The 72089-nt window shown below is 27.9% G+C and overlaps 2 protein-coding genes across 2 annotated transcripts in view; both read right to left on the reverse strand.

Annotated features, from left to right (window-relative positions):
• Positions 1 to 7265: 7265 nt before the first annotated feature.
• LOC107439812 (ceramide transfer protein) lies at positions 7266 to 35008 on the reverse strand. The gene is made up of 13 exons (XM_043042258.2): positions 34414 to 35008; positions 30724 to 30840; positions 28120 to 28369; positions 23962 to 24048; positions 21868 to 22043; positions 19114 to 19212; positions 17828 to 17917; positions 15491 to 15583; positions 12899 to 13060; positions 12698 to 12761; positions 11585 to 11787; positions 8837 to 8963; positions 7266 to 7412 (listed from the first exon to the last, which is right to left on the reverse strand). The coding sequence occupies exons 1-13, from the start codon at positions 34648 to 34650 to the stop codon at positions 7285 to 7287; spliced, it is 1833 nt and encodes a 610-aa protein (XP_042898192.1). The 5' UTR covers positions 34651 to 35008; the 3' UTR covers positions 7266 to 7284.
• An 8400-nt stretch (positions 35009 to 43408) lies between these two features.
• The window catches only part of LOC107439813 (uncharacterized), a 31763-nt gene continuing 3082 nt past the window's right edge, over positions 43409 to 72089 (reverse strand). The window contains exons 2-3 of the mRNA XM_016052525.4: positions 48828 to 48913; positions 43409 to 45655 (exon numbers count right to left, since the gene is read on the reverse strand). Coding sequence (XP_015908011.1) covers positions 45429 to 45655; positions 48828 to 48913 — 313 coding nt within the window. The 3' untranslated portion in view covers positions 43409 to 45428. The remainder of the gene's footprint in view (positions 45656 to 48827; positions 48914 to 72089) is intronic.

Consider the following 72089-nt stretch of genomic DNA (forward strand, 5'->3'; position numbering starts at 1 on the left):
AAATAGCAAAACCGTTATCGAAATCTGCCGATTAATTAGTGAGGAAGGTGGCAGAAAATTAAACTCCTCGAAATCCAGTATTACATGCGGGATAGAAGTTGAATTTGTTTCGAATTAACGCGTTTCAATTCCTTCTTCCAGCAATCAAATAGGATTTGATTATCCTCGTCCCGCCTTCCTCGGCAGTGAAACGTTAGATTCCACCCCCCCCTTGAATATTAATTTAGGACCCCAAATGAATGTGATTATGGAACACACTGAATAATGTACAGAACAAAAAATAAATAAAATGGCACACTTTGAATAATTTCTGATCTAATGGCATAAATTATTAGGACTTAATTAATGATCCAAGAATCTCGCCTTTAATATATTAATCTTGGAGCAGACGATAATTTAAGTTACGAAATCAGACAAAAAGACATACTTTCCCTAAAAAAAACATACCTTTTTTTGACCCCCAAAATGTAGGGGGTAACTGCAATCTGTGAAATATGGTCCCTATAGTTTGATGACCACTAAATGTTAATTTTATTTTTTGCGTATTCCGTTATAAGTTGGGAATTTTTTAAGTGAATTGAAAATTTCTGCACACAATATGATTTGTTTATCCAAATACAGTTCCACATAAAAATATTTAAAATCCGAATTTGTATAAAATTTTTAAAAACGCTTGCGTCGACTAAGAAATAGCCTATTCTGTTTTCCGTCGACTTCAAACTGCATGGCGTCTGTCAGCTACTAGTTACAGGATTTCTGCTAAGTATAGTAGTTTAATGAGACATTAGAATCACGGTTATACCCAATTTTGAACGTCACAACTTATAACTTATCAATCACCAGCTATACGGTATAATTTAAAGGGGACTCGTATTTTTCTCTTTTTAAAAAACTGCAAATAAGTTTTCACACGTTGTCAATAGCGTGATATCTAAGTTTCTGAAAAACCATTTTATTAATTGTTTTGCTAAACGCTTACACAATACTAAATTGCTGAATGTTACACAGGAGAAAGAATTTGTTAAAATTTGAAATTTTAGAGTATAATGGAAATTTTTTATTTAGGTAACAAAAACGTTATTTCCCATTTTTGTTGTTTCTATTGCCATTGCCAGCAAGCCTGTTTGGGAAACAAAGGGACTCTAAGGCAGGAGCGATTTAAGGCCAAGAATACGATCGCACGGTTGTCACAGCCAGTTTTTCAGGGTGGACCCATTCATACACCCACAGATCGTAATTTTGACTTTAATCAGAGATCGATCAATTTCCAATTCAGTACCCCCAGAGGTGTCGATTTGTTATAGGTGGGCTTGGAGGACTTAGTGACCCCAACAGATTCAAACTCCCGTTTTCACGAACACGAATCTGACGTCCAACCAACTAGGGCTATCCCGATCTGTAACCCTTGAATGGTCAAATTGGTGGTTGCTGCCTTTCACTGAAAAAGGATCTATTGATTTCTATCAAATCATTTTTCTTATTTATTACTTTTATAATTATTTACGAAGTAGAAAAAAAATATCACAGATTAATTGCAAGCTACAAAATTTTGCAACTTTTGGTAGTTTAAGTAAAAAAGATACATAGATATTTTAAATAGATTATTATGGAAATTCTCAAAAACCGCAATTTTCATTACTCAACCGAAAGACTTATTTTGACTATGAAAAAAGCGTAATAATTCCGGGTAAATGGATATAGTATATTACTACCTAATTAATTAACAAATTAAGAATTTCACATGAGTTTTAATCTCCTTGTACTTACCACATTTTGCCAAAAGGCTTCGATAAATAAAGGATAACACAAATACAAACAGTAACAGTATTCAACTATTTATTCTGTGGCAACAAAGTCATAGCCTTCTCTCAAACACATAGTATTTTGCAGTAAAGCATTTCTGTGAAAACAGATATCAAAAACAGTTTATTGTTTCCACATTGCAAAATTATTGTTATTATTTTTTTCTTCTCAAAATTATATAATTTCTACAAAAAGAAATGACAAGGTTTTATGATTATGATGAATAAAACATAACGTATACTTAACAAACCATTTTTTAAAAATTTTGACTAATTCTCAGCTTAGTGGCAATTATAGGATGCTTTGTTATCACCACCTTGAATTTATATTTGCATAATAAGGGTTGCAAATTAATATTTAATTGAAAAAAAATTTGAACATTTCAGTATTGAGGTCAATCAAAATGAAGGAAAGATGAACATAATGAAGAACAAACAAAACCATTTTGCTTGTCCTTCAGATCTTATCTTCACTTTAGGTGTTTCAAGATTACATGATTTCCCCACTATCTCCTTTCTGTTTCCATGGTTTTGGCAAATCTTGAGCTTTTTCTATTGAAGTACATTCCAACTTCTTACTAAATTGTATTGCCATGGAAAAAACAAAACAAGATTTGCAGAAACCATGAAAATGGAGAGGGGAAAAGTGTAGAGAATAGGGAAATTGCGTAACCTTGAGATGTCTATTCTATTTCCAAGAGTATAATCAGAATCAGAACAAGCAAAACTATCAGATGAAAAATTAATGTAAGGAGAACAGGTAAATGACTATTTTCTTAATTTTTCGCTTCTGACAGATTTGATTAGGGTATTTTTTCATCAAAGTTTTTTTGCTCTCCTTAAGCACTAATTCAAGACTCCAAATGTGCATATTTATTTTTAGACAAGGGTTATAAAAATATATATTAAGAGTGATTATAAAACCTCCTCTAGACAACATCTTTCTCAAAACAGAAATTACATAAAGTAACTGAAAACTTTTTGAAATATATTACATTACAGATTCTTTCTTTATTTGGTAGACTACCATCAATATTTCATAAAAGTAATAAATATATCAGATTTCAATAAAAATAAAGTAAAAAAATAAGAGTTTTACTTTGATATACAAATATAAAACAAATATACATAACTTATAAACAAGGAAAAAAAATTAAAATGAGTATTGGTATTACTGCAAAACACAACTGTACAGATTTACAAAATTTTACAAATTTTAAAAAGAAAGCTCAAAGTTACTACCATAACATTAAAAAGTCCATTTATTTTAAGTCCCCAAAACATTTCCCCAGTCCCAAATTCACCAGAAAGCAATTTCTTTATAAAGGATACTGAATTCTGGAGCAATGACCAGCAGTATAAAATTTTAAAATAGCATATTAGTAGCAGCTAATAATTGAAAAAAAAAATGAACAGTAAAGAAATTGAAAAATAAATAAAACTTACAAAAAGAATGCAAAATGTTTCAGTCAAAAACTTTCAGAATACTTTGATTTTGAATATTTTTCAAAACTTTCAACAGCTTACAAATAAAATATAAACACAAGCATATTAAACCAAAATTTAAAAAAATGATAACACAATCCTGAAAATGTAAAAATACTTTTATGATAGTTTCAACTTCTTACAAATAGTAGCTTAAATTGAACTTTAAATAAGGAAAAATTCAGAACACACATTTCCATTCCGAAACATTTTGTTCTAGTTAATACTTTCAATAAAATAAATTACAAATCTGAAATCATTAACATACTGCATTTTATAAATATTGACTGCAAATAGTCACCATAGATAACTGCATATCTATGGTAATAGCCTATACCAGACTCACAATTGATTTATTTTAAGCAAATTGCATAACTTTAGTTTAAAATGCTGGTCTACGGTTGTTGATATACAATAGTAAACTCCAGCTATGAAAACATGAGAAGTATTCATCTCTCCGTGTTTAGTTAATCAATGATGTTTTTAAATGTGTAAGTTTTTACTTATTACAATAAAAGTTATCAGATATTTAATAGTTAACCATAACAACTCATTTTAAGTATAGTATAATTGCTAATTAAGAAAGATTGCTGACTCTCAAGTTTATGAGGATTCGCTGCTTTATGACTGTAACTAGCATATAAAAATACATATAAAAACATGGAGTTTTATGAATAAAATTTTTCTATTATTAAAACATTAAAATAGTACTTTGCTTTTAAGGGCGGCTTCACCAATACTACCCTTTAACTGTCCTGGTTTTTTTGAAAACTTATACAAAACGCATTGTTTCCTCTTTGAAAACCAGTTAACTGCACCAGTAAAACCAGTTAACTGCACGAGGTAGCAATTCCCAACACAGTTCATGACAGACAGTTAAAGAGTTAAACAGTACTTACAAGTATAACACAGTAAGTACAGATACATACTTTCACAAATACGATCAAGTGAAAAAGAAAGAGAATAAAAAGAAAAGGAAAAAGATTTTCGTAATGTGTACAAGTACGAAATTTAACAATAACTGTGTGTTAAAATACTTAAAAATTATTATCTTTTTATTTAAAATACTATATTGTTGAAACTTCTTTGCTAAGATAAGAATTAAAGGTTTATTTGAAGAGGAATTAAAAAGAATATTGAAATAAGCAAATGCATACAAAACAATTAGGTTACAACATTGCATATTTACAATTTATACATAGTTTTTATTTATAAATATATACTGTCAAAATCGTCGCAGTTACAACATCTTATTTTCCCCCCAGCTCTACACAAACACAACTCAAATATTAGTTTTTCTTTATTCAAAAAGTTATTACTCTATAAGTGCACTATACAGTATACTCTCAATTACCTGAGTGTAAAGTAATCATGCTTTAATTAAAAAATATACTATGATTAAACAAATATAAGAAAATAATGAGTTCTTTTACTACAGTACTAATGATTTTTTAATTTTTTTTATTAATTAGCATGAAAAAAAATCAACAAATATTTTCACAACATAGCACAAACTGTCTGCATTTAATAACAGTTTGAAACCATTTTCACTATAAAAAAATGAAAATGAACACAATGTTATGGATACTATAATTTTAAAATATTCTTAACCATTTCCTTTACATACAAACTGTATAACTGTAAAATAAAGGCTGAACGATATCAGTAACCTGACTATATTGTATAATTTATCACAAAAGTAAGGCTACTTCCATAAAGTGAAAAAGGTCCTCCTTGCAAACAGTAGTTGAAGCTATTTGAGGCACTCAGTCAATAGTTGTGCAGTGTCAAAGTCAACTTATGTAATGAGAAATATACATATTTTGTTGTTCAGACAAAATAAAAAAAACGGAGTTTTCAATAAGAAAACATTGAAACAATTAGCAATAAAGTAAAACGCAGAAATTTAAATACCCCTGCAAGAAAAGATTCATCTTTTTTTTTTGTTGTAACACTCAACTTCATAAGATTTGTTGAAATCCAACCTGTTAATTAGTGTAAATGAGTCAGTCATTTTCTAAATAAAGAGCCCTCTGGATTGAAAATGATTCAGCAGGTAAACTTTAAATAATGGAACAGCCTGTACATCAACCATTACAATCAAATTATCTTTACCAGCCATTAGAAAATTGAGAGTACACTGCAAATCTCACTAGTGAACTATATACAGCATTAAATCTGTTTTACAGACATCTAAAATCAATACAGTATATTTGTAACAATTATTATTTGGATTGAATCTGGTGCTATAAGATTAAAATTTTTCTTCTTCTTGCTGTTGAAACAAATAGATATGGTTAGGATCAAAAAGAAAAACACAGAAACGATTGATATAATCAATTGTTTATAGGCATGCGTTATTGCTATATTGCACACCGTAACAGTCAACTGCAAGAAAAAATGTTTTAATTTAATCTTTCACAAATTACATATGGTTCATAAATGATGCCACACTTTTTCCGACATCACATCCTTAATTTTATTACTAAACTAAATTCTAAATTAGGATCTAATATAAACCTTAATTAGCATTGATACTTTTCAATACAAATGAAAATAAGAAGACCCAGTGAAATCAATGTTCCTTAACTTTAAAAAATAAACGTAAGATGAAAAAATTAAAAATGTGCATTGTCACACTATTAACAAACTTTCCCTTCTCACAGTTTCATGAAAATCCTCTCACTCAAGCTGTGACATCATTTGTGAATACCTGCTTTTGAAAATATGTATAGTTTTATTTGCAAAAGGATTTTAATAATACAGTAGTTTTAATACACATAATTGATTGCACAAAAATTAATGATGCAATAGGTGAGTAATATGTATAAAAAAAGTCTTTATTGGCAAAACTTGGAGTGCTAAAAACTTATTGCAATTTTTAAGTTTTAAATAGATGGTCCTTTACAAGATACTACTGATCTTGGAAAATATATATTTGATAAAGATAGCACCAGATAACCAAAATATATAGTTTTCTATTAAAACCAGCCTAAATAGGACAGAATATAAACAAAGCTAAACAAAATCTTAGTTAAAGCAAAGAAGTGTGAAAATAATAAATTAATTGAGTAATTTTCTCAATTCTTTTCTTTAACCATGACTTTGTTCAGTATTTTCATTTGCATAGTATAACTAATTTGCATAGTTTAACTCATTTGTATAATGCAACTCATTTGCATAGTTGAACTCATTGGTATAGTATAAGTCATTTGCATAGCATAACTTATTTGCATAGAACAACTATTTTGTATAGTACAACTCATTTGCACAGTATAACTCATTTGCATAGTATAACTCATTTGCATATTATAACTCGTTGTATTTTACCATCAAAAGTCACAAAGTTTTTTTCCTAATAAAATACAAAACTTTAATAACGATCAAATACCATTACAAGGAATCTAAAGCAATATGTGATTTTTATCCTTCAGAGGCGAATAAATATTAATGAATCAGTGCAGCAAAAAGTCAGACAAACATACAAGAATATAAGTTCTTCAACTGAGATATATTTGTATTTTTTAATAATAGAAGACGTGCAAATAAACTGAAAAGATTTCACAAAAGCAATATATGAACCCAAATTATGTACTTTTGTTAGAAAAATCTTTTTAGTATAATGCTAAAAAGGCAATTTATTTTGTTGTTAATTCTAGATAATAAATTCTCCATTGTATATATTTCTTGCATAGGCTGAGTAGCAAAACAAGTTTCCCCAATTAATTCTCCTGTACACATTAAAAAATTGCAAACAGATGAAATAGCTCTCTTTTTTCTTCTTATTACCCGTGCAAACTATTTACAAGAGATCACAATAAAATAGTTCCGCAACCAATAGATAATAGTTTAAGTAAGGTTAAAGTATTAAGGTATGGATGAAACTTCCAGTAGTAAGTTTCTTAGAAGAGGAAAAAAAAAAGGAAAAAAAAAAAAAGGAATTAATGCTTTTAAATATTTTATGTTCAGGCACACAGAAAAATTTGAATAAGTTTTATTAGAACATAATAGGTTTCTTTTCAGTTTGGTCTTTCACATATTGGGTGAAACGCTTTAGGAACTTGGGATACTCCCTCTTGTAGACAGCTCTCAAAACAGAAGCTGGAGCCCAACCTCCAGGGTTAACTACAGAACATGGGGAAAAAAAAAACATTTGGTATAATAAAACCATTAAGAGTTTTTTAACATTCATCTCAAAGTCAATATTTAAGAAATAAGGGTATTTAAAAGAACAAACAAATTAAGCAATGACCCTAATAATTAAGTTTCTTAAAACTAATTAAGACAAATTAATTCATAAATTAAAAGGCAAAATCATAAATCTGAAAAAGTAGTTACTTACTTTACAACAAAAAGGAATTAGTTTTTAAATTTTTTTTCCGATGCAAACTTTATAATTGCATTTTTTATTTACATGTTTAAAAAAAAATATTAGTTTCAAATAAATTTCAAAAGTTTGATAGCACATGGAGGCTTTTAATTTTTAGTAGACAATGTTAAATGTGTGAAAAAATAATTAAAAATAATAATTACTAAATAAGGTTATGAAACATTTTGTGAGGTTTAACACAAAGCTATTAATTATTATATAAAACAAGATAAAAAAATAATAATACAATACTACAAAATTCTAATCAAATATTGCATCAATTAATTTTTCAGGCATCAAGGGCATTTACAAATGCTATGAACATAAACCATTTTAAAACTAGTTAGATGGCTTGCAGTAATAAAAGTAAATATAGATATCTTTTTTTTAATGTAACTGTAACCAAAATTTTGATAGTTTGGGCATGTAGTTTTTGGCACAGTCTGAAGGTGTTTTTTTGGAACTGCTAATTATTTCAGCTGTGCCCCTTGAACTGAAGTAGAATTTCCACCATAAAAATAAATCTACAAATATGTTAAATTAAAGCAATACAAATTATTGGTTCGTCATTGTAAATAAAAAGTTGAGCAGTTAGCGATGAGATGATAGGCAACTGCTAATGGTGTACCGGATAAGCAAATTTATCATCAATATTGGTAACTAAACACAAAATCATCACTGAATATATAATAATACTGATAAATTTCAATAGTAGTTTCACTGTTAGGGAAGATTACAGCATTTAAACCTATTACAAAACCATCTAATGGTTTAACAAAACAGAAGCACGGCTGTTCTAAGATGCATTATAAATAAAAATGACTGGAAACTCTATGTAAACCTTTTTCTCACATTTAAATTGAAGTTTTAACTAGAAGTATTTGATGAATTTATCACAATATCACTCATGCAGGATTTTAATGTGTTTATTGCAGTATTTACAATTGTTAATATCTGATTTTATCAAATTAAATAATTCTAATTTTTAAGGGTAAAAATTAATAATGAATTATGCATACATTATTTTTATAAAATTAAAGATAACTTGAAAAGAGTCAAAAGTCTTTGACATAGTTTATAATTTTTAATATTATATGAATTTTAAATATTTTCATATTAAATACTGGTACATGCCTACCAACTAAATCTTATACTGATTAAATTCAAACAAAGTACTTACTGCTAGAACAGTATGTGATTCGGCAGGTCAAATTCTCCCTAGAGATTTCTTTGTTTGCAGCAGGTGGATCAACAAATGTTTGACAGACGAGGCACACAGTCATAACCAAACGTACACATTTCCCAACCTAAAATTTTTTAATCTTATTAACAGACAATAAAATAGTGACAAAAAGTATTTATAAGTATAAAATTTATTTATTTGTAATTATTTAGATGTATTTACATTATTTACATCAAATGAATTTGATGTATTTTTATGCATTTAAGAATTATTCTGTTCAAAATTAATTTTTTTTGCAGTACAAATGCACTAGAGTTAAGCACTTTCTTCATATCTTTTTTAAACAATGACTTTAATTTTCTGCAAACAATTAAGATCACAGATTTAAGAATCAGTAAAAGAAAAAATATAAAATATATGAATTTAGACATTTCAGAACATTTATTTATGAAATATTCATGAGATTTATCTCAAATTCTGGATTTCAGACACTTAAAAATAAAAAGTTTTTTCTTTTATACTTTACAATACATATTTTTCAATCAATATAAATAAAATAAACTAGGAGGTTTCATCCTCTGTTTATTAATGCTTCGCAGTTCCCTTCAGATTATTTCACAATCTAAGCTTGCTTCGCTTGCTCATTGGATACTTCACTTCCGTCTAGCTTTACATCCCCCCCCCCGGAATACAGAAGTTTAGAATAAATACTTCATTCCCTTGACCAAACTCAACTGTCTGAGGGGTGTATTCGGGTAAGGAAAATTTTAAATCTGCTTTTAAATCTCAAATAAACTGATGGCGAATATTTAATTTATTCGGCAGTATATTTTGATATATGTAAAATACAACACCACCACCTAATCAAAATATGAGGTATAAAGTGTGTGTTAATTTAGATTCTCTTTTACTTTTTTCTTACAAAATTATACCAATACAGTTCAATCAGTAGTTTTCTAAAGGTAGTTAAATAGTACACATTTGTCTGCTTTTAAATTTTTGATATACATCTTTGTTTTCAAGCAATTTATGTTAAAGGAATCATCCGAATTGGTTTTAATCAGTTTAAATAGTAAAAACTAAATTTTAAAAATACAAAAGTGTAGTTTAAAATTACTGATTAAAAACCGCAAATTTTTAAGGAAAATTTCATTGAAGTTCTAAAAATTATCAAGCCCTATTTCTCCTAATTTGAGCAAAGCCTTAATTTTTGAATTTTTTTTGAAAGATATAGTGCTGCCGAATAATACTATATTGTCAAAAACAAAAAAAACCTGAAAAAAAAAGAAACAAAAATAAAAAAAGTTAACCTAAAATCCAAAAGGGTACGGAGTTAAGTAGCATATACCAATGACTATCAAAATTAGAAAATGAAAGTTTTAAAATTTTTTATGCAAATAAGTTTAAAAAAAAAAATGGTTTTAAGGGAGTAGTTTGAAACTTTATTAAGAATTAAGTAAATTATAAAAACCAATAAGATAATGATGTTTAAGAATTAGCATCACTATCATAAATCATTGCATACTTAGTAATTAAGGTTGAAAAAAAACAACAACAAGAAAATTAGAAAGCTTTATTAAGGCAACTGATGCCAAAACTATAACTTGATTTAAAATGTAATTACCTCATGACCAAATTTTTTACACTAGTCTTTTAAAATTATTATCAGCAATGTTAACTATTTTTTGAAAATATTTAATTAAAACTTCGAATTAAAAGTAAAATAATTTTATATCATACATAAAAATAACCACTGTGGTAGAATCGCAGTGACACGGCGACATTGTCGCAGAACGTTACATAGTTCTTGCAGAAAGAATGTTTGTTTAGAAAGTAAAAAAAATTTGTTTTCTTTTCTGCAGAAATTTTTGAAATTCCCCCCCTAAAATTATACTTAAACGATACCTTTTTTTCGCACATCGGAAAGAAAAGAAATGTTCGTAATTTTTCTATCCTTATTTGAGAAGAATGAAAAATAAACAATAATGAAGTAAAAATTTCTTATCTGTAGAAATGTTTGAAAGATTTTTTTTCTCTTCATAATTATATTCAAAAGATGCCTTTTTCGGAAAAGGAAGGGAAAGAAATGCTCATGATTTTTCTATTCTTATTTATTATAAATTATTTTTTATCTTTTTTTGTTGATGTGATGATGATTTACAAAATGGCGAAAAAGGAATACTTAGTGAGTTTTCCTCGTACAAAATGTAAGAATATTGCCCATGATATTAGAATAAAAAAAATATTACACATCAATTTTAAAAAATATATAATTTTTTTTATCCAAATAGGCTTTTTTTTTGTAAACACAACTTTTCTGTTACTTTAAATTTAAGTAACTTGTATTTTTTTATTATTAAAAGTGTCTTGCAGAAAGATATTAGTACGAGAGAGGTTTGTCGCAGAAAGCCCAAAAACATTTTGCCTCAGGGAAAATAACTAATAAAAATTAACAGTAAACAAGAAAGGTTATAAATAGTAATTCAAGCTAGAGAAAAATGAGATAATCAGAAAACTTTTTAAAATATTGATACGAATATACATTGATATTGATACAAAATATATACTGAAACGAAAAATATATTTTTTGTTTAAAAAGTAAAGGTTTAGTGACATTATATTTTAACTTAAAAGTTAGAATAGTAGTACAATCACAAGTAAAAATATTTTGAAATAACTTTGATGAAATCGGATAAAAACAAACAAACTAGGAATAAGGTTAAGATAATTATTTAAGTTACTTACCGGACAGCTTTCATGTTCACAGGAATTATTGCAAACTATCCATATGTCATGGGCATCTTTGTCTTCATCATTGGGCACTTGACGCATATGGGACCAGAAAAGAGCATCTCGCTGTGTGGCTGGCCATACTCTTTTGTGAATTTGATGGAAAATTAGAGTGTTCGGATCAATTTCTTCTGCAACTTTCATATTTTCTACAGTTGCTATAAAATAAAAATTAGAGATTTTTTAGTTTTGTATTATTATTTTTCTGAAATTTAAGGATTTTTTAAAAAAAATATTTAATTTAATCTTTATGTAAAATTTGATACTTTCAACATAAAATTCCGGTTAATTAGCTCACAAGTCTTATATCTTAAACACATACTTAAATTTTTTTCTACTGCATCTGAAGAAGGTAAAAAAATCTTATTGACCTAAAGGTTAAAAACTTTTATTGATAATGAATATAATAAATGTTTGATTTCATTACTAGTGGATAGTCTGCCCCTTAATTTTCGTGAAGTTTTAGGGCTTGAAAAGTAGACTTATACACCGGGATATATGGTATTTATCATTTTCACATAATTGTTTCTTCATTTGATATTTCTTATATTTGTTTTTCTTACGCACATAAAAGTAGACACAAAGATATAACTTTCTAAAGCACATTCACTTTTCTACGGAGCCGCAAAATTCCAATGCATTAAAAAAGAAAAAATCTTGTTTTAAAGTCATTTGTTAAAAAATTAGTAAACCTTTATAGTTAAAAAATTTTCAGAAACAAATTATTATCATTATTTTAAAATTAAAAGTTTTTAACAAAAAAATAATCTAAGTACAAAAATGCCTTAGTTTAAAACCATTTTATTTTTCAATGAAAATAGGGTTAAAAATAAATACTGAAGACGCACGATGAATCCTTAAAAATAAAACTAGAATTTAAGATTCATTATAATGCCAATAACCCAATTGTATTAAAACTGGCAATTTTTAAAAGTAAAAAAGAAAAAAAAAGACAGACAGTTAACATCATTTAAACTATAGCAATATTTTAAGAATTGATATTGATTGCAGTGATATATATATCATAAATAAATCAAAAATCATTAAATAATATTGTATTTTGCTTACTTTCCCAATCAAATCTATAATCAGGAGCAAAGAAATAATGACACATCTCATGACCAGTAACGCCCTGAAATTTAAAAAGATTATCAGTAAGGAAGCAGTGAAAAACAATAAATATTTTTAACATTGCATTTACCAAAAACTGTGTGTAAAAAGTGTTAGTAATTTAGTGTTTAGACATTATAAAGAGATAAAATCCTTTACCTTAACAGTGTGAACTGCTTTCAGTGGATCACACACAATTCCACTTTCTTCAACTTCTCTACGATACATTCTCATCTCTCCATCCTCTGCAAAGAGTTGCCATCCTCCTTCACCAAGACCCATTTTGGCATATTTCAGCTGCTCTAAAGTGATGGCATTTATCTAAAATAAGAAATTAAATATGTGTTATTACAGTGAAAGAAATACAAATTTAATCATAATGGCTCTGTTATTTACTGGCTTCTTTTGTTTATTTAGAAACTTAATTTCAAAACTAACAAGGGAAAGAATCATAGTTATAAATTGTAATTATTAAACTTAGGAATACAGAATAGGCGACACAAAAAGAAGTAATAAATCAAGAATTTTTCTTGTTACAGATAACCTTATTTCACATAACAGTTCAAATTGGAATTTTTTTTTACATCTCTAATGAGCCTTATTTATATTTTTAAAAATTTTGACACATATGAAGTGTTAAAATTTATAACTGGCAGCTCTATAATTCTCTCATATCAGCATCTATTCAATAATCATCTAACTCTCTATTTTTTCGTTTTATATCAATTCTGTCTTTCTTTTGTTACTGCTGACATCAAGTCCAGGGCTAGCTCATAAAATGAAGACTTCGAGATAGCCATTAATTATAGTCATTATTTAAAACAAAAAAGGGAGAAATTTTTTTTTGTTGAAAAAGTAGTTAATTGCAATAAATTTGTAACTAAATTAAATTTCAGATTTTTTTTAAAGTTCATAAATGAAAATGGCTCATTTAACATTCGAAATTTCAACTCAGTAATTGCCTTTTTGCAGACAGCAAAATTATTTTTTTACTACCAGTTTAACAGTCAGAAATTCTAGAGTTAATTATTGAATATAATTTTTTTTTTTAACTTCATTGTACTCTCAGAACATTTTTCGCACACTTCCATAATTTTGAGTTTGTAAGACATTGTGGAAATCAAATTTTTGCACAATAAAACAAATGTAGTGTAAATTTGAACATCCAAAAAAATGGCATCAATGCTTAGGATTTTTAATATAAATAAATTGTTACAGTAAAAAAAATAGCTAGTATCCATTGGTTAATATTTTATCATAACAATTTAATATTTATTTAAAATTAGTAATCAAGATCAAGAGAATAGGGTGACTACAGTCTGGAAAAATGTAAACAAATGTTTCATGAATTTATCGTAAATTTCAAAGGATTTCAATTCACGTCAATTTTAAGAATTCATTTGGACAGTTGTAACAAGGATATTTAGCAGGGTTCCCACTCTTTTATCAAAGCAAAAATTAAGCACTTTTAAGGACTTTTAACAAAAAAATTAAGGACTTTTTTTCTAGAAATTAAGGACCTTAAAAATGGCATAATGATCAATAATTTATCATCAAATAAAACATTATAGATTAATAATAATAGATTAAAAAATGGAATAGCTTTTCTTCAACTCAGTCATCCTTTAAAAAAAAAACTAAATAAAGAAATGTTTAATACAAATAATCTGTATTTAATTAAAATTAAATTGTATTTAATCACCTCATGCAAGCTTTTAAGAATATAAAGAAAAACTCAAAGGCAAAACAAAACTAACAAATATAACTCTATTGAGGTTAAGACAATTATTTTAAACTAAGTAAAACCTAATTATAATAAGCTAAAGATTTATTAAAATCACAAAATATAAAAAATTTAATGATTAAAATCAGAATATATTTAGTACCTAACAATCAGGAAAAAAGAAATACATAAAGTAAAAGGAAAACTTAAAAATTAAGAACTGAGAAACAGAAATGATTGTTAAAATAAGAGCTAACATAAATATTGAAACACAGGACAAGGCAGGATGTAATGAACAATTGAAATAAAAATGAAAAAATTCCATATCTAAAAATTGAAAATATAATGAAATAATTCAGTTCAAAATTTATTGTGAATGAAGGGGAAAAAACAACAAAACGCAGTGGAATCACATCATTTATAAAAGGAGATAAAAATCTTTATAAAATAGTCTGCTTTTAATTATAAAAAATTGTATGCTTACACTGATAAGCAATACTGCACCTTTGAGGAATTAGAATTTAATCAATTAAAAAGTATTATGTCTTGTATAGATATTGAAGGAACTAAAATAATCAACGATGAAAAAAATTTGTTTGTAATAATTAAAGTATTCTCTGAAATTATAAAACAATAATTTGTCAAATAAATCAAAGGTAATGAAAATTGGATGCAAATATGGATTNAGTAGAAAATAGGCTTCAGCTTTAATAGTAATTAAAACTATATTTTCAAAAGTTAATACAAAACATGTTTTTATACATTAATACAGCAAATAGCGATAATTATTTTCTTCAAAAATTCTATTTTGTCAAATTTAACAAAGATTTATTAAACTGGGAGAACTTTTACTTACATTCATTCATTTTTTCCCCCTTAAAAATATCACTACTTTAGAAAAAAGGTGTTTTATGTCTTAGAAGGAAAAGGCGATTCTAATTTCATTTCGTAACTTACAAATTAATTCAGTTTACAAAAGTTTCTTTTAACAGTTAATAAATTTTAATAGTATATTTGATTTGTCTTACATGTGGCCACAAGGGATGTTGACTGGCAGGAGAGACTACTGATGGTGTAGACATAACATTACTTTCGTCTTTGCTGTAATTTCTTACCAGTCTCTAATGAAAATAAAAATCATTATTAACAATGATATTAAAAGTTTCAATTTATATGATTGATAAAATATCAGAAACGACATTTATTGCAGATTTTTTTTATAGATAATTTAGTTATATAATTTAAGAAAATCAATTCTGGGCAATGATATCGCCGACACTCTGGCTAAGGAGGGAACAGAAGAAACTCTGATAAGTCCAAATTCACTCACCTTCATGGAACTGGCATAGAAAAAGAAAAAAGAAGACAATGTTTCCTGGTGCGTACCCCCCAAATATCACTGGTACCAGAGCACCCGTCCAGGAGGTGCACTCAACATTGGGTGGGAACGCAAAGGCCCAGACCGTACTTACCAGCGGCCATTTTAAGTCTCTTTCCTTCGAGGGTAGTATTAAAATCTTCTCAAACTGTCCCAGGTGCCACAACACGCAGGTTTTTCCCCAACATATCCTGAACTGTCTTGGACTGGAGAAGAGGGCCATACTAAATAACCCACTTTTGGTGGCCGACATCCTCCAGGTCATGAATTTCATGGACATTGTTTCGCCCTGCTGATTTTGGGGATAAGGAAGAAGAAGAAGGAGAAGAAAATCAAAAGAGATAAGGATTGCAAAAAAAGTCGGAAGAGAGAGAGAGCAAAAATGGTTACTAGGTTCCCATATTTAACCAAAGAAGACAACCCTTAAATATCATCTACAAAATTTAATTTTTGATTTAGATTAATAGGTGCATTAATTAATTAATATTAGTAAGGTGTATAATTGTATAGCACAGTGAAACCAATTTTGAGGCAACAGAAATTTCTTGTTTTATTAATACTCCAAAAACATTAAAAAAAAACTATTCCTTTAGGTCAGCCAGAGGCATTTGTCACAATTAATATTTAAATAATGCCGTTTAAAATTGGACTTTCTTTTTTATTCAAGACATTCTTTAGAGTCAAACTCACTAAATTTTATATTTGATATATTTTCAACTCATTATAATTAGAGATAAAAAAAATAATACCTATTTAAAAACGATACATTTTTGTTTAATTTAAGTACTCTAAATCATAAAAAATAATAATAGATTCAGTAAACATATATGATTACACTGAAATAGATATAACAAGAAGGGAGTCTCACAACAAAACATACTATTTATCGCAACAAAATGTTTTATTTTTTTCATTTGTATCATTCAAGACACAGCTATAATCAAACCATAAAATTTCGAACACAGCCGTAATTGATTTATCATCATTTATTTGCAATTGAATTGGATGAAGAGCTACCTTAACTTCCTTATAGCCAATTATATTTTATTCACTTACAAAGAATAACACATATAGAATTAGCCTCTAATTTTGTTTTAATTAAATGAAACTGAAAAACATATTTTTTCTTAACAGCTTATGGAATGATGAGGACAACTTAACAGAATTCTTCGAACTGTACATTAAAAGTTGCAATAATAATTGAAAAATAATTTAAGATTCATGAATTTTCGGTTAAATACCATAATGCACAAAATTTTGTAAATTGATGCACTAACATTTCACTTACTTAACACTCATTCGTCCTGTTTTAACTAAATCTTTAAAATTTAAAAAAAAAAAAAATTTAAAAAGTGTTTAATAAAATTAATTTATAAATTTACTATAATATTAAGAAAAAACTATATTAAAAAGCAGAAACAGACAGAAAATAAACACAAAAATAAAATAGTCAAAACACAAATTGTAACAAGTTCCTGTTGTTGCATTTAAGATTTTTTCCCATGGTTTTTGCCTTATTGCTCTCTTAAGTGCTTAAGCATTCGATTTTTTTTATGTCAGTTTTTGGTTTTTCAATATTTTGACATTTGAAAGTTAGCAAAGTTGGTAAGTAAAAAAAAAAAAAAAAAAAAAAAAAAAAAAAAAAAAAAAAAAANAAAAAAAACAGTTCTTTATTAACAGTTATTAAAGTTTAAGAAATTTGACAACATTTCTCAATTTTCAATGGGATTTAAGAGAAGATTTGAGGAAAAAAAGGATGCAAATATCCCATTAATTATGTAAAAAAAAAAAAAAAAAAAAAAAAAAAAACCGAAACACGATTTGAGGAAAAAAAAGGATGCAAATATCCCATTAATTATGTAAAAAAAACAAACAAACAAAATAAACGAAATAAGGATGTTTGTATTAATGCATATATTAAACAAATTTTATTGAATATAATAATTAATTATATGACAAAAAAAAAAAAACTAAAAATCGAACTAACCCTATCTTCTTCTATCTGCTCACTTTTGTCTAAAGCAGCGTCAACTGCATCAAAAAATTCATCTTCATTTATCATGGAATGAGGACCTTCCTGCAACAGAAATAAAAATTATTGTACACAGATTGCTTACCTACTATATCATATTTGACACAATAATGCAAAAGAACAATTTCATTGCCTTTTTATTAAGCAGGCAAACATGCTCATTTTAATGAATAAAATAAAGAATTAATCTTTAAATTTAATCGCTTAAAAAAATCATACATTTAAAAGGGAAATCATACGAAGGAAAGAAAAAAAACTAGATAAGAAGGAGTATATGAAAAAGTAGAGCTAACATTTAAACAAAAGAGTTTAGGAGAAACATAGTTACATTTTTATTTTAAAAAATATATTTATATTTCAATAAATTAAATTTTAAAACTGTTTTTATTGTCAGTGTTTCTTTCATTGATAAAAAAAATCTAGTTGCCCTTGCAAAAATAAAAATAAACTATCCATAATTATATTTACAAAAATTGCTAAAATAAAATAAGATAGTATTTTTTTACAGGTACTCACGATTGTATTGCTGAAAAAAAGATTAGATAATTAATGCAGTTAAAGGACTTTCGGGGAAATGGAAGGATAAGCTAGATTTAAAAATTGTTTCCGTGTACAGTGCTGTTACTGTGAAAATCTGGTACCTATCTGGAAACAATGCTGAAGAACAGTTAAATGTTAAAATCTAATCTTTATAAAAAGTATTAATTTTCACTATAGTGTCTCACCTTCCCATTCTGAGAGATAATATATTTTCATAAAAGACAATGTTTCCATAAATACAGATTTTGTAACACAATTTGCAAACTGTATTAACTAATAAGCAATGCAACAACAAAAAAAGTGAAGCAAATAAATTCTCGATACTGTTTAACAATTATTCTTCATAAATGTAAACATCAGTAGTTTCTTGGAACTGCGGAAAATAACCGTTAAAAAATTCTGAAAATTTTAAATTAGAATTTTTCTTCAAAGTTAGCAAGTTTTACAAAAATTTATATAATTAAAAGAATTTTTGAATCTTTTTCCCTCACATTTAACTGAGAAGAGCTTTTAGCTACATATTTTAAAAGATAGTATGTTATTTTCTATCCGTCTTGTATCAGGCAGATACAAAAACGTATTCACTCTTTTTATTTAAAAAAGAACTGTTTCAAAAAATATTTATCCTATCTTAGATACATTAAAGTAATTATTTTCTAAATTACAAGAGTAACAACAATAGAAAAGTTCGAAATACCCACCTCATAATCAGGACCACCAACAACAATAGGTCTCATGGATTTGATTTCTGCAAGAGCTTGTTTATATGCATCTTCAATTTTTCTCCGCTTTTCACCTTCCTATGTAAAATAAACAAGTGTAGTGTAAATACTCTAGAAAATCAATTTTAAATTTCTTTAAGCATAGTTATAGAATTCAAGGAATTTTTAAACTATATATACGTATATATAAAATAACATAAAAAAGAAAAAAAAGTTACAATACAATAAGTAGTTATCAATAGCTGTTATTAATGTTTATCTATAACCTTTATATAAAAATATATATATAAATATGGCACAAATACAAAGCTTTGTACTACTTCACTATGTACTATGAAATTGTATAATATGGCACTTCAATAAACAAGGTTTTCAAAAACCATAATCGTAAAGAAAAAAAATAAATTACAATCATATGTAACTTTGCATTTATTAATTAAAGCTCTGATAAGATGCAGTAGTAATACTTAATATTATCTTAAAACAATATTATAACTAAAATAGCTAATATTTCGAACCAAAATGGTTAAAATTGTTATTGAATAAATTAATCACTGAATAAAATAAGTACTGAATAAGTTATTCAAGCTTAACACCTACATGAAAGAAAAAAAGAAATCCAATTTGTCAGATTTCATATGAAGAATACATTAATTTAGATCAGAAAACAAAAGAAAAAAGTAAATTATTCACAATTACATTTGTAAAAATAACTCTTCCTTCAATATTTATATAAACAAATGCATATTAACTTAGTTTCAAAAATAATTGTATTTAATTTAAAGGAGCATACAATTAAAGGGTTATAGTTAAAAATATGTATATTAAACAACAAATTATTTTACAAACAAGTGAAAAATTACTATTTTAAAATGTTAGTAACTTTTATTTACATTTGGTCTTCATTTTAAAAATCAAATAATAACTTAGGATTCTATTTTTCTAGATAAAATCTTCAATATCAATAAAATAGGACTTAGCAAAAGTATTTTGAACTTAAATATTTTATCATTATTTTTTTAAAGAAATTTAAATCATGTGAACCCTGTTAATAAATAATAATAATTACACGAGTCAAGTGTAAGATTACTGGATTCCTAACTTTAACTTATTATACTAAATAAACAGCCAGATATACTAAAAAGTTAAAGAGTGTCAAATGGAGATTAAATTCCATTTCAAAAGTACACACCATAGAGCCTTAAATTCATACAAAATAACGATGAACAATTTCAAATAAATAAAAACATTATTAGATTTTTTATTCTTCAAAAATAAAAACAAAAGGTACATAAATCATAGCATGATTTTAATAAGTGCCGAATCAAAATTACAGAGAAATGTTATTTTGTAATAAAATTTACATTTTAATTTGACATGAAAGTAGTTATCAGTGTTTCTACAAATCTATTTGATTTTTAATATTTTTCTACTTAATACTTCATAAATATAGTGTTGTCACCATTTTTTACTATACACACAATAAATGAATTTTGTAGAGGATTCTCAATGAGTTTTTATTTCTGAACAAAGGTACGCAAATAAACAGATATAATATACACTAACACCATTTGGGGAAAATTTGTTTAATCTCCTATTCTAAAGGTAAGTTAAAGTTGAGTCAATAACCAGTTTTACAATTTCAAAAACTGCTAAATTTAAAATAAAATATGCTTGAATGCATAATAACCAATTAAGAGTTTTATAAAAATTAGAAACACTTTTACAAAAATCAGTAATTTTTTAAACTTGACAAAATGTGTTGAAACAGGTTACAAAAATCAATATCACAAAAAGTATTTTAATTTAGATTTTGCGTAAATTTTTTTAAAAAAAGGGGTACTCTCGGCTTACATTCAAAAATATGCAGTAAAAATATTTATTTTTAGGTTCACTACTAATAAAACTGAGATGGGCACAGTAGGCCTTGGCCCTCCATGGTGTCACGCCACCGAGTTTAGAGTTTCACTACTAATATAATATAACTTTAGAAGACTTTGATTAAGAAAATTTTTATTGCAACTATACCAAGTGTTTAAAAGTGGTGCTTATATTTTATTATATTCTTAAGTAGAAACTACAATCTCTGGTAAGAGTATTCAGTAATATCCATGAAAACTTTCAGTAGTTTTAGTCCTTTTAGTAGTGTTACAGCAAAACGTGTTATGAGAAATATAAGACATTAAGAAATAATTAGCAATAAAATTAAAAAATAGCATTTTCACATTTTGTGCATTTTTCTTGTCATAATAATATTGCAGATAAAGCATTAAAATTTTAAATATTAGATAAAAAACAATAACTGTTAAAAAAAGAACAACAAACTGTGACAAGAGCCGAAAAATGATCGGAAAACAAAGTGGACTCATGTAGGAATAGTATGCCTACTCAAGTTCAAAATTCGTGTGTTTTAAACATCGTATGAAAATATATTGGATTTGAAAGTTGACGAAATGGCAAGAAAAAACAATGAATACCCGCAAAAAAAAAAAAAAAAAAAAAAAAAAAAAAAAAAAAAACCCAGGAAATAACGCTAACTTACAGTGGAATCATTGCAAATCGAGTGCGGTAAAAGTGATTACTCAAATTCAAAATTTGCATGTAAAAATTACATTGTAAAATGCATTGAAACTACAAAATTGCATAGAAACTATAGAGAATCCATAGTAGTTGGAGTATCTGTCTAATGATCAAACCACAATGGAATTACAAAACAAAATTAAAGAAAATTACCTTTTCCAATCTTCTTTTCCAATTTTCTTCTCTTTGTGAAAGAAGTTCAATGCAATGAGATAGCGTATTTAAAATGCCACTTGTTGTTGCTTTGAAAGTAATTGCCTCTCCTTTGAAATCTACAGCATGCTTACCATGTTGAACTAGCAATTCTTTGGTAATTATAGGTGGATGTCCTGTCAAAAAACAAAGTATTTGGTTACATGAAAAAAAAAAAAAGATTAGTAATATTTGCCTAGTTCATTTAAAACAGTCTTACAAATTACTGTTTGAGCAAAAGTTAATATTGCAGAATAAGGTGATTAGGATGAAGCTTAAATATTTAATCTTTAACAATTATTAGTCAGTATAACAACAATTATTAGTTAGTATAACAGTAATAACAATCCATAAAAATATGTGTCACATCTGGAAAAGTTATTTTTACAAATTTTGTGAAGTTACAACTGTTTGCACCAATGAAAAAGGTAAATTATTTTTGGTACAAAATGCATTAAAACTTTTTAGAACCAAAAATCCATAACAACTTAACTTTTGTTTCCTAATAAAAATAATTTAGGGTTAAAAAATTTTTTTAAGAAAAACTACCAAAATATTATAATATGTTTTTCAGTGCTTTTTAAAATTGCAGACCTATATATACTACAGAAAGAAAAAGAAAGCTATAAACAAAATAAAGATAAAATAAAAATGACATTGAAAGAAACATTAATGTTTTCTATTTATCTTTCAAGAATTTAGAAAGGTTTATTTTAACACATATCCTACAGCGTGAGGAATACTCATTATTTCACAGTCAATCATCAGTACATTGCAGTAAATATTTATCAAAACAGGCTGGTATTTGCTCAAATATAGAACAAATGATACTGTACGTATATGCATTAAGAGACAATATAAGTCTTAACATTCAAAGTTTTCTTTTGTATTCCAATCAAATTTAATAAATGCATCTTTAATATAAAACTCATCTTAGGTAAATTCCATTTTTCAGCTAAAACTGAATTTTATTTAAATTAAAAATGGAAAAATCTTAAAAAAAGTTTTTTTTATTTATATACACTGATATTTCTAAAAATCTTACAATTTAATCAAAATTGTTTACATTATTTATGTGAAAGTAATTATATTATTTTTATTATATTCAGAAGAACAAGATTAATCAATGTTTCTTAATTCATGAATTAAGGTTAAGCCCCTGATTTAAAATTAAACTTAGGAGTCTTGAGAGCATGATAAATGGGATAGTTAAACTTGTTGACTTAAAAAAAAAAAAAAAAAAAAAAAAAAAAAAAAAAAAGAAAGAAGAGAGAGAGAGAGAGAGAGAGAGAGGAATAAAAAGGAGAGTGATTTCAGTTTTTGAAGAAGCAGTTGTTTTGTTTCAGAAAACAAAAGTGATCGCACAATAATCTCTTAACAATTGCAATTCTTTGGTGAATAATTGCAAACAAGGGACTCTATACCCTAGCAAAATATTGCACATTTTTATACACAAAAATTAATTAACATGTAGAGATTTAGAAAAGTGCATACAGAATAACAACATTTTTAACTCAAAATTTACTACGTAATTAAAAACATTTGTTGACAGTTGTTTTAAAAAGTTAATACAGAGACTGTGTAAAAAATACTGCTGAGGTAATTATATATTTAATCAGTTTTGGTGTACTTTGTAAAGTATATAATAAGACAATATTAAGTAAAAAAAGAAAAAAAAAAAAAAGTGATTTGTTCGAAATGCATTCTAAACAAATTTGATAACACTGAGTAGCAAGAGCAAGACTAAAAATTTTTTCCAATTAAATAAGATTCTTAATATCATCAATTAATTCAGTCTCCAAGATAAGAACTGGCAAAATTTAAATCTTAGACTAAACACCCAAATAAAAAGAAATCTGATTTGAAGTTTGTCACTTCAAATCAGCTGCCTCAATAAATCACATAGTAAGATTGCTGGTTCAAAACCACAATTATCAACATTTTATAATCTTATCATTTAAGATTATTATCATCTAATAATCTCAAGTTTAATATAAATTGAATTTTTAAATTATAATATAATTTTCCAAATCAAATGGAACAAATTATTTCTACCTTTAAAACGATGTGTAGGTGAATCACTATTCTTTTGATCACTTCCTAGGGCAATATTTTCATCATAATCATCATCAATATCATCCACTATAAATATTAAATAAATGATAACTTATTTAAATACAGTTGTTTTGATTTAAAGAATAAAAATACAGTGTAGTTTTTCAAAGTAAAAATCGAACAAATTTATTAAATCTTTTTTTTATCAAATCTTAGTAAAAATGCTTTTTAAGCAAATAAATAGAATAAAAAAAAGTTGATAGAGTTTCAGTTATTCTTTTCTGCATAACACAGCAAAAAAGAATTTGAGTATACAATATTCTTTTGTGATCACCTGAAGAAGACTTTAGCACTTAGATAAGATAAACGAAGAATCAAAAGTAGCTACTTTCTTTATTACAGCATAGGAATTATATCATTTACTGATAAAAAGCTATAGATAAGATTTACTAAATACAGAAAAAAAAATTGAATTAAAATTCTTTTTTTAATAATTTGTAAACACAAATGCACAAAAATAAATTTTTTTTAAAACAAAAATAACTATTCATTAATAAAATTTGAGACAACAATTTTAAATAAGAGTGTAATCATAAAAATAATTCAAAGATTATACAATCAAATCTTGATATCATGAAATCAAAAGAAAACAGAAATAAATTAGGTGTAGATGAACCTTGATTATTCAAATTTTCTTCAACCAAATACTTTGAGTTTAATTCCAAAGTAGGCGTGCGTTTTTTCTCTTACAGACGTACTTTCCATATTTTTTTTTTTTTACACACATGCTTAGTTTTATTTCCCCCCCCTTCAAAATTCTATATTTTTTCATGTGGGTAATAAATGAATGTTTTGTTAATCAGTGAAGTTGGTTACCTTAGTTTTGCCTAATAATAAAAATCATAATTTTCATTCTTTCATCCATTTTTTCATTCGGAGAATATTATTTTAGTTTAACCAATACAGTTTCCACTTCTTATAAATGGAAGCATGTTGTGTTATCAGTTCAAGAAAAGTGTAGCATTTTAATTACTGTGAGTAGAAATTGGAGCAAGTCTTACAAAGCTTTCAGAGAATTATGCATAAATGAAATCAACTTGAAAAATTTATAAATCAGCTAATATGATTCAGAATTAGGTGCCACTTCGTATGAATGATTTATTCAAAAAAGGAGAGAAGTTACCTGGGAAAATAATGCAAATAAATTTTGAAAACAAAAAGTCATTCAATAACTACTAGCACCCTCTTCTAGAAGATAATCTAAAAGTGTTTCGTCTTCCAATGATACATTCAATTTTTTGAGCACCAGCTCTTTATTCTTTATAGACTATGACCAGACAGATTTTTTTTTCTAGTTTATTAGCTTGTGATGCTGTTTTAGTTTAGTTAAATGGCCATATTAGAATTAAACACTACATATCATGTACAATCAAAATATATATATATATATATTTTTAGTTAAAATCAAATTATATTTCTTATTAATAATTTATTATGAAAGATTTCTCTAGCATTTAATTTGCACCTTCAGGCATTAAAAAATACATTTAGAGCAAATTAACATTTCTTTCAGAGAAGAACAGTTGCAGCATATAATTTCTATCCAATTTAATTAAATTTTTTTAAAAAATATTTTACAACACAAGTTGATGTTATTTGTAGATATAGTTTTTATTTATGGTTTTTAGATATAGCACTAATGGATAAAATGTTTGGTATTTTTAAACAGGACACCGAATTAAAACAAGTTGCATTCATTATGAATAAAAAACTACAAATTTTAAATACATAGATTTTTAAAAAAATAAAAATAAAGATTATTAAAATTTGGAACTGAATATTCTCCCCTATTTAGATAAGGGTTTCTAATTTCAGATATGTATATATTTATATGTATATGATTTAATAGAATAATAGTTAAACTTACAACAATAGTATTTCAACTATTAAAAAAAAAGAAAAAAAAAAAAAAGAACATCAGTCTAAATAACGATATTTCAATAGCTTGTTTCATTATCAGCATGAAATGTATAGGTAGACAATATTGATAAAAAATATATAAGGTGGATTTTAATCCAGAAAATCAAAGATATTTTTTTTTACAAAATAAAAAATTTTTTATAAAAACATGTGTCTACCATTTCATTGAAATAAAAAATTGAATAGAAAGTAAATAAAATTGTAGTGTTGTATATTAATAATGAATTATCAGATAAAATACTTCATTTAAACTAAATGAAATAAAAACTATAAAAACAAAAATAAAAATTTTAGTTGTCACTGGATTTTGCATGAACTTATTAAATGTACTGCCTTGATTTTCTGATAGCAATCATACAGGAAAAAAATAATTGTGATGAAAGTCAACAGGTAATTAATAGAGAAAAGAATTTTATTCTAAACAAATTTAATTGTTGATAAATAAAGAATAAAAAGTTAATAAAAACAAAAAAATGATCTTAAGAAACAAAAATTGTTGAGTACACAAAACTCATCCAAAAAAATAAAAATGTTAACAAAAAAGAGATTGTTATATTAAAAATAATAATTTTAAATCAAGATAGTTTTTATTTTGACTTTCACATTTAAACTAATTAAGACTTTTTAATAAACAAAACATTTTCCTATTTTCTCAATAAATGCTGAATTTAAATGACTTTGAAGTAAATGAAAAAATCTGTAGAACAGATGAAGCATTCTGTTTCATTTGTTCAAAATTTTTAACTAGATTTTAAAGTAGAGGTCAAAAACATTTTAAACCGAAGTTATACAGAACAAAATTACGAAATTTTGCTAGCGGCCAATAGTAGCATTTTTAGCAATGGCCACATTTTACAACATGTGGTCCTTTTTTCAAATATTGAACTTTTAATTGATTTGAGAATAAATTGAATAAATTTTGAGAATTATAATAAAAGTCATTTCTTTTAAAATATTCTATCAATATATATTAAATATTATTAAGTTCATTTATAAAATGAAGAAAAATTTTAAGCATGAAATGAAGTAATTTTCGGAATATTATAATAATTCCATGTTTATCAAAGAAAAATTATCATAAAATGCACATTAGCTGAATTTTTAACTATAAATGTGGCAATCAGCAAGCAATTTTTTAATTGTCAACATTCGCTATATTTACTAGCCCCTGTAGCCAGTGGTGATTGTTAATGTTGACTAATAACTAGGGCCGCTATATATGAAGAAGAGCATATCCTCTTAACCTTCCGTTAGTCGCGCGCACCTCACAGGTGCATCCTTACTGCACTTCCACCTCCTTTGCCGTCAATAGATTTTTCCGGGGGTCGAGCCTAATGTTATGTTCCTAACTTTGGATTACTCAAATGTCCGTGTAAAACCGACCTTAGAACATGTCGATGGAGAGTTGGAACCGCTCAAATCACCCCTCTGGTGCAGCGCGACCATTGACGCAAGTATTATGGATATAATATTTTTATGAATTAAATATATATATTTTATCTCATTTTCTGTCCTTCTCAACGTAGCAGGTATAAATGGTCAAGTTATATACACAGAAAATGGTTACGGAGTAAAAAACCGCAGAACCTTCTTGCGTTAATTGGTTGAACATCTTGTGATGGAGGAAGAGATCCGACACGAAAGCAAGAAAAATTTATCTTCGGTACTTCGCTAAATAAGTTTTTTTGATATTTATCTCTCTAAAGAGTCTTAAATTGGTAACAATTAACTATTTAAACTAGACTAAATTTTAATAATTCGCTAAATAAGTTTTTTTGATATTTATCTCTCTAAAGAGTCTTAAATTGGTAACAATTAACTATTTAAACTAGACTAAATTTCATTTGGCTTTCAAAAAATCAGAAACACCTCATAGGTGCAACGCGATTAACCATGTCGGAAACAAGTGCGCGACTAACTGAAGGTTAATATAGTGTAGAACATATTGAATTGTGAGTCAGTTTTATATTGAAAAAGAATCTGATAATGATATATACAATTTAAAAAAGTAAGTAGTAAAAAGCTTTTGTTTTAGTGAATTAAAAGCTAATATATATCTACTGAAGTTTGGAACATTTAACTCTATCAGCATTTCCAATGCTCATGACCATGATTTCAGATTCAATATTACAGGAAAATTAAAATTGCATTTTATTTGAATATAAACAAAAAACTTACTATGAACATCATTATCTTTATGATTTTCATCAGAAGTCAACATTTCTGCACAGACATCAAAGTAACTTTGTAAGGTATCCACTTGACGACACAATATATCTTTGAATGTTTCCATCTCAGCAAGTTTTACTCTTAAACCACGAGCCTTTTTGAAAGAAGATATACTCGCATTGGAAAGACTCGTGGATCCAACAGATACAGCCGAGCCATGTCTTCGAAGACTATTTTCACTACCATATGCAGAATCACCCTGAAAAGTGTATTTAGGAACATTAAACAGAAAGCAAACAAATCAGCAACTTTTTTGCAGATTAGCTTTATATTTTATTTCATTAAATTCTTGCACATGTAATGTCTCACTTCTATTTCTTATTTAAATGGATATTTAAGCAAGGCAGTCAACACATGACCAGTAGGTATAAAATAAATGAACACTGGCTTTTGATTTCAATTGTAATTAAGTTACTAATACCCAAGACATCCTAATTTTTCAATAATAAATTGTATGTTCAGATCAAATTTCATGAAATAAATGTAAAAGAAAGAATAAGCTTGAAAATTTTTTCCTTTGAAAAATATAAAAAAAAAAAAGCAAAGTGACAACAAAAAAAATCTGTAGTCAAGCAATTTCTATCCATTCCGTTAGTTATGCCTATGAGTCAAGAATAAACAAAATACAAAAGATCCGTTTAGTTGTAAACATGAAATATCACCACATCAAAATTCTATAATATTTCTATATAAATATATATATAATTGTCTATATATATAAATGTCTATACCATTATTGTAATTGCTTGAAACTTGGCTAGTGTCAATTGATTTAATAATTTTATGCATGAATATTATCTCTCTCTCGCCCATAGTACGTAATATTTACTACATTATATGTAAATTATTTATGTACATAAATCAATATAAATAAATTACATATAATTAGAGTAGAATGGATGAAAAAAAATTACTATTAAAAATAGTAATAAGTACGTAATATTTACTACATTATATGTAAATTATTTATGTACATAAATCAATATAAATAAATTACATATAATTAGAGTAGAATGGATGAAAAAAAATTACTATTAAAAATAATATTTAAAACATTTGATTAAGCAGAAGGCAAAATATTTACAACTGATTTTGCAAAAATTTTTTTATCTTTAAGATATAAGAGAAACATTTTACAGAGTCAACATTCTTTAAAACAAATTTTACAATTTAAACTTATGATTTAATAGTTGAACAAAAGCTTTTATTCAACATATATTTTAACAAGTTATTTTATCCAACTGTTATTAAGTAAAATTAATAAAAATTTTAGATTTAAATAAGCCTAATTTAGATTATATCATTCTCATCTCTGTTCATGCCCAGTGGCACATAAGGCCCTCAATTCTCTACAATCCCTTGTCAGCTGCAGCTACTTTTACGTCCAACCAACTAGTCTACCCAGATTCATTCCTCTCTCCATTATCCTGCGTCAAGTAAGTTTTGGGCGTCTCTTCTCATGCCCAGTTGAAGATGACACTAAACTAGCCATTCTTAATATATGTCTCGTAAAGCTCCATATTCTTATTTTAATTTCTTTATCTAAGGATATTTTTTTGTTTTCCGCACTTCATTCATAATGGTATTTAATTACATTGATAATGGTGCACTTCATTGATAATGGCGATTATTAGCCAAATAATATTCATAATCAATCTCAAACATTTACACTACATAAGTCTGAACAATTTAAATTCCTGTTTAAATTTGACAGAACACATTTTGATTTCCTACAGTAACAATTGTAAACAATTCTAGAGCTGTTTTGCAACATGTTTCACACTTAATGTGATTTATGAGTTACAGCTTCTGTACATGAACATTTTCACAATAATCAAAATTTTTCCAATCCAATTATGCATTCATGGTTTATCTGTCATCATCATATTAGATCCACTAAGATAAAATATCAAGTAATCATACCTTTTCCTTACTTTTAAAAAATATATTATTGACAGGAATAACAAATTGTGTAAGCATTATAGTGATTAATATTTAAATAACTCATGAAACCAGCATGTCACTTTAACACCTTTTTAGACAATAAATTCTGATTCATGGATCAAGAAGAGTCTAAATATAATAAAATTAAAGTAAATATAATAAAATTGAGCAAGAATTTTTCTTCTACATTGTAACATTCTGATTGGTAACATGTTTAATATTTTCTGAGTTATGTCTATTGATAAGACTTTTAAATTGTCTATTTTCAACTTAAACATCTAAAAAGATATTTTTTTTTCGGAAAAAAAAAATAAATCTGCATTATTGAAAGTAGCTTCATTGGAATAGCAGTGTTACACAAAAACAAATAAAAAACTTAGAATTATTCATATGATGAATTTCACTCAAAATTTATAATTATTTACCAAGTAATATTGTGGTAAATAATATAATAATTTACCATAATAAATTCAGTAATAAAACATGCGATCTTCATATTTGGTATTGCAAATTTTTAGAAATAACATGAATTATAAAAGCAAAACAAAATATTCAAAAATCGTCAGATATCAAGACAATGCTATGAATTTTTACGGATAAAAATATTACCTTATACGCTTCTAATGTTTCAACCCATCGATTTCGTTCCTCTGGTGTTTCAGCTCTTAAATACCAAACACAGTCATGGACACTAACATCAAAACGACATTCATCAAACTCATGAGGCTAAAACATAAGAATTAAGGTATTAAAATACTTTATTTTTAATTAAACTAACAAATTACTAAAAAGAATTCAAGCAATTACATTATGATAATCAATGGGGATTATTATTATAGCATATTAAGAATCTGTGTGTATCTTAGTTTGCCTTTGGCTCAATGTTTCAGAAAAATAAATGTCTATGTTTCGTATCAATATTAGTTAAGTATAGCTTTATGCAAAGAAGAACTTAGGCTTGGCATGTAAAGTATTATGAGAATGCACAGTGATACAATTGAATTAACAAATATATGGGGAACAGATCACCTGTATAATATACACAAACACAGTTTGAGCAATTAGCAATTTTTTTTTACAATCACTAAAGAAGAAAAAAGAAAAATTCTGCTTCTTCAAAAGGAAGTTCTCTCTTTTTTTTAATTTTCGAGAAACAAACGATTCATTTTTACGCTTCATCCTACAAATGCCAACAAGATTTAAAATTACATTAACATGATTTAAAATCACACACCGTGATTCTTATTTATGCAATTTAAGATTGCGCATCGTGTTTTGTATTTTTTAAAATCAAAAATATCGTTTTGTATTCACACAATTTAAAAGCCAGAGTTATGATTCGTGTTCAAATTACTTAAAAATTATACAACGGAACTCATATTCACACAATTTTAAAATTAAACATCGTTATTCATTATCTTACGATTATAAAATCAAATATCGAGATTCGTATTCACACGATTTTAAAATCAAACATCGAGATTCATATTATCATCATTTTAAAATTAAACATCCAAGATTCTTATTCAAGCAAGCTTAAAACTAAATGTCGTGACTAGTATTTGCGTGATTCTAAAAATCAAATATTCAGATTTATATTCACACAATTTAGATAAATAAATAAAATTTCACATTGATATACCTATATATTAAAACAACGCTGATAACATTCTGTGGATAAATGCTTCTTACATATACTTTTTTGTTCAAATTGTAGGCAATTTTTCGATTATTTAAAAAGTGTTTTTGCACATAAAATTTTTGAATTTCTATTTCCAAATTTTTTGGTTAATTACGAAACTCATCCATATGGAATGAAACAATATAGGATTCTATAAAAATCAAATATCTTTAAAAAATATTCACAATTTTCAAACAAATTGTTACAAAATGAGGTGGCGACAACAAGGACGAGACTAATTACAAGAGTTAATCAATGCGTGAAGAAAACTTTTTAATTGAGATGTGTTCGCAAAAAGTATTTCCTTTTATCTAAATCTTTTGATGAATCATTTTGACATGAACAATAATTCATTTATAAAATCTAAGATTGATAGAGTTTTGCATTTGGTCAAAGATTATAGGAAAATGACATATGCAGGGGTCAGTCTAGGTTTTTTGGAGAGGTAACTATTTGGTGAATATTTATAAATAATTTGTGAAAATTAAAAATTCTAATAAAAAATCAATACAAAAATATGGTAAAAATACGGATTTATCTTTTCATACGGGATACAAAAATAAAATTTTAAGAAAAAGTATGTATTTTGTGAACAAACCCCGTTTTTCCTAACCGACACTGTTTTCCCAACAACACCGTTTTTGAACCAACACTGTATTTTCTAAAGTTGAATTTGTGAACATACCGCTAAACGGTAGTAAATGTGTCCTGGACAGACACCTGATATGGTATCGATAAGTAAAAAATATAAATTATAGAAAATGGAAATTCTGTTAAGAAATTAATAATTATAAAATAAGAATTAAAACATAAAAATAAGAAACCATCACTGGTAATAAATACAGTGCAGAACCCGTTATCTGGAAATCAGAAAACCAAAAAACCGGAACGAAATTCGATTAATTTTCCCGCCATTTAAAAAAAATAAAATTTTTTTTCCTCAAAAGATTTTAGGATTTTTCTTTCTTTTTTGAAAGATGTTTACCTTACCATCATTTTGGAAATAATCATTAGTGTATTACTTCATTGTTTTTTCTTCTTTTTTAAGATTATTTCCCAAATTTTTTTTTTTAGTTGGGTTTAACAATAAAAAACGGCTTTTTGTAGCGCTTCAGAAAACCGGAAAAATCAGTTATCCGGAATAGCGATGGTCCCGATCATTCCGGATAATCGGTTCCCTACTGTATGTGAATTTTTATAAAATTTTACTAACAATCAACCATGATATGAAAATATTCAAAGCATAACAGAAAAACAATTTCTTTCATGGATAACTTGCTTAAATTTAAGTATAAGTTCATTTATGCGTCTATTAGTTACCCAGTTTTATATAGATTACTGATTTCTTAGTGATCACTCCAGATAATACATAAATAAAAATAACTATTTTAAAGCTTAGATGTCTTTAAAATCTTTCCTGTACTTAAGCTATTTATTCTCATTTATGTATATATATTTTTAAACAATAAGTACTTCAAAAATTGAAAATCACTATTTTTACAATTGGTTTATTTGCTTAATTTGTGCTTTTATAATTAACAAAACTTGTACCTGAGAAATCTTTAAAAAGAAATTTTATAAAACACTCAATAAGATATCGGAAACAAGCTAGAGTGGGATCGGTATAACAACAATGCAAGCGTTCTTACGTCTGATGCAGGAAATGTTCTTGAATCTTTACATTTGAAACTTAATAGCATGTTTTAAAAGTTGTCATTGTGTTATATTTTTTGAAATATTCTCAAATAAATCTTAACTTTACTTATCCTTAAATTTTTTCCTAAACCTAATTCAAAGGATTGTTTCTAAGAAAAACCTTTATACTTAAAGAAAAGGTGATAAGAGAAAATGTAAAGTTACTTGTAAATAACAAAAATAGTTTGTGAAAGGCGTAAATTGAATCAGAGTTATTCATAACTATCTCATTGTTTATAATGCTTTGATATTTCAGGATCATCATATGTTCCGACATTATTACTAGTTTACAAATTGACCCCAATTTCCGTATCATTTTGGAAGTTTGAAACATCTAAAACAATAGAATATTAAAACATAACATAAAAAAACCCCCAAAGTTGTATACAAAAAAAATGAGACAAAAACTTTATGGTTAAAGTTTAACAATCTTATAGTAAAGTAAGTAGATACAATTTTGTATAAATTTATGGCTGGTTTTTGGTTCTAAATTTAATGGAGAAATATACTGCGCTACTTTTAGCAAAGTAATTGTTCAATAACTTTGGAAAGAAAAATATTATCAAAAAGTAATATTAAGAAATATAAAATTACTGTAGTTTTGATTATGCTGTATCTGAAGCTGTGTCTGTTTAAAATAATCCAGGAAACATATTATACAATAAATATTGTTTACAAAGACAAACTTTACAAAACTCTTAAAAAGCATGTCTGAGGCAAGTGACAATTATCGTAATAAAATACATCAAGTAAAACAGAAGTTTTGGAAATGAGAAACATTGAGAAATCAAACGGAATTAGGGGATATATCCTCAAACTTTATTTTTTCAGAAAAAAAAACTAACTATGAAATTTTTTACAGAAACTACCCATCAAAGTTTTGATGTAATTTCCATTAAGTCATTTTTGCACATAAAACTCACTTTAATAATTGCTTTGAATATACTTATGGCACCTCTGCAGCCATAAGCTGTATCATCTTCAGATTTATAATAAGCTAAAGTTCCATCTTTCAACACAATATAACGATCTTGCCAACCATGAATATAATTTGTCCACTTATTAAGGGTCCCGTGTAATTCAGGCTGTGCAAAATTGTTATCAATTTCATCTTCATCTTCACTTAAATTGACACTATGGTCATCAGTCATGGTTTGCATTTATCTAGAAGTTTTGTAATACGAGAATGAAAAAAATCAGTTTTTAAAATGTATTGCACAGAATATATGATGGAAAAACGTGATATCAGGCATGTTACATTGGCGCAGTAGCAATACAAACTTTTTCATGCTGTATTAGTCATTTTAATTCAATTTCATCTTATTTGAGAAATCACTACCTGAAACTGTAAACATTGGTGGCTTATTTCTGGCAAAACACACCCAATCACGTGAGACATAATTTTAATAAAGACAAAAAGTTGTAAAGTGACGTAATAAAGTGAACACATAAAATTTTATGTTATTATTAATTAAAAACATTCTAAATAAAACAATAGGTAATAATTTTTTGTGACTTAAAGTATCTCAAGTTATTAGCTTGAGATGAAATGTATAGTTAACTTTGTAAACTGAAAGAACGTAAAGTATATAAACGAACGAAAATTGAAAAAGAACTGATATGTAGTTGGATGTTTTTCGACTCTTTCCGGACAATGCGTTGAATATGATTCTTAAAGAATGATTTGTGGAATAGCGATCCTATGTTAATTGGTTCTTAAGTTAACCAAAAATAGGTAGTTGAAAACGTTTGGATTTAAATTTGAAAGGCGTGAATGAAGCGTATTGTCTTTCCGCCAAACATTTCTCAGTGATGAGTTCGAATTCCACCTTTTGTGTTGTCCTTTTCTAATTCGTGCTATTTGCTCTTAAATATAATGCGGGTTTACAAGACGTTTTTTGTAGTGAGCTCAAGTTCTAAATTCGAATAAATAAATTTCGAGAAGTCGCTTCCCCCTTCACCAATTTTTGAGTTCCAAAAACGTATCTAGGGGAAACAGTGCCTGGGCCAAATCTTGAATAGGCGCCTTTTCAAAAGAAATTATATTTCTATTTTTTAGAATGCAAAATAAACACATTATTTGAATAGTGTAATCATCTTGGCTGTATAGCATAATCTGTAACAATTCTAAATTTAATAATCTTGTATTTATGCGTACTTTAAATCATCGTTTATTCGAAATATAAAGTCATCACAAAATACTTAAGTCATATACTATTATATCAGATGAATCAAAAGTAAAGACAAGTTAACTGAATTAATGAAGCACAGTTAAATTTTAAAGTTTTTCAAACATGATATATTTAAAAAAATTTTGCACTGAGTTCTTTTTACGAAGGATAATAACACTATTTAGAAATAAATATCACTCATTATTAGAAATTAATCCAAAGAGAGCTGTTATTTGAAAAAATAATAATTTTTTGCTAACAGCAAAATAATAAAAGCTTATTCTGACTAATTCTAATCAAGTAAAATAAAATTCTCATAATATTATAAATTATTTAAAGAGCTCAATACAAATAATTGCGACCGATTATGACAATTACTAATAAAAGTACGACATATAAATATATGTATATATATATTATTTTTCTTTTAACTAACATTGGTTTATAAGTACATAGAAATTTAAATTTTGAAAGTAATTTTTCATTCTTGTTACTTTTAATTATCAATTTTTGTTCCACAACCAAAAGAGTAACTAGATAATTTTCTAATATTTTTAGTAACTGAATGAATATTTTACTATGCTAATGAGTTTATATTTATAAATATACTTGCTACCAAAACTTGGCTTCAATTTATTGAAATTATTAATCTTTTTTGTAAATAGATTTAATACAGTTGTTTTATTTTACTTTTCTACTTGGACTAGTATTGCCAATGTGATAAATCCTAAAATAGATAGAAAAAAAAAATTTTTTTTCGAATTGTTTTTATCAAATAATGTTTACACTTTTGGAATGTTTGAGAAAACAAAGAGTGAATTTTGTTGAAATTGTTATTTATATTTCATACCGATTAAAAGAAAATAATTACGCAGATAAAATTGTGATGAAATAAGATAATTATAATTCAACGTTGCTAAAAGTTATTACCTTTTTAAAATCCAGCATTTTCTTACATTATATGGTTTTATCAATACTTGTTTAAATACCTTACCAGATTACAACGAATTTATTTTGTTATCAACTTTGAATTATTACATCTATAAAGATATTAATTTTTGCACGTTTTTATATATACTTTAAACCTTTTTCCAGTTGAAAGCTAAAATTTGTTTAAAAAAATCTTAGTTGGCATAATTAATAAAACGGAGAAGCAGTAACTAATTGCTAATAGGATAAACCATGGCCTAGATAGCAAGCAATTTATTGAAAATGATTTTTTTCCCCGAATAATATAGATTTTCTTCTTCTTTTAAATGTATTCAATTCCTTGTACGAAAATTATTTAGTTAAACCAACTAAATTTCAACAATTCAATTTCTTTTTAGAAAGAAAAAACTTTAAGTTTTGAAAACGCTAAAATATTGTATTGTTATTAAGAATACACTTTTATGACAATGAAGGTGATGGGACCATTTGCATTTTTTGGGCAACATGTAAGATTATTCGACATACTTATCTGATTTGGATGACCGAAAAAAGGAAGAAAAAAATTCACAATACTTAAATCGCATCAATCATCGTATTTTCACGTCCTAAGAAGCAAATCTTAATTTTTCGAGTGTTTAACTTTAAATATGTTCAAATATTTGTGTAGACTATATTTTAAACATTCTTCTTAACCCAAACGAGGGAAGGGGTAGCCGCTATCTAGAAAATATTGTCCTAATAGTTAGGCAGAAGAGTGGTTGATAGTCTAGATTTTTTTAATGTTAATTTTGCTTTTTGCGTATTTCGCAATTACAGAGAAATATTACTTTTAAACTTTTAATTCTCAATTGCTATTTGAGTGATTCTCGTCAAATTTTGGATATTATTATTTAAAATTACGTAAATATCAAATGGTGCAACAATTTAAATATCTCACAATTAAGTTTTTTTTAACCATTAATAAATAAATTAAAAATAGCTGAATAAATTAAAAATAACTGAAAAAAAATTCTTTTGTTACATGGAGTTATCTTTGGATAAAAAATCTTTATAATTATGCACAGAAATTATTTATTCGCTTCTTTAATTCTGGAGATATTTCGAAATTGCGGATATTTTATTCTGGATTATATTGTTACTTTCTCTTTCTTTTTCCCTCCTTCTCCTAATTATTCAAATTTATGTTTGTCCGTGTGCTATTTGATATTAATAAAAATATTTGGCACTAAACTTTTCTTTATTTAAACCCCCCGAGCTCTAACCAGGGCCACACTATATATTTAAGGTTGTGAGATCACAACTATAGAGATTGAGTCACCAGAAGGCGAAAATTCGATAATTAAATCAAAAGTTATTAAAGGTGGTAGCTTTTTTTTTTTTTTTTTTTTTTTTTTTTTTTTTTTTTTTTTTNTTTTTTTGCTAACGACATTATGGCCAGCTATTGGTAATTATAGTAGTGCTGCAAATGTACTGCTTGTAGAACTATATAAGGAATGAGCCCTGTACCAGGATTTGTCAATCTGCTGAATATGTCTATCTGCAGCATTATCTTTATAAATCCAAATTTGTCTGTGAGCCTATCACATACCAGAAAAATTATTATTTTAAATATTAGACTTAATCTAACGTGTGAACAGCAAAATTAGCAGAAAAATGCAGATACAAATTATGCATAAAAAATGTTGTTAAAAATTTCTTATTTTTCTTAAAGTTTTCTTTAACACTTTTAAATGAGTGGAATAATTGAAATTAAAAAAAAGCGGTCTTCTATATTGTTCCAAAATTTCTTTAATTGAAGAACAATGTTTGGAATTTTTGATAATCGCAATTTTTTTTGTTGCTTATATATCTGCAGATTGACAAACAAATATTGTTAAGAACCTGAAACACTTAGTAATTGAGTAAGTTTAAATGTTGATAATGATTATTATAATTTTTTATTTTTTTTAGTTTCCCCTTTTAGTAACATTTAAGGCTTGCTTTTTCAATCTGAGATGAAAAATAGTCTGCAGCTGCTATAATAAATCTGCAGCAGCTGTAGGATGTCTGCTGCCAGGGGAATGAGAAAAATTACGATAGTTTAACGTAAAATATTTTTCAGCATGTATAATGTTGTACATTTTATTTCTAATGTATTTGATGAAATGTATTTTCAGAATTTTTTATTCAGTATTTCAGAATCATGATTCTTGCTGTTGTAGAAAATGCGATGATGCCGTATATGGAAATTGAGTCCCGGATAATCATTGTTATCAGTGAGGGTGCCGTTTTCGCTAATAACACAATAGGCAGAAGAAAAAAAATTTAATAACAGAGGATACATTTTTTATATAGTGAATGACATATAGATGTATTCAATTATTCAAATAAAATATTAAAGTGAGAAGTAGTATTATCAAGTTAATCCAGTCATAAAAATCAATAGCTATACATTTTGTTTCGCAGGCATTAGAAACGAACAGAATGAATTTCAGATGTATTAATCTAACACAATTACTACGTATTAATACTGGGCGATTCTTTCGTTACGTGTGTTACTTTTACACGACATATTTCAACTTTAACACTTATTATAATAAACTTGTTAGATATTTTTTATGTTTTTCGTAATTTGTTGTTAAATCTATATGTGTTGTAAGTTTACAAAACGAAGATTGAAGGCGCAAATTAAATTGATGTTGAAAAAAAAAATTTCTGAAATTTTGTTACGTGTGTTACCCTTTATAATGCTAGATATTTGAAACTTTGAATATATTCATTTAATTCTGTGAAGTATAAAGGCAAAAAATTAAGATATTTTCTTTTATAGAGAGATACAATATCGAAGCTGTGTNATTTGATGAAATGTATTTTCAGAATTTTTTATAACAGCTTTGAGCAGGATTCTTGCTGTTGTAGAAAATGCGATGATGCCGTATAGTCAAGTGTATATGGAAATTGAGTGCCGGATAATCATTGTTATCAGTGAGGGTGTCGTTTTCGCTTATAACACAATAGGCAGAAGAAAATTTAATAACAGAGGATACATTTTTCATATAGTGAATGACATATAGATGTATTCAATTATTCAAATAAAATATTAAAGGGAGAAGTAGTATTATCAAGTTAATCCAGTCATAAAAATCAATAGCCATACATTTTGTTTCGCAGGCATTAGAAACGAACAGAATAAATTTCAGATGTATTAATCTAACACAATTACTACGCATTAATACTGAGTGAGTTTCCTGACTTGGAGTTTTTGGAGCGCGCTCCATGATGTTCTAGTTCAGACGCAGCAGTTCAAAAACAAAAAAAAAAAATTTTTTTTTTGGTTTTTGACTTAAGAGAAGAGTGGAGATATTTCATCCTTCCCTTTTTATTATAAACGAACTGTGACGGGTGTCTTCATGTTCGAGAGGCAGATTATTGTTGATGATGTTGGTAGATGAAAGACAAATCTTAAAAAAATTTATAAATTGTTTTTTAAAATTTGATAGATGAACTAAGACAACAAATTCTTTTTCATTTCATATGAGATCATAGTTGAGATTCATTTAGCAATCATTTCCTATTCAACACCGTCTCAGACTTTCTCAGACTAAAATTTCACTGACCAATCTCGTTCCTCGTCAAGTCTCGTTCAGTTCTTCTAGCTTGAATAAAATTCTTTCGTCAGCCACCACAAACTGTTACAGACGCTTACAAAAACAATTTTGAAAAAAAAAAAAAAAAAAAAAGGGAAAAAATTTCAATACAAAACATTTTTCAATGCTACACCAACTGTATTTCTTATTCTAACTTGTTCATCAAGATAAAAATTCATATGAAATATACATTCAGAAATTGAGAATTTGATTGGTGCATTTTAAGCAGAACGTTCTAACCAGATTCAGTAAGAATGTTCCCTAAGCTTCTAAAATCCTGACCTGCAAGCTATGTCATCATGGGTGACGATCCTAATTGGCTGCTGAAACGTGGCATTTCTTCATGTAAGCAACTGTCTTTTCCATTCTATTTTGGGCAACAACGCAAATAATTATTTTTTCTCTGAACCTTAAACCGAAGGAGCTTCTCTAGGATTTCAAAACACAATTTTCCACCTCTTGAAAATTTTCTGACTAGAATTATATATGACCCATGAACTATAATACATAAGGATGATCCACTCTGATATCATCACGACGCGTTTCCTGAAGTTTCTCCTGATCCAACTGCCTAGAGCGCCCTCTAGCGACATTTAACGGAAACAGTAAATTGTTTTAGTAGATGTGAATAGGTGACACTTAACGGTGTATTATGCAGTGTTGCTGTCATATTTTTATTTACATTTGTCCGATTACATTTGTAGCATAAAATGTAGTAGCATTTTAAAGATGAGTTCTTATGCTTCGTTTCAATTAAAATTATTTAATTCATATTGGATTGAATGAAGTTATGTTAACATTTCGAAATTTTTATTTATTGTGCATTCATGTGGAAACATAAAATTTTCTAATCAACTCCAAATCTTTTATTTTGCATTTAGTCCGATAATATATAAAAAGTATTTCTGTTGTGGGGAATTGAATTTGACAATGTCAACCTTCATTTATCTGAAGGTACCTCAAGATATAATCGAGTTAACATGTCTTATATACTAGTGAATCGGTATTTAATAATTGTTGTGGTAGTTACGGTACAAAACTACTCCATCAGAATTTTATCAGGGTTATAATTCGATGAACGGATACCACTCTTTGATTCATTGACTTTTTTGTGAAATACCGGGAGAATTGTATTAAGTTTACCGGGTTTTGAGCATTAGCCGTGAGAGCTGTATTAAGTTCCTGATCGCTCTTGTGTTGCTATTAGCAATCGAGTACGTGCAATATCCAGTTGCGAGTAATTGAGACTGAGAAGCAACAGCGTGAGGAGGGCTATGACGCAGTCACAAATAATAAGTCAACTGTTCAATGTGGACCATCCATTGAAGTTTGCGTGATCATATCACTTGCGAAGGTTAACAATATGGGGAAATGAACTTGACAATGTCAGCCTCCATCTATCAAAAGTTACATCTAGATAGAATCGAGTTAATATGTTTTATATATAAGTGAATCAAAATTTAATAATAGTAGTGGTAGCTACGCCTCGCTGTTTTATTTACGGTTGCTTGTTCCAATCTTTCTTAAAGTAAATTATACTATAAACAGTGAAAATAAGATATATATATATATATATTAATAGCGCTTTTCGTAATTTATTTTTCAGTTTAAAAGGAGTACTGGTACATTCATATAAATATGTATTTTATTCAACATTGAATTAAATTTAATAATGAAAAGAATTTGCGAGATATCAACATATTTAATAAAAAATAGTAATTTGCTTTGCAAAATGTACTTTTGTCTTCTTAACAAATGACATTTTTAACGAAAAAAAAATCTAAGCATTTCATGAAACTAAAATAAAACATTTGACTGAATGATTATAAATAATTATATAAATTCAATTAAAATAAGAGAAGAAAACGATAAACTCATCAATCTGTCTGATAGTTAAGCTTTTTGCCGTAGCGTGGTGCTAAAACTGTTTGATCCAGACTGTTGCCATTTTGACAGACATCTTTTAAAAAGCACGTTGTCTTTTTATATGATCTAACTTCAGATTAGAAGCTCCTTATGCTGTGTATACTTTATATACTCTAGGATACGGGCTAACTGTAAATTAACTTTGCAAACATATGACTTGCTGGTGAGTGTAACGTTGAACGAGCGTTTGTCCAGCACTCACGATAATGATTACAGTGAAAGAATTTTGAAATGTCAGCACATACTTTTTCTTATCGAAACGTAATCCTTGCAGTAAAAGTAAAACTTAAAATGGAAGTTGAATGATATTTTAAAATGGACTGTGGTAATGTTAGGCAGAAGTAAAAGAGAGTAAGAGGAAATATATAAATCTCTGTACTTTCTTCTGGGCTGACTTTCTAAGGTATCAAAATTTATATAAATTCTCCTCAGTAAAGATATATTTATCATTTCCATTAATTTGTTGGGAAACTCGTTTGGGCGTCAAAAAAAGTCTCATTTTAAAAACTTGATAAACATGCTCGCATTTATGGCAAAGTAAAATATTGTGCGACTACCACATGAGTAATTAAATTAATTTAAAATATTTACCTTTTTGGAAAAGACTTAATGTAATAATTTTAATAAAAATATGCAGAACCCAAAAGACGCAACTAAATATTGAGTATAAAAAAATCCAACTAAATATTGAAAGTGAATTAAGAAAAATTCGTTTCAATGTATCATAAATTGGTAAAAATTTTAAAACGTAATTTAAAATGATTTCTTTTAAAATGCAATTTCTATCGCTGAGACAAGTTTCTGAACTAAACTGTTGGTAAAACAATTGTCTTATCGATTGTTTCGTGAAGAAACTTGTTTCTTAAGGCACTAAAATATTTTAAGAAATGTTGCTGCGCTATTTAGCATTATAAAGAAATTGTGTAGCATTTGGGTAATTATTTTTTTTTCATGGGGACCGATAAGACCAAGAACGATAAGTTCAGTGTCTGCTGTTATTTTTAACAGCAGACACTGAACTTATCGTTTTATCGAAGTAACTATCGAAGGCGCGCAACATTACCATTGCCACAGATACCCGTTCATAGGGTGGGCCACATTCACACAACACACAAAGAGAAACATTCATGCCCAGAGCGGTATTCGAACCCGCAGCCATTGGCTTCGCAGTCAGGCACGCTAACCGCTCGGCCACTTGGCCGGCCTTTAGCGTAAATAATGTAATCAATGATGAACAGTACACATAACAGAGATTATATATCCCATTGCGTATGATATTTATAAATGTTTAATAGTTTTTCCATGATTAACAGATTGGGCAATAAAAATCTCAATAAAAACATTAATTTTTTGGGACACTTGCAAAAATAACTCAAACAACTACAGATGATTTCCATTAAATACATGCAAAAATAAAGGTTTCAATAAATGCATTTTTTTCTCTCACAAAATTGCATTTTGATTTTTATTGCATTTCATAAAGCACTGTTATAGTAATTAATGAAAATTGTGGTTACAAACTAAAAACTTGCTTAGTATAAAAACATTTATATTTACAGCAAAGACTATATACACAATTATATTAAAAAAATACAATGGCGATGAGTAATGTAATTTTAATATTGCATCGTTACATTTTCATATTTATTTACAAACAATGATCAAAGAGAGAGTAGATATAGCGACTAGAAAGAGAAAGATAAAAAAAAAATATATAGCAGTTATTAAATTATATTGAACTAATAAATTTCTGGATATGTATTTTTATTCGTAAGTACTGTACATTTCAATTAGAGAAACTAGAAAAAATATTGTGTTTTACTTGGAATTGATTTTTAGTATATACAGAATGGTTATGAAACAGCATTATAAAAATTATTACTTTTTTGGATCAGGTTTTATTTCATTCATTCTAATGTAAGACATAATAAATTTCTGATGTTATTTTTAAATTTTTTTAATAAAGAAACTTCCTGTTTAACTTAATCTCATGCAAAAAAGTACATAATTCTGCATAAAGAGAAAAAAGTATAAATAATTTCGACTTATAAATGATACGTAAATAATAAACAGTGAATTGCACATTAAACAGTGTATGAAGAATGTATTTACAAAGCATATAACATTCATAATAAAAATATGCTGACTTATAAAAATTGAATAGAATAAAAATTCACGTTTCATTTTTGTGTTTGGTTGCAAGCGTGCAACCAAAAAATTGTAAGTGTTTAAAAATTCATGCACACAGACGGTAATAAAAAATCAGAAAATATAGAAAGAAACAATATATCCATTAGACTTTATTATTTTAAACATCTCATTAGTTAATTACTGCAAAAATTAATAAGTTGGCTACTAAGCTTTTTGAGGAAGCCTCTAATACAGCAGTTTACAAGAATGTCAAATATTTATCTATATATTGAGCAGTGATTCCCTAAGTATTCGATGGAAAGCAAATGCTAGGTAGCATCACGTCTGAAACAAAGGCGGAATGGAAACTAGTGCGTATTATAATTATAACAATTTAACATATCTAGTTTATTGTTTGTAAATGCGCTTTTATTGTGTTATTTTTTGCAAAATTGTACTCTTACAATATATATATATACGGCAACAACGCTTTAAAAATATCCCAAGATGTAAGAAATTAAAACGGAAGCCCGGTGACTGAGTGGTAGCGCTTCGCGCTCCTGTGCCGCAGGTCCTGGGTTCGATCCTCGGACCGGGCAAGGTTCACTCAGCCTTTCATCCCTTCAGTGGGTCGATAAATGAGTACCAAGCATGCTTGGGAACTAAACATTGGGGGTTCCGCGTTCGGCTGACCACCTAACCGAACATTTACTCCTACAGCCCAGAGCCCAAGGTCAAGAAAACTGAGATGGGCATAGTAGGCCTTGGCCCTCTATGAGCTGTCGTGCCACTGAGTTTATTAGTAGTAAGAAATTAACCATCAATCGAAAAAGTTTGGGAATCACTGTTTTATGTTTTAGAAAGAAACGATACTAACTATAAAAGGACCTCAAAAGCTGATAAAACATTTTATGGCTTTTGAAAAGAAGTTAGTGAGATAACGGTGAGTTGAAGTGTAATATTTAATCTTGGAAAAAATTATAAAAGTTATTATAATTATTAGTTAAAATTATAAATGTTGGTCAGCTACACATTACTCTGACAAAAAATAGTGAAAAAGTAAAAGGCTAGATTTGACAGGAAAAATTTGACTTGAAAATAATAAATACATATGAAGAAAAAAAAATGACAATGCTTTGTAAAATTGCCTAAAGCTTATACAAGTGTTGACAATTCTGTTGCCCTTTGAGTAGTTACATCCAATCCAAGTTGACTCAAACGACTTTGATGAAGATCTTTGCAGGCTCTGGTTTTTTCCCATTGCCACAGGTACACATTGTGCACACTTGCAACACCGCAAAATACAATTCCAAGTCCTATTACAATACTTGTTGCCATGGCGGGTATTTCGTTGAAATGAATAAAAGTAAACAAGATGACCCCTGAAATAAACAAAATTGTGTGAAATGAAAATGAAATTATATAGGGTGTTTAATAAAGAATGAACTACAGGAGAGAAAAAACAATCTATATTCTTTTTCAGGGTGCGTAGCCAAATCTTTCAACAAAAAATAAGCAACTTTTATGCACTAAAAAATATTTTTAAGCATTATACAGGGTGCCTCAGTTAAGCGTTTCAGAACTTCTAAGAAGGGTAGGGGGCATCCTGACGACTGAAAACCATATAGCAATGTGGGGTCGGAAATGCTTTCCTGAAGCGGTGACGTACACAGAAGCACCATAAAGAAAAGAGACCGTCAGTGAAAAATCGCTATAACAATACATTGAAAAAATTATATGGTACATGGGCCAAAGTAAGTGTTCGAAGTTTCTGCCATCGGCTACAATGTACACCTCATATCTCCGGCGCATGGACATTCGAACATTCTGCAATACTCCAGGCATATCTCACCGGCAGCTACTGCGATTCTTGCAACCAGCATTATCAGCAGGGGTGTCATAAACCAGTGTTTTCATATGACTCCAGAAATCAAGACATGATAGGTCGGGTGACCGAGGAGGCCATATAATTTTTTCAATGTATTATAGCGTTTTTTCACTTACGGTCTCTTTTCTTTGTGGTGCTTCTGTGTACGTCACCGCTTCAGGAAAGCATTTCCGACCCCACATTGCTATATAATTTCGAGTCGTCAGGATGCCCCCTACCCCTCGTAGAAGTTCTGAAACGCTTAACTGAGGCACCCTGTATACATTTACAAAATGCAAAATAATTTTCAAAGACTTTACATGATCATGATAAAATAACTAGTATCTGACAAGGAACTCTTTACTTGATTATATTAGTCATTATAAAATGATCAAGAGATTTTTCAGTTCGATATCAGAGGCTGGAAAATGAAGCTTGAAATTGAGTATATCTTGCAAAATGCAGCAGCGTTGCACATGAGAGTGCAATAATCTCACCGAACCCAGCTCAGTAGAAACACATGCGGAGCGCAAGTATTTCATCAACCATGTAAAATAATTGGCGCTTTCATACGCTATGGACCAACGGTACGCCAAAATAGATTGTAGTTGATTGAATTGGGAAAACGTTGAATAGAACAATGTGATGGTAAAAAAAAGTTCTGATTTTCGAAAAGGGAAAATTGAGCACTTTTTAAAAACACCCAATGAAAAAAGCACCTTTAAGGGCTTTTAAAAAACGAAAATCAAAAATAAGCACCTTTAAGCACTTTTTAAAAACACTACGCACCATGTTTATAAGCTGAATAGACGTCTCAAGGTTACATGATTTGCCTCCTCTCCCCGTTACCATGTTATCCGCAGTTCTTGCTTTTTCCTTACGCCAGTGTATTCTCACTTTTTACTGAAGCGTAGTGCCTTGGGGGAAAAGCAAGGTTTTCCATAACCATGGTAACAGAGGGGGAAAGTGTGGAAACCTGGAAAATCGTGTAAAATGAAAAATGTGGACCTCTCATTCTGCGTTTCGGAGGCTAATTAAAAATTCTATAGAGAAGTGAGAGTTAACGTATTTATCGTTCAAACACTCTGTAAACTTTGGAAGATTTGAAAAAGTTGTTGTTATAAGCCGAAACACATAATTAAGTAGAAAATTGAAAAATAATATTTTTAATGTTGAAAAGTAACCAATTAAAATCTGCTTGACTTTTAAAGTATTTTTACTTATTGTCTTTAACAATAGGAAATATTCTGTAATGAATGAATATTTTTATTACACATTTTAACACTTACTTTTGATATACCTTTCTTTAATTAACGAATAATGAGCTTAAACTGAACAAATGACTACACCGGTTGTTTTGGTCCTATCTATATTATCAGGGTTCCCACGGTTTTAGAAAAAAAAAATCACGGTTTTAGAAAAGAAAAAAAGAGGAACCAAAAATTGGGTCAGCTGTTCAATGACGGTTGTAAAAAAATATATATATGTAAACTGTTTATAAGTTATGGATCTTAAAATCAATGTAAATCAATTATATAATATGAAAAATCAAATGATGAAGTATTACATATGCTAGCACTTCTTATATTCAAGAAAAATCTCACGTCAAACCGAGTGAAGTTGGCAATTATGTGCAAATTAAGCTTTATCATTATTTAAAATAAACCTTCTTATAATTTGAGGACACTATTTTTAGACTGAAAATAGTTCAATTTTGATTTTACTCGCTTTTTACCACGCTTATATCAACTTGCCTTCGTGTATGTCTGTTCGGGTGGAATTTTGTAATAGATTTTAAACTGACTTCCCGACTAGCTACAGACTTCAAATTTGGCACATAGTTAATTGGATGACAATGCATGAAAATAAAGAGAAAAAAGGCATACAAAGTAAAATAAAATTAAAATTAAAGAAAAATTAATATTTTCGCGATTGTCTTNAATAACATATAGTAATCATGAAGAATAATTTAGCTTTTTTAAATGCCAGACATTTCTAAGTTACTATAAAATGTTGAAATTTATAAAAAAAAAAAAATAAAAAAAAAAAATGAAAATTATATTTTTAAAAACCACGTTTTTGTAGTGGAGAATAATTAAAAGACAAAAATTTGAAAAACGTGTGGAGCATGAAACACATAACAGTACATATACACATTTTCTTACTTATACACAACCGCATACACATTCACATGCATGCACACAAACATATTCCACATCCACATTCAGATACAATTACAGATATACATACACATATTCTCAGTAGCACACATACTGTTACTGTTATGTATTTCATGCTCCCCACGTTTTTCAAATTTTTGTTTCTTAATTATTATTCTCCACTACAAAAACGTGGTTTTTAAAAACATTATTTTCATTTTGATTTTTATAAGTAACAATGGATCAAATGGTTGGCTTTATGATTTGTCCCCACTTACTTCATATCACTGTGCTAGTGTAGACAAAAACCTCTACTTTTTTTAAAATAAAGATTATTTAAAAAGTATTCATCAAAATAAACTAATGTATTATTCAAAATTAATAGAAACGTTCAAATTTCATTAAAAAAAATACTAGATTTGTTAAAACTAATCCGTTTTGGCAAATTTATAAAAAATGCCAAACTAACCCCTCTCAGCTCTGATAAAAAAAAAAAGAAGAAAAAAAGAGTCTTTCAGAAATACCTACCAGTGAAAAAAAGAGGTATAGATAGAAAAAATCCACCAATGGCTAGAATTCGGGTGTGGGCACTTCTCTTCAAGAACTTGTTTGTCCTGAAAGAGACATAGAAAAAGTTATAACTTTAAGAATATAATAAAGTTAATGCATTCACTGTATTAAAAGTATATTAAGTTCAGAATAAAATGCATTAATCGGTCACAGTTTTTCTGTTTAAGTTTAGGCTGGTTGTGTATTGTTCCTGTAATAAGTAAGAACTTTAATAAGATCATTTAAAAATGTATTCAGGGAATCTACCGTTATGAAAGAAAAAAAATTATGATGACGTAAAAATACAAAAAAAAGATGATACAAAGTGTCTCCCAAAATGATTGAAGATTTGAAAAATGAGTTGAAAGAAAACGAAAAGCGATAGAAATATTCGGATTGCTGCGGCGTTCTTCGAAAACCAGCTAATTTACTCTATTGAAGTTAACCGAGAAAACTTATAAACAATGTTTTCAAAATAACAATAGTTGCAGCAATAATGTGTTGCAATCTGGGGACGAAATCAACTGACACCTTGCAAATATTTCCTTTGGAATGGTCTGTTGTTGTTTAATAGTCTTCCAGTTATAAGTAACATCTACATATTTGTAACATTAGCACATTTGAGATCACCCCATCGAACCAGTCCTAGAACGTGAAGATCCGATCATTGGATCAAAAGTTATTCAGGTGTCCGTTTTTTTTGGCGCACTGTAGATCAACCGAAACAAAAGTTCACTCTTAGAATATGTTCGCATGTTTTTAGTAGTGTTATAAGGATAATTACATTTTAATTTTTAAATAACTGCGAACCGTATTCAATGACTTCACAGCAACGTTCAATTTCTATCCGGTTCTGGTCTGTTAAGCCTAGATCGAATTCGTCAAGATTCTTACTTCATATTAGATTTTATAACCGTCGTTGAACAGCCGACCCAATTTAGGGTTTACGACTATTAATGTTCAACTCCGTATCCTCGTAACTTTGAACCAATCCGGAAGACAAGGAAACTCCTAGATCAGTATATATGATTTGTTATGGGAACATGGAGGACTTTGCGACTAGACAGATTTAGCGTGCATCAGTCACCATTTACTACACTGTGAGTCTTCGGCCGGCGGGGATCGAACCCACGAACTCTTGGACATGGGCCCAGAGCCCTGCCGACCAGGCTATTTCATATTAGATTGTAAAAATAACTTTAATGACTTTTATGTAAGCCGTGATGGCTCAGGGGATAGAGCGTTCGCCTTCCAATAAGGCGAACCGGGTTTGAATCCCAGTCGATACGAATTCCGCATCTGGCTTGCACCGACCACAGTGCTGACGCGAAATATCCTCAGTGGTAGACGGATCATGGGTTAGAGTCTCCTTGCAGTCAGGCTNCCCAAGATCAGATGTGACAACTGCTGTCACAGCCCCCCGGAAAAGGTTAAGAAGTCTTCCACGAAGTCAAATTTCTCCCAATACTCGATCTAGGAGATTCCTTGTCTTCTGGATTGGGTTCAAAATTACAAGGCTACGGAGTTGAACATTAGTAGTCGCAAACCCATAAAATTGGGTCGGCTGTTCAACGACGGTTATAAAATAAAATTAAAAAAATGACTTTTATGTGTATTTCACTTTACAGTAATTATATACTTTAGTGTTACAGAATAACAAAAATTGTGGCGGCTACTTCATACCGAGTACCCATGGCTGGGTGGCGCAGTTGGTTTGTCGTCGGCCTTCTGAACCCAAGTCTGCGGGTTCGATCCCCGGCTCAGACACCGGATTTTCGGGTTGCAGAAAATCCTCAGCGGCCATGTCGTATGATTATGCGGCATGTAAAAGATCCCTGGAATGCCTTATTGGTTCTTGGCATTTCCGGCAAAATTAAATTCCTAGTGCACTTTAGCATCGAAATAGAGTCTCGCTGCTGCCATCTAGTGTGGCAGAAACTAGACGTCCAAATTAACATGACCAACGGTATCTCACCCATTTTGGTGGTTCTGAAAAAAGTGGATGCCACCTCTGGAGAACGCACTAGGTCTGCTCATCGGCAAGACCGATTGTGCAGCTCATTGGAAATAAAATAAAAAATAACTTCATACCGAGTAGCGTAAAAGAAGATTCTTGGTTCACCTAAATCCAAGAGTTACGTATGGACATGACACTACTTGGGTGTGAAGTATGTTGTCACCATATTTGGATTTGAGATGCACCAAAACATTTCGCAGTGTAGTATGGATTGGTATAGATTTATTGACTATAAATTGTACTCAGTAGGAAGATGAAGTGTTAAGCAAGTATAAAACTTATAAATTTTTGATAGTTTCTATTTTATATCAAACCATTTGTTTCCTATTCACATTTTGTTTTAACATCACATTTCTGTTCACATTTTGTTTTTGTAAAAGAGGCACAGTTACGAAATTAATAATTCACCTGTATTTACTCCATTCTGAGATTCCATTTAGATAGAGTAGATAGATAAATGTTTGATATTTTCTATTCAAATCGAATCATTTTATTCTATTGCTCTTTTTATAATAAATAATAAAAAGTCTCAATACAAAATTTTACTATAACAAAATTATCAGTACAAAATGAACAATTCACTTGTTGCTCACACAATTTGCTCCACATGGAGAATGAGTATTTAGCAAGCGTATAATGAAAAAATATTTGATATTTTTTATTTTGTATCAAATCATTTAATTCTAATTCGCTTTTTTTAATGCATGTGTGCCTTTCGTTTAAAAATTCACTTTTTATAATAATTAAAAAAGAAATCAGATTACAAAAACTTTACAAGAAAATTACGAGTACAAAATTAACAATTCACCTGTATTTACCCTATACGAAAAATAAGTACTGAACTAGTTCATATAATATATACAAATGCTTCATATTTTATATTTTGCATCAAACAATTTTATTCCATTGTGCTTTTTATAATAAATGTTTGCTTTTTGTATGAAAATTAGCGCATTATAATAAATAAAAAAGAAACTTAGCATGAAATTTCACAAAATTGAAAATTCACTTGTATTAACTGTGTACGAAAAATTAGCATTTAGCTAGTAAATAATATATACATGTCTGATTTTTTTTGTATTAAACTATTTAATTTTAATTAGCTTTTTCTAACGGATTACCTTTTGTATAAAAATTAGTATTTTATAATAAATAAAAAAGAAAAATCAGTGCAAAATATTACAAAAAAAAAAAAAAAAAATCACATGTACAAAACAATTTACTGGTTTTTATCTCGTACGAGGACGGAGTATTTAGGTAGTACATATGCATATTTATAAATTTTTGATATTTTCAATTTTTGCGTCAAAACCATTTTATTCCAATTTGCTTTTTATAATAAAATTTTGTCTTTTGTATGAAAATTCGCGTTTAATAACAAAGATAAATAAAAAAGAAAATTAGTAAAATATTTTTCAAGCTCAATTATTAAGTCGATATTTTTTTTAATTTACATCATAATAAAAAAAGAGAAATAGAAAGAATGAATTAAATCACGTCATAGTAAAATATGAATCAAGTCACAGTAAAATATTTGTTTCTTCTTCAGAAAGAAAGAAGATAAAAAATAAATCGAAATGCATCTTTTTATTTCAAAATTAATTTATCAACTTCTGCTACAGATAGCAAAAACCATCTACATTTTGAAGGTATCCGATTATATTGACAAAAGCTTTTTTGACCTACATAGGTATCAAAACATGAACGATGTATTGTATAGATGATGTTTGCTCTGAGATGGAGGACATCACCTGTATTTGGAAATAGAAAGGATGATTTTTTTTCGTCTTCTTTTAACGCGTATTATTTTATGATGATCTCCTTCCCTTTTGTTTTGTCAGGTGAGCAAAAATAACTGAACCACACCCATAAGGGAACGTCAAAAAAACATCCATCCAAGATGACGACGAAATATTAAAATTTATCTTATGTTAATAAACATAGTAAAATCCTAAAATTCAGGAGATATGTCTTTAGTTATTTAGTATTTATGCAAAAATATACTCTTATTTCAGTGGTATTTAAAATAGACTTCATCTGAATGGCTGATTCCCTTTGGTCTTTTCAGGACAACAAATTACATAATAAGGATTAATTTTTACTAAAATAAATCACAATATCAAAATGTTCAGAGCGCATAGTAAAAAAACGGAACACATAAATAATTTTTGATCTAATGATCAGATTTTCACGTAATAAAATTTTAACTTCGTCGCTCGAAGATAGTCAAAGAGATTCATTAAAAATGTTTGCTATAAAACGAAATCGATGTAGTTGTTAAAAGTTGTTAATTACTTTGTATGTAAGCTAAAAGCTAACTTTTGATTTCTTTTAAAACTGTCGAGTTGCTATGGCAACGTTTTTCTTTTTCTTTTTGTGGAACAAGAAATGATCGTCTGAAAATTATTATGTAAATAAAATGTTGTTCTTTTTTACTAAAAGTTGGAGTCAGATTTATTATTTAGAGAAGAAGTAGAGAACGACAAAATATTTTACTTTCTGATAGAGTCTCGTAACAGTAGTATCAAACTTCAGATATCAGCACCATTGTATCAAAATATTGAATCAGTTCGAAAAACCAACTGGATTGGTCGAGATTAATCCACAAATGAATCGATGGAGGGGTCCGGTTACTTTGAACATACGTCTAAATAACTTCTCAAAATTTAGTGTATGCTCTTAGCTGATTCAGGTGGAGCTGTTATTGGGCTCATTTTGCAAATCGATTAATGATGTAAGCATAGCAAATATAAAGTGTTATATGCGGCAATCGTTTTAAGGTTTAATTTATTAGCAAATTTAGTCATCTAATTAAATCATCATAAAATCATAATATTTTCATCAAAATCAGACAAATTCGACTTCAAAAAAATATGAATAACTTTCTTAACAGATAGATTCCAGTCAAAGTTATTCGAATAAATTAATTCTAGTTCTCAAGATTGAATAAACTATGATTGAGCAACATATTTTGATTTTAACGTATTTAATAAAATTTGTGTTCGAATCTGATTATTGATAAGAATAAATTGACTACAAATTTTGTATTGATTTTATTTAATTAATAGATACGCACTTAATTATTATAAATATGTTGTTTATCAAAATCTGTTGATTCGAGTCCGTTAACTCCAAATGATTGTTTAAAATTTAATCAGTTAATCAGTCATCAAAACATTTTGAAAATGTTTTGAATTACAGATAAAGCCAAAATTTTAAAAACAAATAGAATTTATATAAGACATTGATAAAGAATTTATAGCATGATTATTTTTCTATCTAATCTTTAATATACTGATTAAAATATTTATAAATTGTGGTGGAGAAATTTTTTTTTCTTTTAAATTCTTATTTATTAAAATAACTGAGCGCACTATCTTTACCACTGGAAAAATATGTTCTGAAATTATATAAAATCCGTTGCAGCTTTTTAATCAAAACTTCACCAATTACATTAATACCAGTAATTCATATTACCAAAATTAATGAAGTGTCAGCTGCGTATAGCGATTTTTTATGGTTCCCCTAAACGAAAAAGCACATTTACTCAATAAATTTTGCTTTTTAGTACATTTCTTTTATTTCAATATGCATCTATTTCCTAAATTAAGTAAGCATAAATTAAGTGAGATGAATTCATCTGACCTATGGAAAAAAAATTAATTAAATATTAACGTACGTAGATAAAATCTTTCATTGTTTGATCAAATAGAGCTCTAAGCTAGTAAATACCACTGATGTTATCGTAAAAATATTTGATGAAATAGAATCGCCAATTTTATTTAAAACAATGGTTAACGCTTTAGAAAATTCAGAAATGGTTAATCAGAAAATTCTAAGTCGTTTTTCGCTTTTCCCGCTCAAACGGTTCGTAGTAGAATGTTCTATTATTGATAGTGGCACTCCCGTGCTTTGAACTTAATTTCAAGCTCCCGTGCTTTGCTTTTCCCGTGCTTTGAACTTTAAGCTTAATTTCATTGCTTTTGGTTGGATGGTTTAAGAGTCAATAAAAGACGGATGTACGGATAGACAGACAGGTAGACATTTTTATATTAAATAAAATTAAACAATGTATATCACTTGATTGTATATTTCAAATTTTGCAGTTTTGTTTGAGAAATAAGCAAAATGAATACAAAATTTTGAAAAAAAGCTAATTTCAATCAGCATCTTTGCGATCTGTTATTATTTATGCGGCTGCCAAGATTTGACCCGCGGGTAGCTTGTTTTTGTTTGACAATCCTGCACCATATTCTTCGATAATAATAAAATCTACAAAAAATAACTGTTGTTTAAATGGCCTTTATAGAATGAAAAGTTTATTTAACCACGATGTTATAAACACACATTTTAGTATGGTTTAATGATCCCTTGGCCTTGGTTATCACCTGGTGTAAAGTAAGCACGCCTTTTACTGAGAAGCATTCAGGTGGAGATAAAAATGTCACAATCTTATTTCAATAAAATGTAAGATGACTTATTTCGAAAATGTAATTTAAGCTCACTCAAGGAATACATTTTGTTAGTTTATTGCACGCAGAATTTTTTTTTTCATACCAGAAAGATCATCAAGTTTCATTTTAGATTCCAGTTTTTCCAGTTGTTGATGATTGTGTATTAAAATCACTCTACCTAAAGAATCTTTGTTAAAAATAAATATATTATCTTCTCATTTATGAATTTTTCATTAGAGTTAGATGTGTTTAGTTTCGGAACAATGAATTAATACCATTAAATTTTGTCAGGATGCCAAAGAGGGAAAAAAATGTATAGGCACTTAGATTAAAGTGTGATGACATAATAGGCACTACATATTTCCTAGCTTTTAAAATTTATTTATCTTTCTTAATCTAGTTTTAATTAAATTAAATCAATTATTTAATTTTTTATTACATTTTATAAAAAGAAAATATAAATATTTTATTCTCTTCTTAACAAACATTGTAACGGCTAGCTTTTTAATTCAATGCAAATGTAAAACCCTTTAATGCGATGTCGCGACTAAATCAAACATCAAAATCTGTTTATAATACATTATTCCTTAAGTTACTTTATTTCTCTCACCAAAAAAATGCTTCAGTTACAGTGCTATATTAATTCTCCATGTCTTTTTGGCGATTAATCTATAGCGATTTTTTTTTCAAGTTTAATATCAATTAAGTGGAGTTGGCTTTGCTTTTGGTTACTATTTGGCTGTGTAAAAACATTCGAAGCAGACTGCCTTTTTGCTATCTTCATTTTTTTTTCGTTAAAAAAATTGAAAACATGCAAATATTTCATTATTTTTCAAAATTAAATCTATACACTCTTTGTGTGAGGACTTGAGAGGAAGCCATACCATGGGAGAAACTTTTCGTCTTACAAATTTTCTTTCACCTCTATTACTAATTTAAGATTTAAAAGGAAGAAAAAGTGAGTTCAGATAAACCTAGAGTAAATCTTAAAAAAAAAATTCAAAATATCAAAATGCAAACAAATTGTTGGAAGAGAACTTCTCCATTGCGTAATCCAATCCTAAGTTACCTTCTCATTATTTATCTCCATTTGGATACTTTAAAAATTTCTTTTCAGTATTTGAAATTTCATGGCTTACTCTGTGTTTGTCTGAAGTCACTTTTTCTATACTTTAAATAAGTTATAGAGGTGAAAGTGAATTTGCGACAAAAAGTTTCTCTCGTGGTATGACGTCCGATTAAGCAGGCTGTTTCTCTAAAATGTCTCTCATGTCTCTTCCTTAAGCCAGGGGTGATTGTGAGCCCAACTCAAAATTCCGGAAAATTTCTTGAGTTGAAAAAAAAATTTTTAAATTGAAAAATTAGAAAAAAATTTAAACAAGGTTTTTTTCCTTTTTCTTGATATTTCTTAGTTTACTTAAAATATTTTTAAAATTTTACACACACCTATACCATTTACACATATCGATGATGACCTGGAGAAGTAATTAAGATTTACAAATATGTCTTTCTTTCTTGAGTTTATGATTATAACAACTATTTACTGATAAAAAATGAATATTAATCATGAATATAAGCTTATAAAGTATATCTCTGGCTCTCCCTTACAAAGAAATAAAATAAACTGTGTTTTTAAGTTCAACCTTTGAAAATTTGATTTCTGGAAATTTCTGTGATCAATGATTTTTTGAAACGTCTGAACCTTCGATCTCCGGAAACTTCCGGATCACTGTTAGCGAAAAGTTCGGAAATCCGGATTTTTTTCGGAGCACAATCAGCCCTGAAGCACAGTATATATTAAAAAAAAAAAGAATAAGTTAAATATTTTAATTTCTTATCTTTTTAAAAAAATATTAATCGATATAATTAGATCGAGTGGAGTTATAGTCAATTGGTTTATGTTGTCTTTTTGCTATTAACATTATTTTAGCAGTTTTGCGAAGAATAGAAGCGTAGTATTTTTGATTTTTTCCCCCTATCAATTAATAAAATACTATTTAGTGGGGATAATTATGGAAGTAGTATGACTTTTTCAAGCACTAAAACTACTGTCTTTTATTTTCGCTAACTAATTAAAATTTATATTTAAAATTAATGAAGGAAAGATTTTGTAATTATGAACAAATTTTAATTGCCTTTTCTATAAATTATTTTGTCCTTTAGATTCTTCTTGCGCCCCCTTAACATTCCTTTGCTTCCGGGGACCTCAGACAATATTATAAAAATGTTCTATAACCTAAGTGAAATATCAAGTTGAACTAGAGATGCGAAAACTCAGGAATTTCGGGAAATAAAACCGGAATTTCGGGGAAAATTAGTAATTTTAAAGATAAACAGAACCAGCCAAGTTCCGATATGAATGAAGGGTTAATCTAGGAAATAAGTAGCATAAATAGAATATAATAAGTAGTATAAATAGTATTCAAAATAAGTAGCGTATAAACAAAAAACAGTCTAATATACTTTTTTTCCCGAAATTCTTCACTTTAAACAATGTTTTTTTAAAAGTCACTTTTAAGCTCAATGTTTTCTTTAACTTAAAATTTATTGCAACTGAATTTTCTGAGCGTTATTTCGTTGAGAATAAACATTTTTTCTAAAAAAAATTTCAATTAAAAATGGATTTTCCTTTAATTGATATTAAAAAAAGTGAAGTATGAAATTCTTTAAAACTTCACATTTTCCTAAATTCTCATTGAAATATGAAAGAAAAAGATAAAAAAAATCCTGCATAAAGCATAATATCAAAGCTTAAATTCTGCCACTATTTAATTTCATTTTAGTTTATAACCGGCGATAAGCAGCTGTCCCATTTTTGGGTTTACAACAATCAATGTTCAACTCCGTAGCTTTGTTAAGTTTGTTGATCCCAATATAGAAAACAAGGTAGCTTCTTGATCAAGCATTGGGACAATGTGGACTTTGTGGCTCTTGGTAGACGGAATTAATCCGCATTTGCGTTGCTTTGGAACTACGACAAATATATATAGCTTCCTAGTACCCCACTTTTTGACACAATTTTTTCGAAATATTGTCTAGTTTGAGGGAACATGTAAAAAAATCATATGTTTATTCGGAGAAAGTATGTTTTTGTGTCTGATTTATTAGCTTGATTAATAGCTTAAACCAGTGGTCGGCAAAATGCGGCTCCAGAGCCGCATGTGGCTCTTTGGCTCCTTAAGTGCGGCTCTGGCACAAATATCTACGGAAGGTGCAATAATATTTCAATTTTAAAAAAAAAACCTTGGTAAGAAAACAGCAGCGCAACTTTAGCATTTGTCAAAAATCCTCTTAATGCTACGATAGCCGAGTTGAAATTTTCTCTTTTTGAAATTGACATTGGCAGCTTTAAATACAATTGCTGGATTTAAAAAACAAGGAGATATGGCGCTCTAAATTCGAACGTCTTTGTGTTGAATTGGAAATATTGGAGAAGAAAAAATTTGATCTTAGTTCACAACACAAGTGGTCTGCTTTGAATGACCTGGAGAAGGAAGACGTGATCATTTTCAACTCTTGGAATAGTATTCCTGACTCTTACGANATATCGTACTTCGTGAGCAAAAATGTTCAAAGTGGATTTTTTTAAAAATCTCTCCACAGATTATTTTAATTTTTCGATTTTTATTATCTAAGAACATTGTAAATTCAGAATCTCTTCTAATTTTCTAGGTGTAAGAGCATTTTATTTAATTTTAGTTAAAGCGCACCGTGTTACTTAAACTTTCCAAGCACATTGTTCGCATTAATAAATATTTATTTAGTAGGAAATTTAGTTTTATTTAGTGTAATAAAAGTTTACTAAACAAGCAGATTTGGCTCCCAATTTTTTTAAAAATTGTTGTAATGTTCATATTTGGCTCTTTGGCTAATAAGTTTGCCGACCACTGGCTTAAACTAAAAGTATGTTTGAAGTCACCCTTTGGAACCTATAAGGTTGACACTTAGTACGGGAAAATCCGATTATTAGAACAAAAGTTATTCAGGGTGATATCTTTTTTTTTTGCGCACTGTTCATACAAAACAATTTCATTTCGTGAGAAATGTGAAGTACTTTTATGTTTGCACGCACAAAGAAATTATTTCAAACTGGTTCACACAAAATAATTGCAAACTGCACTTAAAAATAAATGTTCTAATTTTGTTTGATTTTAGCCTGTTTCAGCTTTCATTTAATGATGTTTTAAATAGTTTTGATAGTTAAAGCTTTAAACATATGTTTACTGTATTTAATTTTAAAAGGATAACCTTAGTTTATGTATGAACTTCATCAATATGATACATCAATTATAATACGTGTCAGAATTAGCACAATTATTTATAGCATAAAAGTAAGCGTCATTTTAATGCTTATGAAAATCATCAAAGAAAACCTATTTCTTATACTAAAAAAAAAAAAAAACACTTGTAAATTTTTTTCTTTTCTGCCGCTTAAATTTTTTTTAAACAAACCTTGAACACTTTCGTATCGCTGATTTCAAATCTGTAACTGGTTTCTGTTCAATTTACAGTTTTACTTTAAAGGGCATTTTAAATCTATTTTTCGTCAAAATGTACCAGTTTAAAAACGCCAAATGTAACAGGGGATTACGTAAATATAGCGACACACTTATAAGAAGTGGAGGCATATCATCATAATAACTAAAATTGCATTGGAACCCATGTCCAGAAATATCAACACACGCTGCTAAGGGCGCTTCCCTATTATTAATTGCTTCCTTGTGTGCTCTGATCAGTTCATAATATGCAAGAGCTACTAGTCGCGTACGACGACATTTCGTGGAATGGGGCACTATGCTATTTCAGTCCTTAACTCCCATAGAACTTTGCCACAACATTTACGTAACTCCTTGTTATATAAAACGTTTTTAAATTTAAACATTTCGACAAAAAATACTAAAGAGGCCATTTTAAGAAAAATCTGTAGCTGATTGTCTGTAACTAATTTCAGATTTGAAATATCCACACCCGAATCAGGCAATATCAAGTACTTGTATAAATGCAACAAAAAATTTATTCCCCAAAATAATTAAAAAAAATTTTTTTTCCAACTAATTTGAATATTAACATCGAATTTGTTTAAATAAGTTGTTTAATATTTATTTTCTCAGTTAATGATTGATAGGAGAGTTACTTGCTAAGTTCAGCATCTTATCTGATTTTTTCTGTTTTGTTTTATCGTCCTTATAGTAAAAAAAAGCATTCTCAAAACAATTTTCAAAGAAATCCAATTTGAACTTCCGCTCATAAAAAAGCTATTAAACCATATTTTTATCCCATCATCAATTCATGTTTGCGTATTAAAAAAGAAAGATGAAAGACATCATGATTAATTTAATAGGGGAAAGAACAAAAGAAAAAATTCCTTATAAGCAGATGAAATTTATTTTAGTAAACTGATCGTTTCATCACGGGTGTAGAATTTTTAAATTTGTCCCATTAATTAATATACCAGAAAATAAACGAGTTAATATTGAACCATAATTAATCAAATATTTTTTAAGAACAAGTTCTTAGATTAAAAAAAAACACACCAGAGGACGCTAAAATATTCTGTTGATCTTTGAGAATAATAATTGATATCATAAGGGTGTTAAAAATTATGTGCAATCAGGGAACATTTTAGGAGAAATTTGGGTCCTTTAATGGATCCTTCTGAACATATTTTTTGATGAAAACGGATTCTTCACAAACATTTGAAAAACAAAATCATCGACGTCATTAATTCGCGATTTTAAAATTTTAACTCCTTGAAAAATATGTTTGTGTTTTTTTTTATTATAAAAACATGACCTACTTTTTATTATGAGTAGATTTTTCACAAAATTGGATCTTTCACAAATAATTTGGAATAACCTTTGGAAACTGCTAATGCTTATCGTTAAAATGTATCCATAATGAAATGGTTAAAAAGGACTCTGCATAAAATATTTTATCGTAAAAACGGACTCTTCTGAAAATATTTTATTGTGAAAATGATCTTTCATAAATCTTTAAAAAACGAAGTCAACGACGTCTTTAATTCGTAATTTTAAAATTTGAACTCCTTGAAATATATGATTTTAGTGTTTTTTTAATCATAAAAACACGACATACTTTTTAAATATTCACGAAATTATGAGTAGATTTTTCAAATGCTAATATTATTTCCAGATCTTTAATCATATAAACACGACATACTTTTTAAATATTCACGAAATTATGAGTAGATTTTTCAAATGCTAATATTATTTCCAGATCTTTAATCATAAAAACACGACATACTTTTTTAAATATTCACGAAATTATGAGTAGATTTTTCAAATGCTAATATTATTTCCAGATCTTTAATCATAAAAACACCACATACTTTTTAAATATTCACGAAATTATGAGTAGATTTTTCACATGCTAATATCATTTCCAGATCTTTTAAAAATCAAAAAGAAAAGAAATAAAATAATTTTTTTGTATAAATTTTGCGTGGTAAAAGAAAAAAGTTTCTTTTATGCGAGCAATGATTGCTCATTGTATGCATTAGCTTAAAACTTACATTAACTTTTACAGAAATATCTTTGTTCTCGATGTCTTTTATACATCGCGATAACGATATTTTAAAGAAATTTATCACGATACATCATGAATACAACGTTTCACGATACGTCTGGAATGTACAATTAATATTAATTACGATAACGTTGCATGCTAATATCATCAATAATGATAATTATCCAACGCAGCAGTAGTGTGATCATTATCGGCAATGATAAATATCGAATACAATAATATTACTAGCATTACGAACAAAGAAAATTAAGCTATTATCTTGAATGTTGATAAATTTCCTTCGAGTAGCAAAACTATTAATAAATGTAAGAACTATATTAATTTGAATAAAAAAAATATCGTGATGCATCGTGAAATATCAGTATTCACTGACGATATATTGTGATATTAAAATTTTTTTGATATTGTTTTGTATTAGGAATTGTATATTCGGTGTTTTGAATCAAAAATTGTACGCACTTTTGGAAAAATTAGTAACAGTTTAGTTAGAGAAATTTTATACTACAGAGAGTTCTTTTAAAAATTAAGTGAAATTGCAATGCAACAAAATATTATTTATCAATGATATAAACTTAGCTAAATATACCCATTCCTTTACTATTTTAATAAAAATAAACTTTTTTGAGCAAGTACTCGTTCAGTTTCGCTAATCAAAAAATAAATAAATAAATAAATGGATAAATAAATGAATAAAATAAAAAAATCAACGATGCGTAAGTTAGGAATAGATTTGGCGAAACATTATCAGCAACGAGTAGTTAGGAGTTGATTTAGCAGAAAATTAACAACTATTTATATCTGGTCAAACATTTTCAATTACTTACATTTTAGAGCATACTTAGGATAAATTTGTACGATTTTAAGGAACTGTCTGATTTAAAGCAAGTTACAATAACTAAGATATATTTAGAGTGTTTTTAGCCATCAAAGCAGCAATAACATCATATAATGAAAAGAAAAAATTTAAGGTTTAAAAACTAAAAAGAAGAATTAGATAACTTATGCGTCGAAGTATTACTTAACCTTGATCATTGGAAGCTTTATTTAAAATTCACTGCGTCTAAAAAAATTCACTAAACTAACATACAAAATATTTATGTAAAAAAAATTACTATATTCGGTGTAAAACTGATTAGATTTGGTTTTTCTACCTATATATGCGTTTATATTAAAAAAAAAAAACAATTTAAAAATCAATTTTATATCATTTCTGAGGGAGAACATGAATGAAAAATCTTCATGAACTCAAACCTTACATTGAGAATAAAAAGCATGGTCAAAACTATGAGAATATGGTAAAATTTAACGTGTTTCTGGCTCTTATGGAAACAGAAAAAAGCTCGGAAATATTTATTGAAAGGCTTTGGTAAAATTAACTACAAAATGTAGTTAAATTTGATAAAATTTGGTAATTTTATTATGATATTTTAGAGCATGGCATGAAAGCCATTTATTCGGTTTAATTTACTTTTCTGTTTTGTATTTTTACTAAACGCGTGATAATAAGAACTACAATTTTAAAAACCAGAATTTCTGGTAAACAGTTGCTATACGAACGGGAAAATTACCAAATGAAAGATTTAAATACCATACATGTTGATTCTATTAACCATAATTGGCTTTCTTATTTTACCAGAATATTTTTTTCTCTGTGTAGATGGTTTAATCTTTAATTTATATTTTATCTGATAAATTTACAAATGATTTCAATATAAAAGATTAAGACATGACTATAATTATTCATTTCAGTTGACTGACAGCTTGCGAAACAATTCCATAGAACTGAATAGTTACAATGTATCAACAAACGAGTTCTTTTCTTTCTTGTTTTTACTTAATTTACATAGCCATTCTTTAGATCAGAAGTATGCCTTGTTGCGTTTGAATGATTATTTTAAAACTGTTCCTAATCTATTAAAAATAAATTATGAAACGATTAAAATAAAATATTCTTCAGTAAGTTAAGGAATTTGGCCTCGCGCATAGAAAATTTATGTATATCTGACAAAATTTATAATATATATTCACTTAATCGTGAACTATTGGCTCATTGAAATGAAGTAAACTTAATTATGAGATTACTGGAAAAATATATTTATGGAAATATGATATGTTAAAAAAAGCTTCTTACTAATTTGAAGTGAAAAAAAATTTTTTTTTTACATATTTTAATAAATGAAAAATCTTATTTAAAAATATTTTTTTGTTAAATGCTATTCGTAATTATAAATATGGTCAAAACATGGTTTAGCTTGAAGAGTTTAGACAAAAAGAATTCTGCAAATAAAAAAATAAAAAAAATTGTTGGAAAAACTTTGATTTTTCGGAATATTATCTTATTTTATTTTTATTCACCTTCAAACCATTGATTTATTTTGCAAAATCATTAAATTCCGGAGAGCGTAGTGGAAGAAGATACAAAAGTGTTAAAACTAAGATGTCAACAGTTTAAATGAGTGATAAAGATTTCCCTGATTGGAAATTTGAGGACACGAAATAAAGGTAAGGAATAAGCTTTATTTCCTATTGTTTACGTACAAAATATGTATTCATATAAATATAAAATATCTATTCATATACACCGAAGAGCCATTACATTATGACCACCCTGCTAATAACATGTAGGACCACCTTTAGCCCTCAAAACTGCTAGCACCCGCCGTGGCATTGATTCCACAAGGTGATGATGATAGGTAGTCTGAGGTTTCTGGTACCAAACGCTCACCAACTGGTCCTGTAATTCCCTCACATTGCGAGGGGGTAGCGTGGCAGCACGAATTTGGTTTTCCAAGTAGGACCACAAATGCTCTATTGGATTAAGGTCAGGTGAATTTGGGGGCCAAGACATGACTTGAAAGTCACTGGAATGTTCCTCGAACCAATCCATGACGATTCGACCCTTATGACATGGTGCATTATCCTGTTGGTAAACACCATCCCCCGCAGGAAAAACTGTTGCCATGAATGGGTGAACTATGTTAAAGTAGCTTACAGACGTCAAGGATTGTTCTATGAAGATTATGGATCCTAATGTGCCCCATGAAAACATTGTTCCTGGGCGAGAAACCATGAAATCCTGGGCGAGCGCATTGTTATAGATGGAGGGTGGTCATAATGTAATGGCTCTTCAATGTAAAATATCTATTCATATATCTGATCCGGAATTCTATACAGTGTACTTTATTCATGAAAGCATTCGATTACTTTTTTGATTATGAAACGATTCATCTTAGGAAACTTATTACATTGCTTACTACAGGGGTGATTGTGAGCCTAAGTCAAAATTCCGGAAAATTTCTTGAGTTAAAAAAAAACAAAAAACAGTTTAAATTGAAAAACATTTAAACAAGGTTTTTTTTCCTATATTTCTTAGTTTACTTAAAATATATTTAAAATTTTACACATACCTATACCATTTACACATAGCTAGGATGACCTGGAGAAGTAATTAAAATTTACAAATATGTCTTTCTTTCTTGAGTTTATGATTATAACAACTATTTACTGATAAAAAATGAATATTAATCATGAATATAAGCTTATAAAGTATCTCTCTGGCTCTCCCTTACAAACAAATAGAATAAACTGTGTTTTTAAGTTCCACCTTTGAAAATTTGGTTTCCGGAAACTTCTGTGATAAAGTGATATTTTGAAACGTCTGGACCTTCGATCTCCGGAAACTTCCAGATCACTGTTAGCGAAAATTCCGGAAATCCGGATTTTTTCCGGAGCACAATCACCCCTGTTACTAGGAAAACAAAACAACCATTAAAAATAAATACGAATAATAAATGGGAATGAGTTGTTTTATACAAAAATCACCTGTTCTAACATCGTTTAATTTCATGAAAGATTTGAAGCGGATGTTAAGTTAGAACTAATAAAATGATATAACTCTTGCTTTCACGTTTAAATTTTTTATTATTTTTTAAGGACAGTGATTGGGGTAAACATTTTTTTAAAATAAAAGTAAGAATAACTGTAGAAATAAAGAGCAAAAATTCTTTCCTTTATTTATTCTGATTTGCAATCGAAATTTTAGGAGATTGATTTGGTATTTCAGGGTATTTCTGATTAAATGCCCGGCCGGGCGCATAAGGGTAAAAAATGCATAAATAATCGAAATTTTTACATGACTCGGAAATGTCGGGCAATGTAATTTTCGAGTCCAGATTATAACACAATTTATAAAAATATTAAGTTGAATTAAGTTAGTCAAATTAAATTATATGAGATAATTTGCTTTCAAAACCAACTGAATTCATTTCAGAAACTTTACAATGAGGAAAATTACATCATACAGGCATTTCTACTTGAATTAATCACATTTTATTTATTTATTTTTTATAAAGAATTTATCCTTGCTTACCTTAAATTTAGAGAATTTTCTTCAATCAGAAAAGAATTGTTTGAGCTTTAATGAAAAATGAAAAGGTATTTCTATTGAAGTCAGTTTTGATACGAAAATATTATTTTTGTTTATTCGTTGATTTACTTCAGTAAAAGTTTAATGAGATAGTTAATGATGAAAAAATACAATACTTATCTTATTTTACCCTTGATTCTTATTTTATTCTTCAAAATATGGCAAGCATTAATATACTCTTATATTTATTTTCTTAATATTTTTTTTAAAAAGAATAAAAATAGCAAATTTTTATCAAAAGTAAAAGTAATCAGAATTTTTTTTTAATTATACTGATTTATTTTATGCACGAGAACTGTTTATGAATGTTCAAAGGCCTTTTCTTTCGCCATCTTGAGTTTCAATTAACTTTATGATTTTCGTTTTCCTGATTTTCTTTTGTACTTAACAGATTTATGATAATAGAGCATCATTAGAAGAATGGGAGAAATACCTTTTGATTGTATTTAGAAATTCGTGGATTTTTCTCAAGAATGTAAAACAATCATAAATAAAAAGTACTACCATACGGAAAGCATTGAAATATAACATAATCCTGGACAAATAAATAGGTGAATCCTGCTTAATTTTAAAAGAGATTTTTAAAACACTTGATGGGATTTAAAATTGGAGCGGAAAGCATTGAAAGATAAAATGTACATTTACAAATAAATAGTTGAATCATGTTTAATTTTAAAAGAGATTTATATAAAACTTGATGTGACTTAAAATCGAACCGGAAAGCATTGAAAGATAACATGTACATTTAAAAATAAATAGTTGAATCATGTTTAATTTTAAAAAGGACTTGTATGTAACTTGATGTGACTTAAAATTGGAGCGGAAAGTATTGAAAGATAACATGCACCTACAGAAAGAAAAAAAAATTTAAATTACATGTTAAATGTTTTGAGCTTTGAGTAGAAAACATCTAAAAAGAACGCATATCTGGGATAAAGATAAATCGTTAAATCATGTTTTATATGAGATTTATCATTGTTTCGCGAGACATTTTTTTCTATAATATTTTGTTGCATCAGAGATATGCGCATGACATATTTTGTTTCAATAGGTGGCATTTAGATATCTCAAAAAATTCTCTTTTGAAATTAAGAATTCTAGAGCACTATGACATGAAGGTAATTGGATCTCAAATTAGAAACATGATGAATGATACGCAACATTCCATTTTTCTCGAGATAAGAAAAAAAACTATGCAGTTTTTTTTTCATTCAAAAATAAGACACACCCTGGCGATAAAAATAAATGTTGAAAAGTATCAAATAATGCACTGAAATATAAAAAGCGGACTTCTTTTAAAAAAATGTTACTTTAAAAATCCATTATCCAGTGTTATAAGATTAGAACAGTCTTATAAACTTACAATTTTGAATTGTGAAAAATAAAATTCTTTGAAATATTAGGTTAGGTTTTAACTTGTGTGTACAATTAGACTGAAAAGGGTGAAAAATAATTTTTTTTCATTGTCAGATCGAAACCAAAATCAGTAACGTGTGTCATTTTCGAAATCAACCTCTATTCTGACCGGAAATTCCCCTCACGTCTTTCGAAAGTGATGTGCCTAACATCTTTCGTTTAGGCTTGAAATTTTTTTGCCTTTTTAATCCACTTGAAAAGCGCAGTTTTTAATCCTATTATTTCATTTTATATAAGAACTTTTGGATTTTCATGGTTACACAATAAACAAATAATAATGTTTGCAGCTTAAGAAAAAATACGAATGAATTATAAAGAAAAACGATATTGCTTATTTCATGCTGAAATTAAAGAGTGTCTCCTCAAATGTTACCACCTTATGTTGAGTCATTTATAAGAACGCTGCTTTTGTTGGTTTAGTTATTAAAGAGATTACAAAAGAAAGTTTTTTTATATTGTCGAATCATATTTAAAGCAACGCCCTTAAGAAGAGGAATGAAATACTGAATAAGTTCTTTTAGAAACAAGCTTTACTTATCATTCCCTTCTTTGTTCCTTTTTAATTTTTAGTTTCGCTTTTGTTGATGGCCTGCGGAAAAAGGAACCAATTTCTTCAAATGACACAATAGTAAAAATGTTATTCTGTTTTGAGCCATTTTGATGTGACTCAGTATCTGCTTTGTTATTATTAAGATTTTTAAAAAAAATGTGTTTCATATCTATGGTCTTTGACCTGTAAAATCACGCCAAAAAATAGTTTTTCCGTTTTTAAATTAAATTAATATAAAATAACATAGTTTAATAGAATTTAATGAGATTTAGATTGAATTTAAAAAATGTTTCCGGAAAGTCAGAAAAGTTTTAATTGAGTCCATTTTAATGCGAAAAATTAAGTGGTCAATAGTTATTTTACACACAGTGTCAATTTTGCGCCACAAAAAAATAAATAAAAAAAATTCATAAATCATTATTTTTTACTATTTAGAATGAAAGACAATCATATTCTTAAACAAAACTCAGTTGAAAATCAATTTGAAGATGTATGCATTAAAAAATAGTATAACAAAATCAAAGCACAAGCATAACAAAGCAGCACAAGCCCAAAAATTTGTCTTGTCTTCAAATCGAATTTTAAAAAAGTCATTTTTAAAATTCGATTTCTCAGGAACTATTCGACCGATTTTGATCAAATTTCGTATTTTGCCATGAAAAGTTACATTCTTCAAAATAATGTAAAAAATTGGGTACAATTCAAATTTTTTTCAACAATTATTAAATAAAATCATAAATATTTACTTAAAGTTATTTTTTTTAATGGAATTATCCTTTGCTTAAATAAATTTTATAATTTTGGCAAATTTTTTTCAATTCGCTTAAAAAGTTTTCAAGCTATAAAGAAATAGGCAAAACGTAAAATTAAACCTAAAAGCACAGATAATTTTTATGCTTAATTATTCTTTTAACAGTAAATTAATTTATCTTAAAAAGGGCTTATGAATAAAAAGGCAGTGATTTTAAAGAATGGCAGCTTATTTTTACAAAAAGGGCAAAGAGGGCGCATTAATAGGGATCAAAGGGCAGGCAGGGCGGGTCGCTTTTCTAAAAAAAACTCAGGAAGAACGCTGCGTCATCAAGCACATCCCTCTCATAGATTTATGTAAAAATTGATTTTATCAAAATATAATATATTATTTAAAAAAATATATATTTCTCTTTCTTATCATTTTTCATAGAGGGAGTNCATTAAAGTTATTGTAGCCCGAATTTTTTAATATTCAATTAAATATTTTTAAAAATTTACCTCTTATTTTAATTTGTAATTCAATGCTTTTGTTTTGTACAACTTTGTAAAAATCTGACAGCAATATTTAATGCTCTTTCAAACATAAAAGAGTCCTACATAAAATTTTGATGAAGTTGCGACCCGCCATTTGATTTGTGTTTTCAATTGTGGTCCCCGGCCTCATGTAAGTTGGAAACCCCTGATATAGAATATAAAACTCAAAATTTTAAATCTTTAAACTTAATCACCGATGGCGAGATGTTGAGGGGAAATGTCGTGCTCTGCATATTAATAAAAATGAACATTATAATAATTATGTTTTATCTTAAATTTAAAAATTACTGCTTTTTGTAACGTAGCAAAGGAGATATAACATTGTTTCTGAATCAATAAGGTCATCAAGACAAAACTAAATGGGATACCGTGTTTGAAGATGACGGTAACACACGTAATTTTCTCTCAAGAGAAAGTTAATAAGGTGGATCGACCTTGGCACCGTTTCTAGGTCAGCCGGACACGAGGTTAATACTAATAAACTAAAAACGCAGTTCACGAGTTTACAAATGATAAATATTGTTCATTCACTAACAAAGAATTTTTTTTCAGAAGGAAAGCGATATGTTTAAGAAATTAGAAAAAACTGACGGATAAAAGATAATTCCGTTTAAGTAGTTTCAAAATTTATGTTAAAAATATGTCTACATTTTACTAGTTAAAGCCGTAAACATTCCACGCGGTTTTATCAGAATACAGTTTTTTTTTCGAATTTTTTGAGAAACAAAATTTATCACCAAATTAATAAAAAAAAATATTTAGAAGAATCAGTAGCACTGATTTGTAAGTGCATAGGCTGCCAACCTTTTTTTTAAATTACCGTACACTTTGCAATTGAAAAAATTAGCAACTTCCCTAAAAAATAAATAAATACACAAAAAAAATTTAAAAAAATGAAATAAATCAAAATAAAATTAAATAAATAAACTAAAATAACAATAGTAATTATATTAAATTAATAATTTTTTTTTCCTTCCCATTTCAAGTATTTAAACATTTTTGTCAGTGTACAATTCTATGATCATGTCTTTAACCCTTTGGCTACTAACGGGACTCATTTGTCCCAACAAATGTTTAAAAATTACTTATGGACGTATGTATCCCACCATTAATTACGGCCGGGACATATATGTCCCAGCGTCTAAATTGATAACCGCTTGTCAGAAAAATCCCAAATACTAAATTTTCCTTATTTGTGACCTATTTTGTTCTTTTGAATAATAAACGGGACAAAAAAAAATCATTTTTTAAAATTGGTAGTCAAAGGGTTAAGGTATTGAAAATATACCCGATGACCAATATATTTGAATAGAAAACATTTTATAAACTAATTTTGATGAAAATAACTAAGACATAAAATTAATTGCATAAAAGTAAATTTAACATATCAGTTTCACAGCTTAAATAATATATTTAATTAATTATTTTTTTTATGTATTATTAAAAATTGTGAAGTAAGGTATGTCGATTCTGAATACCGTCAGTTTTACTCTGCAATCCAACACTTATGTTTCTTAGTACAGCTAATACTGGGTGAAGCATATTTAAAAGTTAAATAAAAATTAAATCAAATTTAATTAAAGTTAAATTAAATCGAAACAAATACAAAAATAATTATATTTTGATTATCCCCCCCTTCGAATTATTAAACAAGGAAGAAAACACGTATATTTTGCAAATAAATTAACTTAAAAAATGTATACAAAACTTCAACTTTAAAGTGAGAGAAAACTTAAATACTTTACAGTTGTTACAAATTAAATTTCAGACACTTTTTTTAAATAAAAAAACATGCCTGCTTTATTAAGTTGAAAAATATGTCAGCATGTTAGGGGTAGTTTAAAGAAGCTACAGGGGCACATATATTTCCAATTCACACAAAGATCATGGTGCCGACCATTGATAAAATCGCGTAAAATTGGATTTTCGATATTTTATCGTTAAAAAGCATTTTTATAACATTAATAACAACTACTTAAACTGCTTTAATAACAAATACTATATGCTGAGTTAGAAATGAAAATATTTCTTTGATATCAAACCAAATAATTTATGAATTTTAATCTGTATTTAATACTAATTTCATTTACAGTCTATTAACAATTTTATAGAGATCCATAACCCTCCTCAAAACTCATAATCTTGCTAGTGCCAATCGAAAATTCTTAGGGGCGATAGCTCTCTCATTGGGAAACCATTTACAGATAATAAAGAGCTATAAGCTTAGCTTACCTTAAACTTAGTGATTTAAGAGAATGGGTGACACGTTTGAGTTGTGAGTTTATAGATAAGCGTACTTTTTATTCGCCTCTACGAATAATTTCTCTGAGACAGGCGACCTTGGTTCGAATCTTGACATTTTCTTCGGTAACACAAATTATACGTCTACGGGAAGAAGTACTTTCTTTAAAACAGTTCAGTTTTGAACTCCATAGATAACTGATTATTTTGTCACTAGGCGTTCATGGATAGATTCGAATAATAGTACGTCATGGTTTGTCCATCGCTTCCTGCTTACATTGACTACAGAGCTAGCACAAAATAT

The sequence above is a fragment of the Parasteatoda tepidariorum genome, chromosome 7 (genome assembly GCF_043381705.1).
Source record: "Parasteatoda tepidariorum isolate YZ-2023 chromosome 7, CAS_Ptep_4.0, whole genome shotgun sequence".
NCBI lineage: Eukaryota > Metazoa > Arthropoda > Arachnida > Araneae > Theridiidae > Parasteatoda > Parasteatoda tepidariorum.

Coding starts and splice junctions, on each gene's coding strand:
- LOC107439812 (XM_043042258.2), bottom strand. CDS start 34,650: ATGCAAACCATGACTGATGACCATAGTGTCAATTTAAGTGAAGATGAA. Junction 22,044..23,961: donor ACCTACACATCGTTTTAAAG/GTAGAAATAATT, acceptor GTTTTTTGACAG/GACATCCACCTATAATTACC. Junction 19,213..21,867: donor GGAAAAGAAGATTGGAAAAG/GTAATTTTCTTT, acceptor TATTTTACATAG/GAAGGTGAAAAGCGGAGAAA.